This window comes from Trichosurus vulpecula, chromosome 5 (assembly GCF_011100635.1).
Source record: "Trichosurus vulpecula isolate mTriVul1 chromosome 5, mTriVul1.pri, whole genome shotgun sequence".
Classification (NCBI taxonomy): Eukaryota; Metazoa; Chordata; class Mammalia; order Diprotodontia; family Phalangeridae; genus Trichosurus; species Trichosurus vulpecula.
Window position 1 is genome coordinate 309,950,438 of NC_050577.1, and position 71,750 is coordinate 310,022,187.

Sequence of the window (71,750 nt, forward strand, 5' to 3'; positions counted from 1 at the left end):
GCTAATTACCAGGAAAAGCCTGATGCCTAAGGTCTTCCTTTGTCTAACTGAGTGGGCTCAGAGATGTCTCTATCTTGTGTCAACAGACTAAGCTGGGGCATCCCTTGGTCTGTCTATGGCCACTAAGGATGAAAGCCTCAGCCCTAGACATTATCTTGAATTATATGACCTCTGCCTTATCTTGAGCCTTCCTTGTGGGAGTTATGGCAAGATGGACACAGGGATCCTGGGTTGTAATTTCAGTTGACACTTTGTCAGCTATCTGATGTGTTGTATCTACAATCTATTAAGGAGGTTCCCTTTATCATGGTCATAAAAGGTACAGGCATGCCGAGTCTGCAAAATGACATTTCAAGAGATAATTAACCACTGTACCCTGTATTCTCTATATAAACTACACTTCCACTCCAATACGAGGTCATTTTGATTTGGGATGATTCCCCAAATGGCCGCCGGCTAATAAATTCTCCATTTAAAACTTATACTCTGTGGAGTGTCTCACTCGCTCTAGGTATAACATAACAGCACCTACCTTGAAGGGCTGTTGTGAGAATGCCTGTAAAGTGCTTAGTACAGTGCCTGGCACATAGTAAGGGCTATGAAAATATTAGCTATTATTAATTATTGTTATGATTATAGAGAATCGAGGTGTGAGTGTACACCTGTTCCTTGCTGTAAAAGGGGAGGGTGGGAGATAAAGAGTTATAAGATAAAATCTGCTCTTTCTCTTACTCCCTGTCTTTCCTATCATACAAGCAAAGGTATGTGTTTGCTTTTCCTCTTAAATTTAAGGTGTCTGAATGAGGGTTAGCACATGTTCCTTTTGCTCCCTCTGTTTTTTGGAAGACAATTGTTCTTCCAATCTAATCACATGAGAAAATATTTGCAAAGCTCTTAGCATGGGATTCTCAACTGGCATGACCTATCCAAGCAGCTTCCCTGCTAGCTGGTGATCTGGTCCAACTTCTGGGAAGCCATCCTGAGGAAGGGGTTGAGGGCTTACTCTATCTTGGCTGACATTTGCAGAAAGAGACAAGATACTGAAACAAAATCAAAATTGAAATCATGCTTGCAGAGAGCATGAAGCAGAAGGCCTTCTGTGGGCCAAGCCCTGCCTCTTGGGAGCTGAGGCTCCCCTACTCCTCACCCCCAATTGAGGGATGCAGAATGGACGTCTTGTTGGGGTGCTTCCTGCCCCACGTCTATGATCCAAGCACCCCTCGAGCATCTCCTTCCTGGGGTTATCTGGAGGAAAGTCCTCTGTCATCGGCAGCATCCCAATGAAAGCAGGTGACATCTTCTTGCTTGTCAATGGGATATCGAATTAGAAATATCCACTAGGTGCTGGTGAAGTGGGGCTAGAGCTTGGAGAGAAACTAAGCCTGGCTGTGCAGATCTGTGAGTCCCCTGCCCAGAGTGGATGCTGAGGGAATGAGGAGAAAGAAGAGAGTGCAGAGCCCACAGCTGGGGGCACAATATGGGTGATGAGCCCACAAGAAGACAGAGATGCAAGGAAAGAAGTAGGGAGAGCAGCGGCCAAGGGAGGGTGGTGGCACCTTCTGGTCCCCTGCCAGTCTCCTTAATGCTTTCCTGCCCCCAGCTGGGCCCTCCCTTCCCTCACTTCTCTCTCACAGCTTGGCCATTGGTGGCGGGCGGAGGTGAAAGCACCCAACTCCCACTCGGCTAAGCAGCCCCAAGTTTCACCTCCCATCTATGTCAGTCTCCGGCCCACCCTTAGTGGGCTTCTACTCTCTGATCTAAGAACATACCTAACAGTGAAGTCAGGCCTTTGGGTGGCTGGGTGCACCCCTATGCCGTTGAGAGAATTCTAATCAGTGCCCTGGGTGGAGAAAAACAAAAACTTGGTGGGGGTAAGAAAGGGCAGGGGACAGACAGTGAGAGGCAGAGGTGATCACACCCTCTCAGGAAACAACAGAAGGCAGCCCAGCCCGGGCTGAGCAGGAGGCAGTGAGTTGCCTGTGTAGGAATGAAGAGAACAGACCTCTGCAGACAGCTTCAGCCTAGTGGAGGGGATCCTCATTCAAACAGAAGACAAGGAAAGAAAGTCAGGCCCTTTCTGAGGTGCCCCAACCAGCCCTGCTACTCCACTAGTTCCAATCAGCACCTGGAGATGGATTGTGCTGGGATGGGCTCCCTGCTGAGGGCAGGAGGGCTCAGCCAGCCTCAGAAGAGAGGGGTAGAACAGGGGAGAGAAGAAGGCTGTACCTTGGAGGAGACAGAGCAGCTCTGGCACTACCAGAGTGGGCCATAGGTACCTATCTGTTGTACCTTGGTCAGCCCCTCTGGACAATGGAACTGATCAGGGCTCTTTGAGATCACTGCAAGAAGGCTGGGTGAGACCAGTCTCAGTAGGGTCCCAGGCCTGGTCCCAGGCCAGGCCCCAGGCCCTGGGCTGATTAGTGCAGGGGAAGGGGATGGTGGCTGGCCCAGCCCAGCCAGACTGGGATCAATTCTGGGATTAACAAAGCTTGTTGAGAGTAAGTTTTCAAATACATTGTCCCTTCCACTTTAACCTGTGACTTAGTTGTTGTTATTCAGTCATTTCTGTTGTATCCAGTACTCTGTAACTCCATTTGGGGTTTTCTGGGCAGAAATACTAGAGTGGTTTGCCATTTCCTTCTTCAGCTCATTTTACAGATGAGGAAACTGAGGCAAACAGGGTGAAGTGATTTGCCCAGGGTCAACTGGCTAGGAAATGTCTGAGGCCACATTTGAACTCAGGTCTTCCTGACTCCAGGCCCAGCACTCTATCCACTGCCCAGTCAGTGCGTAAAAAAAGGTCAAAAACAGCGGTGGTGAGATCATTAGCTGGTTAGAAGTTCAAGGAAACTCTGGCTTAATTTGTGTATTTGGTTGTTTCTGGACCAGTCTTTTCGAGGATGAGATGACTAAGCCAAGAGAATTAGGGTTAAGAAGGTGAGGGCCTCCTCGACTGCTGATCCAAGGTTGGTGGGTGTTGGGGGCGGGCGAGGGTGGGAGCTGTGTCCCCAGCTCAGTCTCCCACTCAGGAACCAGCTGTGGCACCTGAGACATGTCATTCAAGCCTCTGACTCCAAGCTTGCTCCACAGCAATGTGGCCTGAGCAAAATGGAGGGGCCACTGGCCCCAAGGGTCTTCTGCTCCAAGAAGCCAGAGCCAGCAAGGCACTAGGTCAGATTCACACCCAGACCTGCAGAGGCCGGACTGGCCAGTTGAAACCTGACAAGATTATTGCCTCCCCTGGGAGCCTTGACTGCCAGAATCATTCAGTGACTTTTTGCTCATCCTCTGCTTAGTGCCTCCTTAGCCACTAGCCCTAAATGCCTCAGCACTCGACTGGTTAGCTGTGTAGTCAACCCCATTAAGTACTCAAGACTGGTGTGGGAGGGAATGGGACCCAGGACAGGAAGGATCCATGTTCTGGAGCAGACCCTGGCCTAGCCAGAGTATTGGGCTTGGTTCTGGGCCTCACAATTAAGGAGAGACATTGATAAGCTGGAAATCATTCAGGACCTGGCAACCAGGCTGGTGATGGGCCTTGGATGGGGTCACATGAGGCAGGGCTGAGGGGCAGGGGGTGATCCTTTGCTCTTCCTGATGTTCTTGGGGGGTGGGGAGGGAGTCAGGGCTGGGTGGAGGTCACAAGTGAGGCCCCAGAGAGCCAGAAGGCAGCAGGAAGGTCGGGCCAGGACTGAGGAGAGTGACAGATGGTTAGCTGGGGAACACTGCTCTGGGATTAGAGTGGGCAGAAAGTGTTTTACACTAGGTCAGATTCGCGCCCAGGCCTGCAGAGGCTGGACTGACCAGCTGAAACCTGACAAGATTATTGCCTCCCCTGGGAGCCTTGACTGCCAGAATCATTCAGTGACTTTTTGCTCATCCTCCCTTCCCCTCTACAACTAATTATTTGCTTTAGCAACCTTGGATTCTGCACCTGCGTCCACACTGTAATTAGCAAAGAAAACAACTGATGGAAAAACATGTTTGGAAACTCCAGAGTGTCCCCCAAGGGAGGACAGGTGGGACTGCTCTGGGGGGGCCAGGCTGGGATTTGGGGGCGCTCCTTCCCTCCCTCCTTCCCATGTCAATGAACTCTCCGGGGATGCTACATCGAGCGGCAACAGAAGCTGCCTCATGAGGGAGGTGGGAGGTGGAAGGTGGGAAGTCCCCTGACTTTGACTCTTTGGGCACAGAAAGCCAAATCTCACGAGAATTCTGGGGAATCACAGACAGCAGTGCCAGACTTTATTGGCTTCCTGGGGTAAAGGACCATTTCCTTGCTCCTTCAGTCCAGACTTCCCTGGCCCCTGTTCAAGGCCTCCCTCCCCCCAGATGTGCAGCAGAGCTCCTGGCCATCGACATCACATAGTACTCTGGACGAGGGCCTAAGATGGTGGGACAGGGTGGCCCTTAACCAATCTGAACCCTTTGGGACCCCCAGGCCTTTTGAGATAGGGTTGAGGGTTCATAAGACCATCTCTTTATTTCACTAACCTCCAACTCAAAGTTAGCATTTCTTTCAATTCTTAAAAAATTATTTTAAAAGCCTGAGAAGGGACCCATGGCCTTGGCAGACACAAAAAGTACCCATAACACAAAAGAGAAGAAGAACCCCTGATTTGGGGAAGAGCTACCCTGACCCAAATCCCAAAGTTGTTTAAAAAGTCAACAAACCCAACTGAGTCAGCATCTGCCAAGGCCTTCCTGCCTCAGATCAGACTGGTCCCCAGACCCTGGCCCATGTTCCCAACCTCCCTGGGGGTCTCAGGTAGAAGCAATACCAGCAACACCACACCTAAGCCCAACACTGCCTCCAAGTCCAATGTGCCCAGTTGGTCATGAGCCAAGCCTACACAGAGCCCTGCAGGAGCCAAGTAAGGCAGCTCTTGACAACAAGATTGTTTTTTTTTGACATCTGTCATGTTTTATTACTTGCTGTTAGGGAGATGGAGGCAGCAGGACACTGGCTGGGAGTCAGGAAAACCTGTGTTCAAATCTTCCCTCAGACACTTCTGAGCTGGGTGGCCCTGAGAGAGCCACTTCCCTGCTGTTGGCCTCAGCCTCCTCAACTGAAAAATGAGGATAAGAATACCTACCCTCACAGGGCTGCTATGATGCAGTGATCACCACCCAGTTCTTCTCTTGGGTGGGCTTGGAGGAGTGAGGGGTGGCAGAGGTGTCCTCAAGAAGGGGACAGCTCCCTGGCACAAAGCAGGAAGTGAGAGTGTCCAACCAGGCCCCCCAAAAGATGGAGGAAGTCAGGATTTTGTGTCCTCCTGCACCACCCCCACCACAGGGCTCCCAGAGAGAGGCAGTCATGGCTAGTTGGCCAGAGAACTCTTAGGGGTGGGGGCACCACTTTGCAATGAGGATCAATTACTCTACACTAAATGTCCCCCCCCTTTGCTGCTGCCTTGGACTTGGCTTTCTGCCTTCGCCCCCCACCCTCCACCACATACAAAAGGAAAGGAACCAGCCCAAGGCCTTGCTCCGGTGGGTCCTGAATACTCAGCTGACCCTGTAGCAGGAGGCTCACCAAACACCAGCAGGGGCAGAGACTTCTGACGTCTGCCAGCTGGTAGACCAGGAAGGGGGTGATGATCCCACTGATGTCACGCAGGGATGAGCAGTCCCGGACCCCAAGGCTGCTCGGGGCAGGACTCCAGGGGCATATCCTTTCCCCTATTCACCACCCCCCCCCAACCTCAAAGGCCTTTCCCAGGCACAGGCACCTAATGATCTTGAGCTGCAGACAGGGGAGCAATGGTCCTTAACTCTCATACTCTCCCTAAGCACCAACTGTGGGCCAGGCACCTTGGCGGTACTCACAAGGGTGGGGGAGGATCAACATAAGATCTCTTTTCAGAGTAGTCAGGCTGCATCTTGCCCCAGAGGGGCTCCAGCTGGCCTTGGCTTCTCTTGGCATCTGGGGCTGATCCAGGGGCCCAGAGTCTTACCCAGGACATTTACACATTCTTCACATTCAGGGCACCCTGCCCATAGTCTATGCCATGGAGGAGAGGGTGGTTGACATTGGCCCTGGTCTTGAGTTCTCTTGCCTTTTCTGAAGGCTGTGCAGGACACTGGACATGTCAGAGATAGCTCAGCACTGATGAGGCAGATAGCCCCATAGGTGCTGTGACCCTCATCCTTCCAGACATGCCATTGTGCTTCTCAGACAGTGGGGATCTGGGGGGAAACAGAGACCTGTCCACTGTGGACTGATGAACACCCTGAGGTTCCCTCCACCCACTGGGAGCTCAGTTTCCACCTCCTAGGAAGGAGCAGGAGAGCCTACTCCTTCTCCAGAGTCCTGGAAAGAGTCTCTGACCAGGCCTTCTCCCACCCTGGGGTGGAGCCCCAGCCCCCCAGCCATATCTGGGCATCATGGTGGGATGCTCTCCAGGCCCTCTCAATGTTGTGCTTTGGGCATGGTCATGAAAACCCCGTCATCATGGCTTCTGGACAGCGTGAGTCATTGAAGAGCTCTTCACCCTTTCCCCCACCCCCACACCTAAACTCCCTATTCTGCCCCATCCCCACCCTCATGCTATCTCCACTTTTTAGAATGGAAGCTCCTCGAAGGCCTGGACAGTCTCTCTTCTACATTTGTTTTTCCTGCACTTAGCACAGGGCCTAGTGCACAATAAGCACTTAATAAATGCTTTCCCCCCTCATTTATTAGACAAACCTGTATTAAGTACCTGCTGTGTGTGCAAGTCTGTGCCAGGTGCTGAGGGCAATGTAGAAAGCAATCTGGGCCCTTCACTCATGGAACCTCCAGCCTGGGAGGATTGGATTTTGGGAGCATCTGCCTGAAGGGGCCAATCCAAGACCCCTCCCTGTCCTTCTGTGTCCCCCTTGGGCTGAGCAGCTCAGAGTGGAAGCTCCCTGCTGGCAAGGGGAGGGCCCACAGCAGGGGCTTTGGGGCTTAGGCCCATCTCCTAACAATTAGTGTTACTGTGACTTTGAGGAAGTCACTTAAGCCTCAGCTTCTTTGTTAAATGAAATTACCCATCTCACAGAGTGGTTTTGGAAAGAGTGACCAACTCTCAGCTGAAGAAAGATGAGTTGTGGCTATCTGACACTAGGGGACACGGGCCTGGGGCCCCACTGGAGGAGCTGAATGGGCAGGGCTGGCTGACCAAGGCAGAGATGAGGCAGGTCATCCCTACCAACAGACTGGACACAGCCCAGGGAAAGCAGGGCTGAAGTGGTCCATGATGAAGATGAAGAGGCCAATTGGAAAACTAAGTGGAACAGAGGAAATCTAAGTGGATGTTCCCACCTGCAAGGCCCAGGTGCATGATGAGCCCAGAGCACATGAACCTTAGAGAAGAAAAGTCACACCAAGCCACAGTCCTGGGGTGGGTGGCCTGGGGTCTCACAAACCCTCTTGAGGGCTAACCCCAAGCCTCTGATGCTGTTCAGGGCCTGTGGGCTACCTACTGGGCCAGCAAATAGTCAAGGTGGCCACAGCAGCCTACAGAAGCTAGCCTGTTACCTGGGCAGCCTCCCAGGTCCAGGCGAAAGGGCCACTGGGTCATGGGATTTGGAGCTGGAAGGGACCTTGGACGTCACCCAGGATCACAGAGCAAGGCCAGCTAGCTCAGCCTCATCACTTTATGCCTGGGGTTGGGGGGAGGGACTGAGGCCCAGGAAGATTAAATCCCTTGCCCAGGGTCCCATGGCTAAGCCAACCCAGGTCCACCGACTGCAAACACACAATGCATTTGGAACCCTGGAAGGACAGAAAAGCTGACTGTCCTGGCTTGGGAGGCATTGCCATTTGGACTCCAGGCATCTGATCAGTAGGAGTCCTTTCCTGAATTCTGCATCATCTGCGATCATAAGAGGGGGTCCCAGAAATGGAGTCTGGGGCCCATGGGGCCCAAGCCCTGCTCTGTGGATGATCCATGAGGATATGGTTCTGGTCCACAGGCACCTGTCCCTATCTGGTTTTGGACCAGGTGTGCCGAAATACCGTATCACACTGGCCCAAGTCTGTGGGCATCACCATAGTGCACACTCCTCACATCTAGAGGCTAGCACCGATATTTGGCTCCCTCTACCCAGAGTGGAGGCTGACATTTGTCTACTCCCTGTGGGTCCCCAAGCCAGCTTTGTGGGTGGATGCCTCCATCTCAGAGAGGCCACTGATCAGCCCATGCTCCCTTCCATTAGCATGGATACATGGGATTGGACTTTGTTTGCTGTGGGGATCATACCAGCTGTACATCAAAGCCACAGCATGCATCCTCATCTGTGGGGCTCTGCCCGGGTCGCTGAGGGAAGGGTGACTCACAGGCTCCCAGACATCTTCATCAGCACCAGGCTGCAAAGTGTCACACGTAAACGACTTCATTTCATTCTCATAAAACACAACCCTGTGCAGCAGGTGTGATTATTGGTCCTGCTCTACAGATGAGGAAACTGAAGCAGATTCACACAGCTAGCAAATGTTTGAGGCAGGATTTGAATTCAGTTCTTCCTGGCTCCATATTCAGCCCCCTAGGATTGAGTATTTAATTGTCTAGGACCCCAGAAAGAATGAGTCCCACCAAAGAGGAATTTTCCTAGACTCTAGTGACAAGCTCCAGTATTTTCCCTCCTGTGGAGGGTCCCACCCCCCAAGGGTAATACTGTAAACCTGGATAAATGTACAGGTCCTTGCTGAAGGAAGAGATAGCAGAGAAGAGACCTTAACTTAGATGTTTATACAACATCAAGTCCTTTGTGTTTTCTCACAGGTTACATAAACCCAGTCTTATGTGCACTATCTTGTCAGTCTCATCTCTTTCGCTTCTTAGCAAGAGTGAGCGTAAAACCCACCTAGCCACCAGCCTTGCTCCGCATCCCTTCTCCCCAGCCTCAGGTTCAGAGGTGATGCCCTCCTCCCTCTGCCTAGGATCACCATCCATCCACCAGTCATGTAGGCTTGAAATGCCATCACCCTAGGCTTCTACCATCACATCTCTCCTATTCTATCCTGTCCTTTCCCTCCATTGACACAGCTCTCATCATGTCTCACCTGGTTTACTGTCCTAGACTTCTCAATGGTCTCCCTGCTTTGTCACTCCCTCATCCAATCCACCACCACGCAGGTGGCAAAGTGATTTTCCTCAACTTCAGATCTGACCATGTCATACCATATCCCTCCTATTCAATAAACTCTGATTTCTCCTGATTACCTCCAGGATTGAATATAAACTCCTCTGGTTTCTAAAGTCTCACAATCTGACCCCCTCCCTGCATTTCCAGCCTCTTCACAAATTCTACAATTCAGTTGTACTGGTGACTTGCAGTTCCCTGCCCCCAACACGCTGTCTCCTGACTCTAGCTTCCCTCTATGCCTGGGGTGCTTTGGTACCTCTTCTCCATTTCTTAGCCTCTCAGACTTCCTTCAAGAGATTGCTTAAATCCCACCCTCTACAGGTCATTTCTGGTGCCATCCCTCTGAGATTAGCTTTTAGTTACACTGTACATTTCTCATTAGCATTAGGATTACATGTCTCTGCCTCTAAAATGTGAACTTCTAGAAGAAGGCAGTTTTTGTCTTTGCACCCCCAGAACTTTGGTACTGTGCCTGGCACATTGTGAGCACCTAATAAATGCCTCTTGACCAACTGGTAATTCCAGTGTATTTAATCCTTTGAACCAATGGGAGGGGCAGTAGGGAAGGAATTGGCTAATAGTCACGGTAAGTAAATGAAACTCCTATTAACCCTGTGTCTTCTCAACCAGTTCTAATGAGAGAACAGGCTGGGGAGCTCATTTTGGTGTAATTTCCTTCTTTGAGGAAGGAAAACTCCCAATTCCCTAAGTCTAAGTAAACTGTCCCTCCAAATCACTGATGATCAGTACCACTTGAAGATGTTCCTGGATTCCACCTGGAGAATTGAGGCTGCTGATGCTATGCTGCTCTGAGGACCTCAATATTGGGGAAGCCTATATATTCTCCCTATAACTCAGAATCATCCACTGATGGACCTTTGTTTACTCAGTTGAAGTAAGCAAAGGGAACTGACTTCTGGCTTAGGGGTAAGATTCTTAATCTCTTATAGATCTAGAGAGAACTGGATGGGGAGGACATCTCTCTTGTGCCCAACCCTACTCCTTTCCCATACTCCCTGAGAATTCCAGACCAGTCCACATGGGAGTGCCTTCTCTCAGGAAAGCAAGATGGTCCCATTTCAAAACTTACAGGTTTCCAACAAGAACGGGACAAGCTAGTACATCCTTAAAGCAACAGGCCATTTATTACAGCACATTTTAACTCTCACAATGGAGATTTTCAGATGTCCAGAGGTGAGGCAACAAGGGAAAAGCATAACCAAGGCAGCATGCTAACACCTCTACTTGGGTGCCAGGGAAGAGGTGAGTAGGGCAGCCTAATGACATAGGCATGACCCAACTGTGTTTTATCCAGCAGGAACAGGTCCTTTCTCTGTGCATCTATAAGAAGACAAAATTCCCCTTTCCCCTAATATAAGGTACAAATGAGTCCACTCCTTTTGTCAACAGGAGCTGCCTAGGCTGTTCTCCCACATCCTAGGAGATAGCTTCTGAGCCCCTTCGGTTACTCTGCCTGTTTCTCATATGGTATTCGGATGAGTATTGTGGAAAGAAGGCTAGGTTTGGCATCACACACTGTACTGTTTAATGTGTGACCTTGCATGAGGTATTTAACCTCCAGCTTTATTTCCTTGTCTGCATATGGGGGGGGTTGGACCACATGGCCTCTGTGGTTCTTTATATGATACTTTGCCATTGTTCTTCCTCTTCTCTGCAGGCCAAGGGCCTGGCATCAAATACTGGTGTCTCCATGGGCCCAGTACAAAGGATCTCCAGATATCCACCTTCATGGGCTCTCCCCACTGAAAGGCAGGGGAGAAGGGAAAGAATAAGCATCTATACCGCAGCCACTATGTGCCAGGCATGTTGGCATGCTGTGCCAAGCACTTTGATCCTCACAACCCTGGGAAGGTGCTCTTATTATGTTTTACAGTTGAGCAAACATGCTCAGTGACTTGTTCAGGGTCACATATCTCCTAAGTGTCTGAGGCTGGATTTAAATCCAGGTCTTCTTGACTCCAGGTCCAGTGCTCTATCCACAGCACCACCTGGCTGCCCTGAAGCATGCTGCAGTGCTGCCTAAGGTAGGTGAGAAGCAGGCGGCTGGGACACGCTGCAAACTACCACCCAGGTGACACCTGCCACTCCCATTCAACTCCTCTCTGTAGTGGTCACATCTGGGCTGCCCAGAGGTGGCTTAGCAGCACTAGACAAGGGATTAGGTCCTGACCCTGCCTCTGGTCCGTATTAGCTGTCACCTGGATGGGCGCTGCCACCTCTCTGAGGGAACCCGTTTCCTTACCTGTAAAATGGAGATGACATCTGCAGTATTTCCCTCACTGAATAGCAAATGCCATATTTATTCTATTCAGAATTAGGCATGTGCCATGGTCTGGAAAAATGAATGGGAAGCTAGTCACATGCACACTCAGACTTTGGTGGTGGTGTGAACTGGTCTGGTTTTCTCGGAAGGTGATTTGAATTGTTCATGGAAAGTCTCTTAATGGTTCACACCATTTGATCCAGCAATCCCAATGCAGGGCATAGGCCCCAAGGAGGTTCAAGGCAGAAAGCCCCATAGATACCAAAATACGCACAGCATTACTTTTTATAATAGCAAAAAGATGAAAACAAAGGGGGTGCCTGATTAGGGAACAGGTAAACACACTGTGGTATAGGAATGCAAGGAATAGTTTTGTGCTCTAAGAAACTCAAAATACACAGAATGCAGAAACTGTTATGAACGGACTAAGAGGAGAGGAAGAAAAATCAGAGGAATAAAGCATATGGTGATGATCATAATGTAAATTAAAAAACAAACCTAAAAGGAAGGTGAACTCTGAAAAACTGCAAACAACCTTCCCTTCCAGTAGAAAGGTACAGACCTGCAGGCATGGAATGTCTGTGTTTACTGTTTGTATATATACATACATACACACACACACATACATATATGTGTGTGTACCTATACAAATATGTCAAACACACTGTCTGAGCTATCATTGATCTCAGTGATTTTCTTTGTTAGAAGAAGGGCTCAACTGGGGTTTGTAAATGACTGAAGAAAACAAAAGACATAAAACCAATTAAAGTCAGACTTGCAGGAGTTATCTCCCCACCCTAGAGTCCTCAATGAATTCAGATATCATGAGTACTACCTCTGAAATCCCTATCTGCCGAGAGTCCTCCTGTTGTTTGGCTGTGCAATTACTCTGCCCCCTCCCCCAAAGGCCTGCTCTCCCTGCAAAGTACCCTTTTCTGAGGTGCTCTCCTCCATTAAACATTCCCTGGTGTCAGTGGGTGCCCATAGTTCCAAAGTTTGAGAAACATCCAGAGGACAAGGGCTGCTAGTCCTGTCCTTGTCATGCAGAGGTGCTGATTCAGCCAGGGACAGAGAGACATTAGGTCTGTGTGAATGAGCAGCCTGAAGCTCTACCAAAGATGGGGCAGTGGAGCAGTGATCAACTCCTCCCTCCCACTGTGGGAGCTGGAAAAAATATTTGACCCTCCCTTTCACTGTGGTCTCCCCACAAAGTTCCCCATGTTCCCCAAACTGCCCTTTGATCAACTCTCATTTCTGCCACACCCCTAACAACTCTCCTCTTCACAGCTCTCAGGTAGTGAGTGTCCCTGAGGCAAGCACACCACCCTTCTCCACAGTGGTTGGATCCTGCCCTTTTATATAGGTGGTACTGCATTTTAAATTAAGGGCCTTTAACTCAAAAGATCTCCCCTGCAATCCTGAAATCTGAGGTGGAACCGAAAACATCACCAAGGACAGATTCCTTCCGCCCAATTGACTCACTGCCTGGAGAGATATGAGGCACATCCCAATTTCAGTTACTCTAAATAGGAACGCAAATTAACTATTCCAATGCATTCCAAGATGCAGTGAAGAAATGGGGTAGGGAGATCAAGATGTAATTGGAAAACCTAGAGTCAGGAAGGACTCTGCGGAGAACTATATACAAGGACACCAAAAACTTTGGGATGGAGAGTGCCTCATTGGTTTTCTCTCCACAATCACTGTTAAATAACTGCCAGATCCCACATTTCCATGAAGAGGTGGACAAACACCACTGACCCTTGGGTGATCCAGGTTCTGTGTTTTTGGAACAACTTCCCACCATCCTCCCTCTAGATACCTCCACATTATAAGATCCACATTCACACACCCCACCAACCTTCTTTTAGAGCCCAACGAACAAGCTATCAATCAGGTCTCATGAGGATGGGCCATTGAGAACTGCACATCAATTAAAAAAAGACTCTGAAGGGGTGCTCACAATTAATAGAGCTTCTTATAAATATCTCAGTTGAAATTTTGGCTATCAGCATCTTTTTACTTCCTCTGTTCCCTCACTAAAATGTTTTAAGGAACAGACTTCTTTTCTCTGTTCTAGAAAGCTCAGAGCCTACGAGCTGCTAGGTCTCATACCTGTGAACCTCCTTCTTGGACTTATATAACTATAATGCCCTGGATGTATTGTAGAGAAGGGGCAAATGTCTGCGAAAATCTTTTTTTTTTTTCAACTCTCAAATGAAAAACTAGTTACCCATGATCCTTAGATACATGAGTTAACAAGTCTCAAGCTTCCTGCCATTAATACCAAGAGTTTGTCTCTTTTGGGAAGTCTCTGATGCCTGCACTAATCCACAAAGCCTTTCCACATGCATCTATTTGTAATATTTCTGTTAAGCATGGATTTTTGGATGCTAAATAGCTTCCCTATAAGCAATGAACTTCTAGAGTTTCTTTTCAATATGAATTCTCTGATGTTGAAGAAGCCCTCTTCCCTCGTTGAAAGCCTTTCCACACTCACTACATTTGTAGGGTTTCTCTCCAGTGTGAATTCTCTGATGCACAGTAAAGGATGACCTGTGAGTGAAGGCTTTTCCACACTCAAGACATCTATGGGGCTTCTCCCCAGTGTGAGTTCTTTTGTGTCTCGCGAGGGATGAGCTGGAGGTGAAAGATTTCCCACATTCACTACAGTTATAAGGTTTCTCTCCAGTGTGAATTCTCTGATGATTTGTAAGGCTTCCCTGTGCACTGAAGACTTTCCCACATCCATTACATCTATATGGCTTTTCTCCAGAATGAATTCTCTGATGTACAATAAGGGATGAACTTTCACTGAAAGCTTTGGAACATTCATTACATTTATAGGGCTTCTCCCCAGTATGAGTTCTCATGTGTCGAGTGAGTTGCATACTATAAATGAAAGCTTTCCCACATTCATTACACTTATATGGTTTCTCTCCATTATGAATTTTTTGATGCTGAGCAAGACCTCCCTGCTGACTAAAGGCTTTCCCACATTCATTACATTTATAGGGCTTGTCTGCAGTATGAATTCTCTGATGTAGATCAAGGGATGAGTTGTTGCTAAAGATTTTTCCACATTCATTACATATATAGGGTTTCTCTTCAGTATGAGTTCTCTGATGTAGATTAAGAGATGACTGATCACTGAAAATTTTTCCACAGTCATTACATTTATTGGGTTTCTCTTCCACATGTATTTGCTGATGTAGGTTAAGTGATGAGCTGTTACTGAAGGCTTTTCCACACTCACTACATTTGTAGAGTTTCTCTCTAGAATGAATTATCTGATGTTGTGTAAGGCCTGAAGACTGGGTGAAGGCCTTACCACATATGTTACATTTATAAGGTTTAACTCCAGTGTGAATTCTCTGGTGCTGAGTAAGGTACATTCTCCGGCTGAAGGCTTTTCCACATTCACTACATTTATAGGGTTTCTCTCCATTATGAATTTTTTGATGTTCAGTAAGATGTCCCCTCTGGCTGAAGGCTTTTTCACATGTGTTACACTTGTAGGGTTTTTCTCCTGTATGAATTCTCAGATGTACAATAAGGCCTGCACGACTGCTGAAAGGCTTCCCACATTCATAACATTCATAGGATTTCTTTCTACTATGACTTTTGGGATGTGGAACATGAGGTGAGTTATTACTGAAGGCTTCTGAATACTCACTAGACGTGGAAGGTGCCTCTCTAGAATGAATTGTCTGATGTTGAATAAGACATGTACACTGAGTACTACTCTCACATGCACTACACTTAAAAGTTTTCACCCCATTATGAAGTCTCTGGTGTTTAGTAAGATATATTCTCCGACTAAATGCTTTTCCACATTCACTACATTCATAGGGTTTTTCTCCACTATGAATCCTCTGATGAAGAGCTAGGGAAGAGCTGCTTCGGAAGGCTTTGCTACATTCAGCACATTTATAACATTTCCCCCCAGTTTTAATTCTTTGACACTGAGGAAGGTCCACACCATGGGGGATGGCTTTTTTACGTTCACGACGTTTACAAGGCTTTTCTGTAGTATGAATTCTATGATGTAGTGTAAGTCGTGAACGGCTGCTGAAGGCTTTACTGCATTCATTACATTTGTAAGGTTTCTCCCCAGTATGAATTCTTTGGTGTTCAGTGAGGTGACCCCTTTGACTGAAAGCTTTGCCACATTCACTACATTTATAGGGCTTCTCTCCAGTATGAATTCTGTGATGAAGAGTGAGGTGTGAGTGGTTGCTAAAAGCTTTACCACATTCATTACATGTGTATGGTTTCTCTCCGCTGTGGGTTCTCCGATGTTCAGTAAGGTGTCCCCTCTGGGTGAAAGCTTTTCCACACTCACTACATTTGTAGGGCTTCTCTCCATTATGAATTTTCAGATGTTGAGTAAGGTGTCCCCTTTGACTGAAAGCTTTTTTACATACGTTACATTTATAAGGTTTCTCTCCAGTATGAGTTCTCCGATGTACAATAAGACCTATACACTGAAGAAAGGCCTTCCCACATTCAAGACATTTATAAGGTTTTGATCCTGTATGAATTCTTTGATGTACAGTAAGAACTGAGCTGTTACTAAAGGCTTTCCCACAGTCATTACATTTGTAAGGTTTCTCTCCAGTATGAATTCTGTGATGCAGAATAAGAGATGAGGTATTGCTGAAGGCTCTCCCACACTCATTACATTCATAGGGTTTTTCTCCATTGTGACTTTTATGATGCTCGCTGAGATGCCCACTTTGGCTGAAGGCTTTTTCACATATGTGACATTTATAAGGTTTTTCTCCAGTATGAATTCTCTGATGTACCACAAGCCCTATGTACTGAAGGAAGGCCTTCCCACAATCATGACATTTATAGGGTTTGGTTCCAGTGTGAATTCTCTGGTGTACAATAAGGACCGAGCTATTGGTGAAGCCTTTCCCACATTCATAACATTTGTATGGTTTCTCTCCAGTATGAAATCTGCGATGTAGAATAAGGGATGATTTATTGCTAAAGGTTTTCCCACATTCACTACATTTGTAGGGTTTTTCTCCATTATGAATTTTTTGATGTTCAGTAAGATGTCCACTCTGAGTGAATGCTTTTTCGCATATGTTACATTTATAGGGCTTCTCTCCTGTATGAATTCTCTGATGTTCAGTGAGATGTCCTCTTTGGCAAAAGGCTTTTTCACATACATTACATTTATAGGGCTTCTCTCCAGTATGAATTCTCTGATGTAGCATAAGATAGGGAATCCGACTGAAAGTTTTCCCACATTCTGTACATGTATATGGTTTATCTCCAGGTCGAATTCTGTGATGTCGAGTAAGCTGTCGCCTCTGCTGGAAGGCTTTGCCAAATTCATCAAATACATAGGGTTTTTCTCTAGTGGTTACCCTGTGATATCGAATAAGGTCTGAATGGTAACTGAAGGCCTTGTTACAAGCATTATTCATATGAGGTTTCCTTCCTGAGGAAATTCCATTATAACTATTCAGGTCTGAAGACAATTTAAAGCTATTCCCATGGGTGTCATATTTATGGAGACTCTTTTCTGAAGGAACATTCCTTTGTATTTCAAGGACTGACCTTTGATGGAAGTTTTTCTTAAATACACATTCATGCTCTCTTGACTTAGAAATTTTCCTTCCTTGCCTTAAGTCTCTCTTCTGGTTGACCTGTTGCCTGTTAAGCCTCTGGCCATAACTGCCAACTTTTCCAAACTTAAAATCCTTGTGATGATCTCTTGAGAGTCTTTCCTGGGGTGATTTTTCCACTAAAATGCCCTGCTTTAGAACTGTCTTCTTGGTCTTTGGACTACTATTTTGGTCTAGAAGAAAAAGAAAGAATGTAAATACCTTATTGCCAATGTTGTGAGAAAGGAAATGGCTGGAAATACTCACTGTTTGTTTCGCAGACTTCCAAGGATCATGAGACATGCTGAATACCTGGGCCTTACTTAACCTTATATTTTTCCAGCCTAATTGGAGGATGCCAATATAGCATCTCTTAAAATATGCTGCAGCAGGGACTAGGATCAGGCAGTGGTGGGGAGGAGGAGGGAATGTTCTGACTGCTAGCAGAAGGAAAAGAAGTTTTTCTCTCTGTTTCGGAGGTAAATTTTGAGAGGGATAGAATTCTTAGATTAGTCTCTGTGTAATTCTTATACAAAGTACTTAGCCTGCTCTCAAATTTTTGAACCAATCTCTCTCCTGCCCTCTGAATAGAGGTAACATCATGTGTTTGTTAATAACATATACTTCAGTTTGCAGAAAATAAAGGTAAAATAACAGAGAGATCGACATGGAGTCAAGAGTCCATAAAGTCTCATCACAAGACACTAGTCAGGTGTAGTGAGCAGAGGGCAAGGTCTGGGAAGGCTTTGAGTATAGCTCTGGCAACAAATCACACCTGCTTCCTTAGAAGCAGCCAAGTTGGGTATAGAGGGGCTGGCCACCAGCAGACTGTCCACTTGGGGATAAAAGAATAAAAGAGACCTCAGTTTTCTGTGGCTCTTGCCTCTTCTGCACTGGCAGTGGCAGAGTGAAGGGGCACAGCAGGTGTTAAGAATCAGAGTTGTAAGATGATTTACAAATAATAATTTGGTTATTCATATTCTAAATGTGAGATCCTCATTCAATGACCAGTAAGTAAACATTCTGCAGGAACCAAATCATACCAGTCCTGACATTGTTGCTAAAAAAGAAACCAGAGTACAAAAGAAGTTGTGGACAAATGGAAAAGATGGCTCCCAGGGCCTGCTAGAACAGGGGCTCTTGATCTATTTTGTGCCTGACATCTGGGCGAGCTCAGACACTACCCCAAAAGCACTGCCAAGGCAAGGGTTAAGGCAGGGCATGCCTGAGCAAGCCTGAGGGAGCACAGAAGACACAAGCAGATGGGAAAGGAGGCCGGTGAAAAGGGGACATGTAATTGAGGGGATTATAAGATGAAGATGGGTCTCATCTTTCAAATCCAGGGACTGGTTGGGAACAAAGGTTTCTGGGACTTTTTGGGTTTGTTTTAAGAACAAAGGAGTTCTATGCACATTTTAAATCACATGGAAAAGGATTCGAAAAGGCCACGGATAAGGAGGATAGAAAAAAAAGACCACTGTCCCAGGGAGAGCAGGAAGGGATGTCTGCCACCCATAGCCCTGGTTAGCATTCAGCTTAGGAACACCAAGACCTTGCCTGGAGATGCACTCAAGGGGAGAGAGGCTTGAGAACCTGCTGCAGAGGTAAAGATGGGATCCAGAAGGGCCTCCGCTGCCCTCTCAGGGGCTCCCCATCCCACACTCCAATAGCAGCGCTGCCTGGTGTCCTCACCTGCATGGGGGCTTCTCGGCTCTTCCTCCAACAGCATCCATGAGCCTTCCCCACACTCCAGCTGGGAGATCAGCTCTGGCTTGGAAACTGGAAGCCCTGCTCATGGAGAGAAAAGATGGAACACCCTCTTGAATCCATCTCAGCTCCCTCCTCTTCAGGGAGAGGCTGACACTCTGGCAATGCCCATGGGGAGGGATGAGGCAAGGCCTTTGCTGGGCACTCTGTCCTGGGACCTGAGGGAGCCAGTCTGGGGCCACATACACATGGCAGGTGCTTACTAAATGCTGGTCATGGGGACTCTGGGGCAGAATGCTCTACTTGAGGGACAGAATTCGGGCAAGGGCAGCCCAGGGAGGATGCCCGTTTATGGTGGCAGAGCTCTACCTAGCCACAGGGGCACAGTCTCATGGCTGGAAAAGGTCAGGCCTGAGGCCAAGCCCAGACTCAGCTGAGCACATATGTGGATGGGCCACAACTTGTGGTGAGCAAGGCCATAGTGATGCTGGGAGGGGCCAGCAGGAAGCCAGGCTCCTTACCCAGGAAGACTAGGTGCCGATAGTTCTCCAGCATCACGTCTCGGTACAGGCTCTTCTGAGCTGGATCCAGGTGTCTCCACTCTTCCTGGCTGAAGGCCACAGCCACATCCTGGAAGGTCAGTGATGCCTGAAACACCAAACACACCTGCTCACCCACAGTCCAACCCCTCCCATGCACCAAGAAGCCACAGGGAAGGGGTAGGATAGAGAGGGGGTCTTAGCTCAGATTCCCCCAAGCCCAACATTGACTGAGTCCCCAGGAGAGTTACCCTTTTTACCCCCACGTGACTCCCACATGACACAAAGTGTAACCAAAGTCACAGAAACACTGACCTCCATAAGCTGCTCTGTGGTGTACCACACCAGACTCAGGTCAGGCCTTCAGAGGCCTTTCACCAATTAAGAAAAGGAGGTTTCCTTAGCCATAGCACAGAAAGGCCATACACTAAGGAATGGTCGGGCAGAGGGAAGCGACTCTGGTTGCCTCCAGACTTCAGCCAAGGCTGACCCATAGGTGACCAGGAAGCCTCATCAGCACCACCTCAGCCCTCCAGGAAGCCTCTACCCTACTTGAGCCTTTATCCTGAGCCAACCAAGTCATGGGGACAGCTTCTTAACCCTTTTGGAATAGAATTAGACTAACCTGGATGGCAGGACACACAGCACTACATCTCAGAGGACACTGAGTGGGCACATTCTCTAAATATAATTTCCATACAGAGGCAAAAGTAGCAGGACTTAATCTAAACTTGTGTCTCACAAGCCATCACCCCTATACTGGCTCCACTGTCCTCCTTTCCTGGTCTTGACATTGCTCTTGGACACCCTCCAGCTCACCCCAGCCTTGGCTTCTACTCCAGCCATTCCCATCCATGCCCACCATCTTTCCTCCCTTTCTTGGCTATAAAATCTCGAGAACACCATCTACACTTTCCAACTTCATCATTCACCCCTCTGCTCTTAACTACCAAATCCAATGGCCTTTCCTTGGCCCTCCACCCTCAGACCACTCTATGCAGCCTCTGACAAAGCCTCACCTGCCTGACCACCACTTCTCTGAATGTCCCCCCCAGGCTCTGCCCTAGGCTCTCTTCTTGGCTCCCTCTAAATGACTTCACTTTGCCACCTCAGGGCTCCCAGTTATTCATTTGACTTATTTACTCGCCCCTCATCTCTCTCCTGATGCCCAGTCTTCAAGCAGCTGTTGCTCCTTGGACATCTCAAACTGGATGTCTCATGGAAGCACCACATTCAACACGTCCACAACAGGTCTTGCCGTCTTTCTCTCCAACCCATCCTCTTCCAGACTGTTCCTCTTCTACCACCCTCCCAGGCTTGGGACTTTGGAGTCTTGATTGAAGAGGCAGAGCCAGGAACACAGCCCTGCCCTCAGGGATCCACGCACCCATTAAGTGCTTCTCAAGTACCAAGCCCTGAGTGACACACAGAAAACTAAGGTGTATGAGGGAGGGAGGTGATCCCTGTCCTGATTAAGGGAAGCAGGTAGGGAAGCAGACATAGGGAGCTTGGAGGAAGGGGTGGGAGACTGAGGTCAAGAAGAGCTAGCTAGTCAGGGTGGCTGAAAGGTTCAGTGTATGAGGGGGATCCTGGGCCAAAGCCAAACTCAGAGCAACTTTAAATACCAAAGTGAACAGTTCTGTAGGTTTCTAGTGGAGAGAGGGAGCCACCCAGTGTGACAGTGTTTTTGTAGTTGTAATGGGAGAGACTGGAGGAGAGGAGAGCAACCAGAAAGGTGGAGAGGCCATGTGGCCACAGAGAGTGGGATGGATGCATGACCTGTCAAGATGGTGGCAGACTGGCCTGGAGGGCGAGGGAGAAGGGGGTCCTTGATAGACTTGGAGTGAGAACTCTCCACAGAAGAGGGAGGATGAGGAGAAGGCAGTTGGGGTGGAGGGTGCCTGTGAGGTGTCCTGTTGGAGGGGTCCAACAGGCAAGTGGAGCTGTGGAAGCAGAGGAAAATTTTGGCTTGGTATCACTTTGTGACTCTCAGGGCTGCCTTAGGAGCAGTGCACTCTCTCTCCTTTCACGTCTTCAAGAAAAGGCTGGCCATGTTGCACGTGTTAGGATGGGGATTCCTTTCCCACATGTACTTCACTAGATGCCCCTGGGGTCCCTTCCAATCCTTAAGTTCTACAACTTTTGTGGCTCAAGAGAGAGACCAGGGTCATCTGCATAGAGATAACAGGACCCAAGGGCCCTGACAGGAATCACAAAGAGGGTGCCCATGACTTGTTATCTCCAGCCTGCATCAGAGGCCTGCCTCCATTAGCAACCCTACTCTCTCTCTGAACTTCAGTCTCTCCTTTCCTACTTGAAAGTGATACCAAGGACAACCAAGAAAAAAGACCTTGGATAAATTCGGGTGCCCAGCCAACATGAGCACTCTTGGGTCTTGAACAGACTGGTGGAAGGAGCTGATGAGCCACTGTCTGTGATGCGTGAGAGACCACAGACAATGGGACAGAGACCAATGGAGTGCAGAAGGACCAATGTCCTGATGTTAAAACAAACAAAAAAAGCAGGGGTAGAGAGAGGGAAGAGAACAGAGTCTGCTGATAGTAGGCCTGGGAGCCTGACTCAGACTCTTAGGCTGGGGAACAAAGAGCCACCAAGGATGAGTGAGGTCAGATTAGCCTCATGCCCTTTTCTGACCGGATGCTAAACTAGTAGAGGAGGGGAACTCTGAGACAGCTGAAGTTTGGCTATGATATCTCTTGCTATTCCAATGGAGAAGGTGAACTAGGGATCAGGCACTAAGACAAGCAGAGGGATTCAGACCTGGGTGGTAGCCTGAGGTCTCCAGTGGAGTGCCCCAAGGATCTGAGCTTGGCCCTCTCCTGATGGACATTTTTTCTATCAATATTTGGGCACAGGCAGTGCACTCATCCAATCTACTAATGACACAAAGTTGGGAGGGATGGTTAGCACACCGGATGCCAGAGTCAGGATCTGAAAGGATCTTGGCAGGCTATAGCACGGACCAATTAGACAAAATTCAATAGGGATAAATAAAAAGTCTTATGCACAAAAAACCCAACCTCAACAGTAGAAGATGGGGAGGCCTAGTTAGAGAGAAACAGCCCTGGAAAAGACCTGAGGGTTTTTGTGGACCATAAGCTCAGTGAGTCAGCAGGGGGAATAAGCAAGTCTCCCTGCGGCTTGTTCCATTCCAAGCCTGTGGGCAGAACCAGAAGGAATGGGGCTCATTTACCAAAAGGAGACTCTAAGATGGATGTCAGGAAAAACTTCTTAGTAACTAAGCTTTCCCAAAGTGGAAGGGGTGGCCATGGGAGGCAGTGGCTCATGAAGCAGAAAGAGGAGGATCCCTTGGCTGGGGATTCTTGTGTCTGGGAGAGACCCGGAGGCTGCCGAGGTCCCTCCCAGCATGACTCAGTGGTTCTGGCTCCTTCTTAGCTGACCATAAACAGGCTTAGGTCTCCCCAGCCTCCCTTAAACACCCATCAACATCGGACAATTTGTGCCAGGCATCATTTCGCACTTCTCCCACTGTGTACACCAGGTGCCTCCACTTCTTCTCCTCTCCCTCTGTTTGAAACTCCCCTCTTCCCAAAGTTACCAGCAATCTCTTAACTGTCTGATCTAATGGCCTCCTTTCATACTGGACCCTCCTCTCAGCCTCTAGGCAGCCTCTGAGGCTTCCCTCTGCTCCTTCATGCCCCCTCCTCTATAGATCTTCATGAGGTTGCTCCCTCCTTGTTTTCTGTTAACCTGTCCGGACCAGGCCAGTCATGGAGACCCTCTTTGAGAATCACATCATCTCCATGAAGATGACTCCCTCCCCAGATGCTGATACCGAGCCCTAGTCCTCCTCCTGAGCTCTGCCCCACCATCACCAGCCACCTTTTGGGCATTTCAGATAGGACTCACCATGTCCAGACAAAACTCATTCTCTTCTCCCCAAACTTTCCTGTTCCTGCTGGAGGCACCACCAGCCTCCCAGTCCCCAGGTTAGAAGCCTCATTGTCAACCTTGACCATTTTCATACCCTCCCCATGTGGCTAATCCACCACCATCTTGTCCTTTTCACCTTCGCATCCTTAGCATCATACCCTTTCTCTCTATTCACACTACACGCCTAGGCCATTACAAGACTTCTGGCCTCCACCAGGCCTCCAAAGTGGTCTTTCTAATATGTGGCTCTGCCCATGTCAACCCTCTTTCTCAATATAAAATGCTCTCTTTCTCATCTTTCCAGTCTTCTTCATTTGCTGCCCACCCATCATACCGTTAATGAACCACCTTGACTACCCAACTTGGATTTCCTCATCTCCAAACTCTGGGTCTTTGCACTGACTGTCCCTTATACCTGGAATGCCCTCCCTTCTTATCCCTGATTCCTGCATTCCTCAAATTCCCCAAATGATAAATGGTCAAAGCATAGGAACAGGCAGTTTTCAAAGGAAGAAACAAAAGCTACCAACTGCCATACTTAAAAAAATAGATAAATAAAGATGCTCCGAGTCACTAATAATTAGAGAAATGCAAATTAGAGCAACTCTGAGAGTCTGCCTTCTGTTCATCTGATTGGCAGATGGCCAAAAAGAGCAATGATAAAAGTTGGTGGGGCTGTGTATGGGGGCCCTTCTGGAAGCTGTTGGGACCAACAATACAGGAAGGCACAAGACCCACAGGTACAAAGAGATTGATGGTGGCTCTTTTGGGCTGGCAAACAATTAGTAACTGAGAGATGCCCAGGAATGGGAGAGTGGCTGAGCCAGTCTATGCTGCCAGCAGGCCTCAAGCACTGAGAGAGGGAGAAGCACTGGAATGTCAGTGCCCAGGGAAGGAAGGGGAGCAGCAACAATCAGCACACACGACAGCCACACACAGACCCACAAGGAAGCCCAGGGAGGCAGAGGCAGCAGCTTGAGGAGATTTCACTAATTCTGCTTCTGACAAGGTTTGCTTTTTTCTCATCCAGTGGGGATAGAGAGAGAAAAAGCAATGCTTTTAATGGAATATATACATACACACACACACACACATAGAGAGTATACACAAATGAGATTCAAGATAAATGATTGTTTTAAAGAGACACCATGTGATTTAAGAAAAATCTGGAAAGACTTACACGAACTGATGCAAGGTGAAGTGAACAAACCAAGAGAACATTGTGCACATTAACAGAAACACTGTAACAATAACTGTGAATGACTTCGCTCTTTTCATCAATACAAGGATCCAAGACCATTCCAAAGGACTCATAATGAAGCAGACTATCGGCCTCCAGAGAGAACTGATACTGACTGAATACAGACTGAAGCAGGCTATTTTTCACTTTCTTTCTTTCATTCTTTTTCTTTTATTCATGTCTTCTTGTACAAAATAGCTAATATGGAAATGTTTTACATGATTGCACATGTATAATCTATATCGGATTGCTTCCCATATCAGGAAAGGGAAAGGGGCAGGAGGGAGGTGTAGAATTTGGAACTCAAAAATTTTTTTAAAAATGTTAAAAATTTGTTTTAGCATGTAATAGGAGTGGGGAAGATAAAATCTATATTTAAAAAAGACATTTTGAATTCCTTTCCTGGGCCTCTTCCCCACCAACTTCCCTCCTCATCCTCTTCCCTCCCACTCCAGTGCCCAACTTCTCCCATTTATACCAGAAGTTCTTACCTTACCTTCTCACCATACCTTTGGTGGTAAATGTTTAACAATCAGCTCTCTGGTAGCAGGATGCACTTTTAAGTTTAATATCTCAAGTATTTCCATTTTCTCCATCATTTTCTTAATTGTAGGGCAGGGACAGGGAACCTTTGGCCTCGAGGCCATAGGTTCCCACAATATTGCTGTTACTGTGTACAATGTTCTGGTTCTGTTCACTTCACTTTGCATCAGTTCGGGTAAGTCTTTCCAGGTTTTTCTTAAATCACAAGATATTTTTTTAAAACAATAATTTATCTTGAATCCCATTTGTGTATACTCTCTATATATGAATCTGTGTATGCATATATTCAATTAAAAGCACAGGTCTAGGCAACCAACAAGACGATAAATCAAGCCCTGATTTCTGAGGGGTCAATGCTCCCACCAATTTAACAGTAGGCTCCCTAGGGCCAGTATAAACTAGCTCTAGCACCCAACTAAATCTCCACTTTCTTCTGTTTCATGGAGCCCCTAGACAGCCTAGTGAAGCCTACAGGCTACTTCTCAGCATCATGCCTTTAAATAAAAAACTATACAGGACCCCAAAGAAAACCAACATTACTGAAATACAAATCCAGATCTGATTGACATCGTATCTACCTTTACCTAAAGAGTCATTTGTATGCTGTCTCCCCAATGTATATGTGAGCTCTTGGGGGGTGGGGGTTGAGGTAGTCATGTTCTTGCCTTCCTTTGCATCCCCTGAGCTCACTTAACACAGCCTGGCACATAGCATGTGCTTAAGACATCCCTGTTGACCAACTCACTGGCTGCCATATTTCTCCACACTCCATGGCACCTTTACCAAAGCTGGGCATGTACCACAGCCTAAAAACAACCTCATCTACAAATGCTGAAAAGCAGCAATGTTAAGGGCATCCTTTTGTGGATCACACATAATAAAAATTATAAGAAGGGGAATCTGAAGAAAAGCTTCAGACCTAAATGGAGACTAAGTAATCTAAACGACAGATAATTTTGTCAAAGAATACAACAGTGAGGCAGTGCATGAGGACTTTGGGGATGCAGCCAAAACAGTCCTTACAGAAAAATATAGATTTCCAAACACTGTCATCAATAAAGAGAAATAAGAGGTTAGTGAAATGGATGCATAACTAAAAATATTCAAAAAAGCAACGAATCAAAACCACCAAATAAGCTCAAAAAGAGAAATTATAAAAATCAAAGAATATTTAAGACAAGAAATTAATATCAAAGTAGATCTTTTTTTAAGAGACCAAGAGAAAAAAAGCCATCGAGCTAATCTGATAAAAAAGGGGGGAAATGTCAAATTTACAAAACCAAAAATGAAAAAAGGAGAAACAACCCCAGATATAGAAAATCATTAAAAACTTTTTGCCTATTGTATGCAAGCAAAAATTACTTTAAAAATAGAGAATATAAACAACCTGTTCTCAGAAAAAGAAAATGAAAAAGCCCTGAGTCCCCCTTACCCCCCAAAATCCCAGGTCCAGATGGATTTACAATTGAACTGTATCAACCATTTGAAGAATAGTGAACGCTGACATAGCATAAATTAGTTCCATAAATACAAAAAAGAGCATCTCCCAGAGATATACAACACAAATATGGTCCTGTTACCCAATGTACAGACTGAGAAAACAGAAAAAATAAACTTATAGACAGGCATGTCTCATGAATACAAATGTAAAAATATGGAATAAAATATTATCAAAGAACCTTCAGCAACATATTAAAAAAAACTATTCATTGACCAAAAAGGTCTTGCATCAAAAATGCAGTTGGTTCAGAAAACCATAAGCATAATAGACCCTAGTAATAAAAAGAAATTTAAAAAATTGCATGATTATATCAAGATACAGAAAGTTTTTGTTAAAACAACACTCATTTATGTTAAAAATTCTAGAATACTGAAGGAAAAACAGACTTTTTTTCAAGATGGTAAACACTTTTTATCTAAAACCAAGCATTGCCTGTATTAGAGAAACAGTGGAGACTTTTCCAATTGGTCAGGGTTAAAGCGGGTATGTCTATCATCACCACTACCATGTAAAATAAAACTAACTCTAACAGACAAGAAAAAGAGAAAAAGTAAGGGGATATGAACATAAGCAAAGATTTAAAAAAAGCAATCAGCATTTATAGATATGATGCTTTACTTAGAGAAACCCAGAGATTCAACTAAAAAAAATCCAAAAGTTAATTGAAACAATAGCTTCAATAAGGTAAGTAATATAAAATAAACCCACAAAACAACCAGCTTTTCTTTACGTTACTAAAAAATAAAAAAAAATAAAAAACTCAGCAGGAGAAAGAAGAAAATGGAATTCCATTTAAAATAACTCTGATATGTACAATGTATGTGAGGATCCATGTATCACAAGACCTATCCCAACACTTCTTAGAAATAAAGACTTGAAGATGGCAGCTGGAAAGCAGGGACTCACTTAGGCTCTCCCCCAAATCCCTCCAAACACCTGTAAAAAATGGCTCTGAACAAATTCTAGAGCAGCAGAACCCATGAAATAGCAGAGGGAAGCAGGTCTCCAGCCCAGGACAGCCTGGATGCTTGCTGGGAAGGGTGTATTACACCACGCTGGGAGTGGAGCGCAGCCCAGCATGGGCCATGCCAGGACTGACCATATCAGGATTCAGGTGGAGCAGGCCTTATGGCCATGAATCACTGAGCTGTAGCAGTTACCAGAGTTCTCAACCAACAAACACCAAAGACCACGGAGCAGGTTACTGGGAAAACTGCTGGATCAGTGTGAGACCGGGGTCTGGCCCCAGCCCTGGGGACGGTGGAGGTGGCACTGAGGTGGTGGTGGCAGCAGCAGGAAGCTTCTGGGGCTGCTTCCAGAGCTCCAGCATCAGCTGCTTCCGGAACCCCTGGCCCACCTGGTGGGAGGAATCAAGCAGCAGATCATAGCGGAAGTGCGGGGAGTACTTTGCTGGCACAGAGGCAGGGTTCCCTTGCTTTGCCCTGCTTGGATCTGGGTCACAGTCCTGGCTGGCAGGTTCTTGGGGGAGGAGGAGTGCTGCTGTGGCAGAGCTAGCAGTGACAGTGGAGTAGAAGTAACTCTGAAAACAGCAGCACAGCCTCTAAAGCTTGGGACAAAGTACTCTCTACAAGCAGTCATACCCTGACAAAAAGATGAAAGGTCAAGTAGTTGGCTGGGAACATGAACAGGCAGCAAAAAAGGATGCAGACTCAGACTCAGACTTTAGAATCTTTTTTTGGTGACAAAGAAGATAAAAACGTACAGCCAGAAGAAGTCAACAAGTCATAGAGCCTATATCAAAAGCCTCCAAGAAAAATATGAATTGGTCTCAGGCCATGGAAGAGCTCAAAAAGCATTTGAAAAAGCAAGTAAGAGAAGTAGAGAAATGAGAGTGATGCAAGAAAACCATGAAAAACAAGTCAAAGACTTGCTAAAGGACACCCAAAAAAATACTGAAGAAAATAACACCTTAAAGAATAGACTAACTCAAATGGCAAACGAGCTCCAAAAAGCCAATGAGGAGAAGAATGCCTTGAAAGGCAGAATTAGCCAAATGGAACAGGAGGTCCAAAAGACCACTAAAGAAAATACCACCTTAAAAATTAGATTGGAGCAAGTGGAAGCTAGTGACTTTATGAGAAACCAAGATATTATAAAACAGAACCAAAGGAATGAAAAAATGGAAGACAATGTGAAATATCTCACTGGAAAAACAACTGATCTGGAGAATAGATCCAGAAGAGATAATTTAAAAATTATTGGACTACCTGAAAGTCATGATCAAAAAAAGAGCTTAGATACCATCTTTCAAGAAATTATCAAGGAAAACTGCCTTGATATTCTAGAACCAGAGGGTAAAATAGAAATTAAAAGAATCCACCAATCACCTCTTGAAAAAGATCCCAAAAAGAAAACTCCTAGGAATATTGTGGCCAAATTCCAGAGTTCCCAGATCAAGGAGAAAATACTGCAAGCAGCCAGAAAGAAAGAATTCGCATATTGTGAAAATACAATCTGGATAACACAGGATCTAGCAGCTTCTACATTAAGGGATCACAGGGCTTGAAATATGATATTCTGGAGGCCGAAGGAGCTAGGGTTAAAACCAATAATCACCTACTCAGCACAACTGAGCATAAAGCTACAAGGCAAAATATGGATTTTCAACAAAATAGAGGAGTTTCAAGCTGAATAGAAAATTTGATTTTCAAATACAAGACTCAAGAGAAGCATGAAAAGGTGAACAAGAAAGAAAACTTGTAAGGGACTTACTAAAGTTGAACTGTTTTCTTTACATTCCTACAAGGAAAGATGACATTTGTTGAAGGGAATATACATATATATAGATGGAGGGCACAGGGAGAGTTGAATATGAAGGGATGATATCTAAAAAATTAAATTAAATCAAGGGGTGAGAGAGGAATATATTGAGAGAGGGAAAAAGGGAGAGATAGAATGGGGTATATCATCTCACATAAAAGTGGCAAGAAAAAGCAGTTCTGCTGGAAGGGAAGAGGGGGCAGGTGAAAGGGAATCAGTGAATCTTGCTCTCATCCTATTTGACTTGAAGAGGGAATAACACACTCAACTGCGTATCTTACCCCACAGGAAAGTAGGGGGAAGGGCATAAGAGAGGAGGGATGAAAGAAGGGAGGGCAGATCAGGGGAGGAGGTAATCAAAAGCAAACACTTTTGAAAAGGGATGGGGTCAAGGGAGAAAATTGAATAAAGGGGGACAGGAAAGAATGGAGGGAAATATAGTTAGTCTGTCACAACATGACCATTATGGAAGTGTTTTGCATATTGATACATGTGTGACCTATGTTGAATTGCTTGCCTTCTTAGGGAGGGTGGGTGGGGAAGGAAGAGGAGAGAGAATTTGGAACTCAAAGTTCTAAAAGCAAATGCTCAAAAAAAATTGTTTTGCATGCAACTGGGAAATAAGATATTCAGGCAATGGGGTATGGAAATCTAGCTTGCCCTAGAAGAAAGTAAGGGGAAAGGGAATTGGCAGGGGAGTGGGGTGATGAAGGGGAGGGCTGACTGGAGAAAGGGGCAATCAGAATATATGCCATCTTGGAGTAGAGGGGAGGGTAGAAATGGGGAGAAAATATGTAACACAAAATCTTGTGGAAATCAACGTTGAAAACTAAAAATATTAAATAATAAAATATGAAGAATGAAAAAAAAAAAAGAAATAAAGAATACTTGACTTCATGGAGAAATCCTCATTGTTCTTGGCCAGGTTGTGGTGACAGAATACAAAGGCTATTGCCTAAATTTATGGATTTAGTGGAATCCCAAACAACTAAAGGCTACCACACAGGAGCAGAGTTTATAAGCCCTGACAAAATAACAAAATTCATCTAAAGGAAGACATGGTCAAGAAAATCCAAGGAAGTAATGAAAAATGAGGAATGAAGAGGGTTGAGAAGTACCAGGTTTCCAACTCTTCTACAAAACACCGAAACTATTTAGTGGTATGCCAAATTCAGGATATATGAATGACTAAAAATGTGTGTGCAAACACAAAACAACCTCCAGACACAAAAGAGCAATTTCCTTAACATGATGTTAAACTGATGATGCTTTTCAGAAAGAGCACAGACAAGTTTGTGATTTCTTAGACAATTCTCTTTTTGGTTGGTCTCTGAAGAGTGAAAAGTTCTTGCTTGCCAATGATTCCCAAACTCACAATAACAATAATAATAATAACAATGATAATAATAAGAATAATGATGATGATGATGATGATAAAAAGACCCTGGAAGGCATGTGCCTACTGTGTGCTCCGTGTTGGCTGGGAAAACTGCTGGATCAGTGTGAGACCGGGGTCCGGCCTCATGGAGCTGACAGTCAGTGACAGATCCCTGCTGTCCAGCACTGCCAGACAGTCCCTCTGCCTTCTAATGGTGGCCGATCACATCACCACTCTGTGCCTCAGTTTCCCCCATCAGAGACAGGGCAAGCTGGCTGACACCCCCAAGCATCCTCCCAGCTGCAGGGATGTGTGGCCTCTGCACCCATTCCACTTTGGGGTAGGGGCTGGAGGACCCCAGGGGGGACCCACACTCCCCCGAGGACCATCCACTCACCAGGGAGCCAGGGGCCTCCAGGAACCCAGAGGTCGCTCCCTCCATACGGTGACCTCTGTTCATCTGTCTGGGGAGGGCAGAGTCTGGGGGAGAAGAAGGGTGTCAGGAGGGAACACCTGGCCCTGCCCAGACCCTTCCCTCACTGCCCCCACCCAGCAGGCCTGTCAGGCTTACCTCTGTCCTCGGTCCCCGGAGCCTCTGTCCCACTCTCCATGGTCACCTTGAGTGGGTCCTCCTTTTCGGGGGCTTCCTACTGGATGCACGTCCTGCCCCCCAAACCCCAAGGCCTCAGATTCTGCTCCTCGTCCTCAGCCACTGCCTGGGAGCTCTGGGGAAAGGTCTCACCCAATCAGATCGCCCCCCTCCCCCAGGTTGGCCCCCTGGCCCCCAAGGGGGGCACCAACAAGGTCAGGGGAGCTGGGTCCTCCCCAAGGACTGCACCCCTAGCCCCAGCCTCAGCCCTCAGTAGGGTGAGAGACACAGACAGGAGAGACAGAGAGAGAGACAGAGAGACAGAGGGAGAGATAAAGAGAGAGACAGACACAGAGAGATACAGAGAGACAGAGACAGACAGATGTAGAGAGACACAGAGAGGGGGAGGGAGAGAGAGACAGAGAGAGAGACCGAGACAGACACACAGAGACATACAGAGACAGAGGGAGACACAGAGAGACGGAAAGAGAGGGAGACAGAGAGATACAGAAAGACACAGAGAGACATGAGGGGGAGAGGGAGAGAGACAGAGAGGGAAGAGAGAAACAGACAGAAAGAGAGACAGAGAGGAGAGAGAGACACACAGAGAGACGGAAAGATAAAGGCAGAAACAAAGAGAGAGGATGGGATAGTGAGGGAGGGAAGGAGGGAAAGGGAGGCAGAAACAGAAAGAGAGAGACAGAGACAGAGAGACTTAGAGAGACAGAGACACAGTGGTGAGACGGCTGGTCCTAGAGTTCAGAAGCCCCGAGTTCAAATCCAGCCTCAGACACGCACTTTCCTGCTTCTGCCTGCCTCAGTTTCCTCACCTGTAAAACGGGGATGACAGCCCCTCCCTCCCAGGATCGCTCTGTGCACACAGTAGGACCGCTGTTAGCCACGATTCTAGTTAGAGACAGACCCAGAGACAGAGATGGAGCCCGACGGGGAGAGACAGAGAGAACCCGAGAGACGCCCAAAGGCAGAGCCCCAAACCAAAGACGCACCTCCAGACCCAGGGCGCGCGCACGCGCACACGGGCGCGCGAGCGCCGCCGGGCACGCGCCTCTCGGCCATCCGCGCTCCCCGCAACTCCTGGGCCAAAGGGCAGTTGCGCAAGCGCGCTGAAAATACTCAATGACCACTCCCACAATGCCGTGAGCGCCACACTCTCTTACCCATGCCTCCTGGGAAATGGAGTCCAGAGAGTGGGAAGAGAGATACCGGTTGGGCTTGGCGCATGCGCGATGCTTCTCTTCCAGGGGACTGTGGGAGCCCACGTGACCGTGCAGAAGAAAAAGAGGCGGGGAAGAGGGGGAGCGGCGCAGCCTAGGGAGGGGGTGGGGCTTCCAAAGGAGATAGCAGGGTCTCCAGGCTCTCCTTTACTTCCCCTGTGACGGCTCTCTCAGGCAGAAGCGCAGCCAGTCACCAGTGGCCCCAGGGTGTGGCCGTGGGCCATTCCTTAGCTTCTCAGGAGACCAGCCCATCCCGCGTGCTCGTGGCTCAGACGTGAAGACCCCGTTTCCCTCTGTCGTGTCCCTGAAGTCATTGTAGTCATTGTTTCTTACAGACTGACTTAAGGACAGACGGACAGATGGAGAGATAGATGATGGATGGATGATGGATGGATAGATGGATAGCTATGGTTAGTGATAGATGAAAGAGATAGATGGTTGATGGATATTGACAGATGATTGATGGATGGATAGATAGAGATAGATGGTTGATAGATGATGGATGGTTAGGGAGATAATGGATAGATAGATGATTGATTGATAGGTATAGATAGATGACGAATGAATGGATAGATAGATATAGATTCTTCCAGCACATCTCCTGGGCACACCTCAGACCAAATGTATCTGAGAAAGGTAGAGGGATCATGATGTGAATAGAACACCTGGCCTGGCATCCAAAGGCCAGCCTTTGAGTTGCAGCTCTACCACCACCCAGCTGTGTGATCCTGGGCAAGTCATCTTGTCCTCTCTGAGACTTTTCTCTCCATCAAGTGTGGCCATGGAAGCTTGCACTAACTACTTCACAGCATTGCCATATTACATTAAACAGGCCTTACTTGCTCTTGTGCTCAGGGCACTTTGCCTGGCACCTTGTTTGAATCAAATAAGAGAATGTAACCTTCTGTAGCAGCAATTTAGATTTGAAGATCTTTCCCCCCCATTAATAGGCCATGTGACCTGCTTAGGTCACAGGAAGCCTAAGTCATATGTGGTGGGAATGTAGAGGGAGAAATGAACCCAGGGATGCAGAAATCCCAAACCAAAATTCCCAAGGCAAGGCCGCCTGGAATGAATTCACGGACCCAAGCATTCTTTAAGTCAAGGAGGCAAAGATTTATTATGCTTTAATAAAGCGGGCAAGAGTTGTTAGGAAACCTGCAACCACACAGGGCTACAGGGAAAGTTTAAGTACAAGATTTAGGGGTGAAATCTGTCAATCAGGTATGTTGGAGTGGGATTAGGGAGTGGTCAGGGTGTGATTAGGGGTTGGTCAGTTCTTAAAGGAACATGCACTTTTTGTATCTACTGCGCAGGTATCTTACCCAGAGTTCACTGGGAAATAGCCCAAAGGGGGGCTAGCAGGACGTGTGGTTTTGCCTGTGAAACTTCACTAAGTCACCAGGAGTTCAGGACTAGCTGGAGATACTGGCTAGGTTCCATCGAGTGCCTTGTTAGTCAAGATTAATGTAAGGGAGTATACATTTGAACTATGTCTAGGATACATGTTAGACTCAGTATGTGGTCAGTTATCAACACCTGAATCAATCTATAATTGGGCATGGCTGCTTACTGAGGAAGAAGCAGAGATAATTTGGGGGCACACACTGCCCTTTAGCTAGAGAGGCTGCCTGGGAAAGAATGTTTGAGAACTAGATGTGTTCTGAAATTGGAATTCTGCCACAGGCACCCAGGCAGAGGCTAAGGGGAAATGTGATGTTAGAATTAGGGTCCAAGCACAAGCACCCCATCAGGAGGAGCTTCTTGACAGGACAAGGAAGTTATGTCACAGGAAATGCTGAGAGAGAGCAGTTATGGCGCTAATGGACGCCATTGTGATAGTTAGAGATAAACAGCCTGACTTAGCTGTACTGTGAGTTTGTTTTGGGGAGGACCCCAACAGGAGGGTTGGAGAAGTTTCAGGATGGTGAGGCTCCATGTTATGATATCGTGTTTGAAGTTCCTTGCTGTTATGATGAAGTGGGCTAACTGGCTGTGGGAGCTGAACGTTTGGTTATGGGATATGGTTCTCTGGTGTCTGAATAAATGTGATACTTCTTTTACCTTCTTTATGGAGAGTCTCTCATACTTTGCAATACAGAACTACTCAGACATATTCAAGATTATCATTGATGTTGTGTTTATTGCCTTACTGATATACCTTCAAAAGCTCCATGAAAGTAAGCTTTATTAGGTTCATGGAAGGGCCTTCCATCTTTGGAAGTGCTACCATTTGGGTCTGTTTATAGGCCTGAATTATAAGGCTCATCCAAGAACTTTGCCCTAGTTCTAAGTGGCCACTTCTCATGGTGATTACAATTTAAGTCATGATTGGAGATTAACTGTGCTACTGGGTAATTAGTGAACAAGCACTTCTTAGGCACCTTTTGGTTATGTATCAGATACCATGTTAGCTGCTGGTGACACAAAGACACAAATGAAACAGTCTGTGCCCACTGGGGATTTGTACTGTACATGCCCAAGTCTATATTAAGTAGGTACAAAATGACTGCAGGGTCATTTTGGATAACAGACATTCTTCTCCTTCCTGCCAAGACTCTTTCTCTCTTAATACTGTCAAGAAGGAGAAAACAATACACACACAATTTTTGCGACACAGTTACCTGTGTCTTATCGAAGCTATGTTTATGTGTGATAAAACTGTGAGTCCCTATGGGGATTAGACTTGCCTTTGTAATCCAGTTTTGGATTGGCAGTCGTCTTTTGTATGGTGGATAGTAATGTGAGTGTGGGGGCTATTCAGGGAGAGATAGCACCTCTGGTGGGAGGGTTGCTGAGCCCTTTTTTATGGCTGCTCATCTACCTTTGGTGTCCCCATCTGCCTTGGGTGTCACCTAACTCTCACATGTGGCCCCAAGAAGCATGCCCAGCCACCACACCCTGCTAAAAGCATCTCTGCAATCCAGCTAAACCAGGTGGCGGGTAACCAACGGTCCTCCAACCAGTTGGTGATTTTGGGGGACGGTGCCCATTCGAACCATGTGAAAACTTCCCTTGGAAGAATGGGCAGATGAGAACAACTTCTTCCAACCGCCATGAAGGCAGCTGAAGCAGGTGCTGTGGAGTCCTTAAAGTCTGTCACCAAAGTAGAGGGAGTGTTGGTGCATGCTTTTCTGTTTGCAGATGATTATGCACTCAATGCAGCCTCTGAAGCTGAGATGCAACAAAGTATGGATCAATTCTCTGCTGCTTGTGCTAATTTTGGCCTAATAATTAACACCAGAAAACACAGGTGCTCATCAGTCGGCACCACACCATCCATACCTGGAACCATCAGTTACAGCAAATGGAGAAGTTTTGAATGCTGTGGATAAGTTCACTTACCTTAGTAGTATACTTTCCAGGGATGTACACATTGATAGTGAAGTTGACGTACATATTGCCAGAGCTAGCTCAGTGTTTGACAGGCTCCAAAGGAAAGCGTGGCAGAGAAGAGGTATTGGACTTACTACCAAGCTGAAGGTCTACAGAGCTGTGTTGCTGACCTCATTGCCTGTGAAACCTGGTTGGTCTACTAGCACCATGTCCCCACTGGTGTCTGAATCCCACCGTCACTGCCAATTTGGATGGGGTAGCTGGTATAAATGGTTGCACCTGTTTCAGCGTCTGGCTTATGTCTTGGTTTGCTGGTTCATGGTATCCTGGGTGCAGCATAGTCTTCTTTGCACAATAGCCAATCAGGAGTTGGTTCCATCTCCTGCTGGGGCCCTGAGATGCCATAGCAGGATGTTGGAGAGCACATGTGTTTCAGGCCTCCTCTTGCTAAGGTGCTGTTGGAGTGGCCTAAAGTGCTGTTTCTATTCTTCACTTCTGTTCTTATAAATCTAAATAATAATAAATAATATAATATATAAATAATATAAAAATAATAAATAATCTAAAGCTAGGATCTGGTTTCAGGTACCTGACTATGGGGCAGGCACCACCTTGTAATGGCCCTGTTCAAAAACTGGCTGGCTTCAGGTTCACTCATGTGATTTCAAACCGGATCCCTTCTAGCTAGTTGGCAAAGTGGATAGAGCCTTGGACTTGGATTCAATAAAACCTGAGCCAGATTCTGGCTTTGGACACTTAATAGCTATGGAACCTTGGCCAAACCACTGAACCTGCCTGCCTCAGTTTCTTCTTCTGTAAAAGAGGAGTAATAATAGTGCCTCCTAGGGTTCATGTAAGGAGAGAATGGAATGAGATCTTTCTAGAGCACTTGGCACACTGGTTGGTACCTAGTTGGTGTGTAAAAAATACTTGTTTCCTTCCTCTCTCCATTTCCACTGGCACCCTATAAGCTTCCACCCTTTCATGGACATCTTTTTACATGGTTCTAGACTGGATAGAAGAGCTTACTTCTGCTTCATTTGGGATTTCATTGGTCTTTCTGTGACATGTTTCATCTTTTTGGTGTTTCTCTCAGAAATTTGGTCTTCTCTACAACTTTTCACATCCTTATCTTGACTGGAAGTCTCTTTTGGACCTTAATATAAGTTGTTGAGCTACCCCCTAATTGGTGGGTACTCCTCACCTTGCTTCCAGAGCTTTGTTACAAGAAAAGGGGCTATCACTATTTCTGCATTTATGGGTTCTTTAATTCTCTCTTTGATCTCTTTATAGGGGTAAAGTTGCTGAGTCAAAGGGTATGTAGAGTTGGACTTTTTGTTTCTAGTACCAGATGGACTTTCAGAATATCATTGAAAAACTTCATACTTCTGCCACCTGTGGATTAGCATGCATGAGTGACACAAGGGATGGGTGTCATGCAGGTACCTGTAATACCTCCACAATATCACATAGGTGCTGTTTCGTCTTTTTTATGTCTTCAGTGCATAGCACAAGGGTTGGCACACAGCAGTCATCTCATCAGTGTTCATTTGTCTTTACTATTCTGATGGGCGCATCATGGCACAACCTCAAAGTAATCTAAATATGTGTTTCTCTTACTGTTACCGATGTGGAGCACTTTCCATATAGTTAGCAGCTTGTCCATCTTTCTGAAATCTAACAGTTTGTACCACTCATTAAGGAATCGTTCTTGTATATTTGTATCCATTCCCAGTTCCTATATATTGTACATTAGACCTTTATCAGGGAAACTTGCTGCAAAGGTATTTTCCAAGTCAACTACTTCCCTTTTAATTCTGCATGCACTAATTTTATTTGTGTGGATTTGCAGGAGGGTAATCTAAACTGTGCATTTATTTCCCGTGAGCCTCCCTACCCCTTCTTTGTTCAAGAATGCTTCCAGTTGTTACAATTACAAATATTGCTGTTGTGAAAATCTATGATTAGACAGCTCTGTTTGGTAGGGTTTTTTTTTAAATAATTAACACTTTTAAGGCATATTCCCAACAATGGAATTTTGGGATTAAAGTCTTACCCATGGAATTATTTTTCTGACCTTTATTGTTTACTCCAAAATTGATTTACAGAAAGATGCTGAAAGTTTTCACCCTCAGTGAACATCTCCCCAGACCCATCAGCAGTGTTAGTGCTTTTAATTAATATTATTATTATTTGCTAATTTCAAGAGTACTTCAATGGCATTTTTGTTACTCTTTGTTTAATATAGGAGCTAAACATTTTTCATGTAATTGTTCCCTCACCTCAAAATCCTGTTCATATCCTTGACCACTACTCTAATGTGGACTGCAAGTTTTAAATAATTTTAAATAATTCTTTATCATATAAGTTATATGTCATTTACCTATTATGTGTTATTTTCTGTTTTCCCAATATTTTTTCTTTTGACTAGTTTTGCTGTAAATATATTTACATTTCCATGTCATGTAGCACATACAACTTGTTACTAATAACTCTGGTTTTATAATGGAACATCTATCTCCCTTCAAAAACTGAGATAAGTACAAAATTCCACTTCCTTTCATATTTCATAGTTCATTTTACACAAAATTTTAAGGTGACAATCTAGGATGAATTCAAAAGTGTATAGTGTGAAAAATGGCTCTAAATCTGTTTCCTATAAAATTGTTTATTCACCTTCTCAAAGCTATTTGTTAAATAATGAATCTTTCCACTGTTTTTACTTCCTATACGCTCATTGATGTTAAACTTTCACTTATATTTTGTTGTGACTGGTAACTATTCTGTTCCTTCCTCTATTCTGTTCCTCCTCCCTCATCCACCCCACACCCCACCCCATCCATTGCCAGAGTGTTTTAATGGGAAAAAATATAACATGTTTTAAGTTGTGGGAGTGGAAGTCTATCTTAAATTTTTAGGGTTTCTTTTTAGTATCAATTTTCTGATGGTGAATAAGAATTGTACATAGATATACACTAGGTAAAGTCTTTTCCTTACCACACATAGTATATTCATAAGGATCAAATGAGAAAATTCACAAAAAGCACAGTGAAAAACTTAAGGCACTATAAAAAAATATTAGCTGTTACAGGCATTATTATAAGATTTCTTCCCACTATGAATTCTTTGATGTTGAGTAAGATACAATCTCTGGCTGTAAGCTTTTCCACATTCACTTTTATAGGGTTTCTCTCCAGTATGAGTTTTCTGATGTCGAGAAAGGTCTCCCCTCTGGCTGAAGGCGTTCTCATTACATTTATAGGGTTTTTCTCCAGTATAAATTTTCTGATGTTCAGCAAGATTTCCCCTCTGGGTGAAAGCTTTCCTACATTCCCTACATTTATAAGGTTTCTCTCAAGAATGAATTCTGTGATGTTCAGTAAGATGATGTCTCTGGATGAAGGCTTTTTTGCATATGCTACATTTATGGGGTTTCTCTCCGGTATGAATTTTCTGATGCTCATTAAGTTTTCCCCTTCTAGGGAAAATTTTTCCACATTCATTACACATATAGGGTTTCTCCCTAGAATGAATTTTCTGATATTCAGTAAGGGATCCCCTCTAGGTGAAAGCTTTTCCACATTCACTGCATTTATAAGGTTTCTCTCCAGAGTGAATTTTCAGGTGTTTAGTGAGGCTTCGTGGATGACTAAAGTCTGTGTCGCAAATGTTGCATTTATATGGCTTTTCCCCACTATGAATTCTTTGATGTTCAATAAGGCTTCCCCTTTGCGTAAAAGCTTTTCCACTTTCACATTTATATGGTTTCTCTCCAGAACAGGTTTTCTGATGCTCAGTAAGACTTCGCCTCTGAGTGAAAGATTTTCCACACTCACTACATTTATATGGTTTCTCTCCAGAATGAATTCTGTGATGTTCAGTGAGGCTTCGTGGATGACTGAAGACTTTTCCACATGTTACATTTATAAGGTTTTTCTCCAGAATGAATTTTCTCATGTTCAGTGAGGATTCCCCTCTGGATAAAAGCTTTTACACATTCACTACATTTATATGGTTTTTCTCCAGAATTAATTTTCAGATGTTTAGTGAGGCTCTGTAGATGACTAAAAGTTCTTCCACATAATTTAGGTCGATATGGCTTTTCCCCAGTATGTATTCTCTGATGTTCAATAAGATGTCCTAATTGGCTGAAAGCTTTTTCGCATACATTACATTTATATGGTTTCTGTCCAGTATGAATCTTCTGATTTTCAGTAAGGATTCCTCTGTGTGAAAACTTTTCCACATTCACTACGTTTATAGGATTTTTCTCCAGAATGAATTTTCTGGTGTACAAAAAGGCTCGTGTGATTACTGAAGAGCTTCCCACATTTGGGACAATCATAGAATTTCTGTCCACTATGAATTATGTGACACAGAATAAAGGATGAACTATTGCTTAAGGAATTCTCATAGTCACAACTACAGAGTTTACTCCCATCATGAATTTCCTGGCTGTAAGTTCTTCTACAATCTCTACAGGTAGAAGGTTTACCTGAAGGATGACTTCGGTGGTGAGAAAGGTGTTGCCTCTGATGAAGAGCTCTGTCAAATCCAATACATGTATAAGATTTTGCTGTAGTAGTTATTTTGTGATCCCAAATGAGGTCTGTGTAGTCTCTAAAGGCTTTTTTGCATTCATTGTCCTTGTGAGATTTCCTTCCTGAGATTCCGCTACGACTACTCAAGTCTGAAGATGGCTGGACATTATTTCCATGTGTATCATATTTATAGAGACTCTTTTCGGAAAAAAAAAAATTCCTGTGTAAACCAAAGACTAGCCGTGAACTGAAATTTTCCCTAAATTTGTTATGTTCATGTCTTCTTGCCTCATTAGGAAGTTTTTCCCAAGTGAATGTTCCTGGCTTCAAACCTCTTTCCTTGTTGCACTGATGTCTATCAAATTTGCTATCACAACAGCAAGTTTCCCCAGGCTGAGATTCCCAAGGATCAACCTTTTTAGTCTGTCCTTGGATGATTCTTCCACAGATATGCCTTTCATTTGAATCATCTTCTGGGTCTCCAGCCTAATTTCAAATTCTGAGCAGAAAAGAAAGGATACAAAATAAAGAAAGAAAAGAAAGTAAATGCCTTCTATTTCCTGGGTGGAGAGAAAGGAAATTGACTCTAGTGAGTCTTCATTGTTTTTCAAGAATATGATTCCATAGGTGTAAAAATACTGAAAAAGACTGGACACCAGATCTTGTGAGGTGACAGGGAGAGCAAATGAGGTTGGGGGTTGGATGGGTCCTATAGGGTTAGCATTAGTAAAAGGAAATAAGCTCTGTGAGAGAGCTTGGGATGATAGTTGCAGTAAGGTAACTCCTGTCCCTTCTTTTGGAAACAAATGCTGAGGGAGAACTTCTCCTGTCTAGACTCCTGACCTGTGCATCTGCTCTCTCCATGTACTTAGTCAAGTCTTCAATCATGGAAGCATTCATTCTCCCGCCATCTGGAGAGTGGCAAGGTTGTTTGTCTCTCATGTCTTCCAGTGTTCAGAACATAAAGGCACAATGATCAAAAACAAGTTCATTCAAATACTTGCAAAGTATAAACTAATTTCTTTCCTCCAAAATGATGAAATAATAGGACTTAAGACTTAGAAGAGCTGAATGATTGAAGAAAGGTCACCAGAGGAATTAAATAAGTGGAGCATCATGGACATGCAAAACATTAAGAGGAGAAGCAGGCATTATTGGAGTGTTTGGGATCAGCAAAAAGGCCCTAATCACTGGATGCCTGTACTATTACTTCTACCTAGTCTCTCCGCCTGGTTTTTTTTAAGTTTTTTCTTTCTAATCCACTGAGAACATAATAACTAGATTAATCTAGCTCCAACATTGATTGATTCATATCACTAACACCTCAAAATCCTCCAAATGCTTACTTCTCTTTGACTGATGGGTTGTTCTAATTCTTTGGGATAACGACTGAGCATCCCTCACCACACCACCCTTCTCCTATTAGGATGCTAGCCTGCAGATCAGTCTGAATTTGCCTGAAGAGGCTTGCTCATGACTAAGTTCATGGAATCATAGCCCTCAGAGTTGGAAGGAATATTCACCTAGTCAAATCCGTTTCTGAGCAAGAAGTGCTTCTAAGATCTGCCTGACTAGACTTCCAGGGACAGGTAAATCACTACCTAACCCAGCAGCAAATTCGACATCGAGATAGCTCTAATTCATACGAAGCTTTCCTGTATATCAAACTGAAACTTGCCTTTGCCAGCCACAAGTGGTTCTGCCTTGTGTGGCCAAACAAGGGCAATCTCTTCCTCCTTATGATGGCCTTCAAAGACATGAAGACAGACCTCAATGTTCTTTCTTCTAAATTAATCTTTCTATGGCAGAGTCACCAGTCCCCATGCCATCCTGGGTCCTCTCCTCGGGATATTCCATTCACCAGATTCTTTCCAAAATGGGCACGTTCCTAAACGGAGTAGTGATCAAAGAGGGGCAGGGCCAGCCCCTTCTTTACTCTGGGCCTTTGAACAAGGGAGCTCCCTCCCCACCCAAGTCTGGAATCTGCTCTCTGCTCACCCTTCCCTCAGGAAATCAGAGGTTCCTTTCAAAGACCAACATAGCTGGTACCTTCTTCCTGAGGCCTTTCTTGAAATCCCAAGTTGACACTGCTCTCTCCCTCCCTGCCCTCCCCCGCTTCCTCCCTTTCTTGCTCTCTCTCAGAACTACCTTGGGTCTGGGTCCACGTGGTATAGACCAGGACCTGATTCATTTTTGTTCTTTGTGTCTCCTAACATTGGGCTTGCACAGAGAATAGACTTTAATTATGTTTGTTCACTGGTTCCTGCCAGGCTTCTGTCTGTGTAGACCCTGAGTCCATCTGCTGCTCGGGCCGCCCCTGGAGTCCACTCATGCTCAGATCTGTTTTGGCCATGGCTGCTCCTGCCTGAGCTTGTTCCTTGGGTCTAAGCTGAGGACTTTCACTGGATTTGAACCCACCAACATCGAGGGGAGAGAGACACGGCCATGGAGTGGAAGCAAGAAAGGATCAGCACTAGAGAGGAAACTGAGGATACCAAGCCAAGATATCAACGATATAAAAAGTGCTCTAAATCACTAATAATTAGAGAAATGCACATTAGAGCCTGAACAAGAATGGAGGGGCCTCGAGGTGGGTAGAAGGCACGTGGAGTTCATCCAACACCCTATGCACCTGCTACTTGTAAGGCCCTGAGACAGGTGCTGGAGACACAAACACCAAAGGAAAGCCCGACTCTGGCCCTTCTCCCTGGTTGCTGCCCATGCCTCTCTCCTCACCCCCACTGCCCAACTGCCCTGGCCTCCTTTGGGTTGTAGATAAAATTCTGCCCCTCAGAAAGTCTTTCAGGATCCCCATGATTTTAGGGCCTTCCCTCTACTTATTATTCCCAGAATGCCCTGTATCTAGGCTGATTGTACAGAGTTGTTTGCATGCTGTCTCTCCCCTACACTGGAAGTTCCAGGAGAGCAGGATTGTCTTTTGCCCTTCTTTGTACCCTGAGTTCTCAGTTCTTGGCACATGGTAGATGTGTAATAAGTGTTTATTGACCAACTGACTGAAAGCTAGTCTCTGGCCCACAGCCCCTTAAGTTCCCCTGGAGTGGGGAGAGATAAGGGTCCAATGCAGCAGGAAGTGATGGGAGCAGAGAGCCCAGACCAAGCGCCTGGGAACACCTGTGGAAGGAGGAGAACAGTATCAGCTAGGAAGGTCGGGAAAGGCTTTGTGGATTCCCAGCAGAATGTCAGCTTTGTGAGGACAGGGACTGCTTCCTTTCAGTCCTTCTATTTCCAGTGCCCTGGGCAGTGCACGGCACCCCTCTGGCACTTGTGGAATGGGTCCAAATTAACCTGGATGGAGCCTGAGCCGTGTCCTCAAGAAGCGGACAAGGGACACTTAGGGCCAAGATGGCATTCTGTCACTGGGGACCCGCCAGATGTCCAAGACCAAAGAAAGAGCACAGCCTTGGAGGTGGGAGGGCGTGGGGCTCAGAGCCCATCAATTAGCCCTTGTGGGACCCTGGCCAACACCCTTCACCTCTTGGAGGTGCCTCCATTTCTACATCTGTAAAACGGGGATAAAAACCTCTGGGATACCAGGGTAGACGTGAGGATCCATGAGATGAGGCAGCCTCCTGCACGGCCCATCACTGCATCTCACGTAGACTGGGAGAAGGGACAGAACATGGAATAGGTTGAAAAGGCTCCTTGGTTCCGGCCTGGAGCAGGCCAGGACTCCCACCTGCCTGCTGTTGACCCTCTCTCACCTGCACAGCATCCACGGGCCTTCCCTACGCTCCAGCTGGGAGTTCGGCTCTGGTTTGGAAACTGGAAGCCCTGCTCATGGAGAGAAGGGGGAGCACCCTCTTGAGTCCATCCCAGGTCCCTTCTCTTCAAGGAAAGGCTGGCACTCTGGCAGTGCCAATGGGGTGGGATGAGGCAAGGTCTCTGCTGGGCACTCTGTCCTGGCACCTGAGGGAGCCAGTCTGAGGCTATACACACGTGGCAGGTGCTTAATAAATGCTGGTCATGGGGACTCTGGGGCAGAATGCTCTACTTGGGGACAGAATTCGGGCAAGGGCAGCCCAGGGAGGATGCCCGTTTATGGTGGCAGAGCTCTGCCTAGCCACAGGGGCACAGTCTCATGGCTGGAAAAGGTCAGGCCTGAGGCCAAGCCCAGACTCAGCTGAGCACATATGTGGATGGGCCACAACTTGTGGTGAGCAAGGCCATAGTGATGCTGGGAGGGGCAGGTCCAAGTGCCAGCAGGAAGCCAGGCTCCTTACCCAGGAAGACCAGGTGCTGATAGTTCTCCAGCATCATCTCCCCGTACAGGCACTTCTGAGCTGAGTCCAGGTGTCAGTGATGCCTGAAACACCAAACACACCTGCTCATCCCCAGTCCAGCCCCTCCCATGCCCCGAGAAGTCATGGGGAACCAAGGGCTCAGTTAATGTTCCAGAGGGTCTCAAGTCTGATGGAGACTCGGTATAGAAGACAGGTCTCCCTCCTTCACCATTTTTGTCACCAATCCCTTTGGCAGTCTGGGAAATCCTTCAGACCCTTCTCAGAATGTTAGGTTTTTTGTTTTTAATTAAAAATGAAAAGAAACAGTACATTTCAGCTAGAGGAAGGAAAGTAGAGGCATAATGATTTGTTTCCAACCCAAGTTCATACTCTCTGATGGTTGAGAACCTGTTCGGAGCCAAAGCAGCTGAACATGGCGGTAAATGACTTAAGAGGGCAGGTATGAAGCACTCAGACTTTTGGGATGCCCACCTGGACACAATGGCATCTAGAACTTGGACCTGGGATATGAAGCAATGGAAACCAGGTTGCATGAGAGAGAGAAAGATGTGTCAGGAGGGAGGAAATCCAAGGCGACGGGGCCAAGAAAAAGGACACAGTTCTGAACAAGAATCTACTTTCTCTCTCTTCTCCTCCTGGTCCCCCTCCAGCTGGTGGAGCCACAGAGCTCTGGGCCAGGAGTCCTGAATTCAAATGTGGCCTCTGCACTCACCCCACTCTGGGGTAGGGGCTGGAGGACCCCAGGGGGACCCACACTCCCCCGAGGACCATCCACTCACCAGGGAGCCGGGGGCCGCCAGGAACCCAGAGGTCGCTCCCTCCATACGGTGACCTCTGCTCATCTGTCTGGGGAGGGCAGAGTCTGGGGAAGAAGGGTGTCAGGAGGGAAAACCTGGCTCTGCCCAGCCCCTCACTGCCCCCACCCAGCAGGCCTGTTAGGCTCACCTCTGTCCTTGGTCCCCAGGGCCTCTGTCTCACTCTCCATGGTCACCTTGCACGGGTCCTCCTTTTCAGGGGCTTCCTACTGGACGCACGTCCTGTCCCCCAAACCCGAAGGCCTCAGATTCTGCTCCTCGTCCTCAGCCACTGCCTAGGAACTCTGGGGAAAGGTCTCACCCAATCAGATCACCCCCCTCACCCAGGTTGGCCCCCTGGCCCCCAAGGGAGACACCAACAAGGTCAGGAGAACTGGGCCCTCCCTAAGGATTGCACTGGACCCTAGCCCCAGCCTCAGCCCCCAGCAGGGCGAGAGAGTCACAGAGAGGAGAGAGACAGAGAGTGTGTGTTGGTAAGCAACATGGGCTCTTAGCACTCAGTTCAACCAAGCGCCCTTGAGGAGTTTGGCCTTTGTTTCCTTGATCGGATTTGGGTGTCCTTGGTGCCTCCTTGCCTCAGGGGAGGGCCTAGTTTACACATGAGTTTAAGTGACATGTCTGGGCGGGTTTAAGTCGCCTCTCTGCAACGATTCTAGGTCACGTGGGTGAGTCGCATGTGTGACTCACCCCTGACCCTGAAAAGGATATGAAACCAGGGGTCGGCTTTCTCTTTTTCGGACCTCTTGCCCACAGCCGTGGTGGCGCGTGTGACTCTGGGCCAGCCCTTGTTCTGAGCTCCCGGGCTGAACCTAGATGTTGGTAACTGTGAATTGTACTGGGTCTGTCTGTCGATGTTTGTACTTTGTTTGTATTATGCTCCGAAGTTCAGGGTGCTGGCTTTTCCCCCTGAGCTAAGTGTGTGATATATTAAAGTAGGCTTGTCAACCCCTTCATCTTGCTTTCCTTAGTAAAGCAGATCAAAAGAACCTGGGCTTTTGCAGCGTTCATGTTGTTGGGCTTGTGTTGGTCGACAGGAGGGAGGGAGGGGAGGGGAGGGAGAGAGGGAGAGACAGACAGACAGAGATACAGAGAGACACACAGAGAAAGAGAGACAGAGACAGAGAGAGAGACAGAGAGACAGAGATACAGAGAGATACACAGAGAAAGAGAGAGAGAGAGCAGAGGGAGAAGAGAGAGACAGAGAGACAGAGATACAGAGAGACACACAGAGAAAGAGAGACAGAGACACAGAGAAGAGAGACAGAGAGAGAGAGACAGAGAGATACACAGAGAAAGAGAGAGAGAGCAGAGGGAGAAGAGACAGAGATACAGAGAGACACACAAAGAGAGACAGAGACAGAGAGAAGAGAGACATAGAGAGAGAGGAGAGGGAGAAGAGAGAGACAGAGATACAGAGAGACACACAGAGAAAGAGAGACAGAGACAGAGAGAAGAGAGACAGAGAGAGAGAGGAGAGGGAGAAGAGAGAGAGACAGAGAGACAGAGATACAGAGAGATACACAGAGAAAGAGAGACAGAGACAGAGAGAAGAGAGACAGAGAGAGACAGAGAGATACACAGAGAAAGAGAGAGAGAGAGCAGAGGGAGAAGAGACAGAGATACAGAGAGACACACAGAGAAAGAGAGACAGAGACAGAGAGAAGAGAGACAGAGAGAGAGAGAGAAAGAAGAGAGGGAGAGAGAGGAGAGGGAGAAGACAGACAGAGAAGGAGGGAGGATGGGGCAGTGAGAGAGGGAGGGAGCAGTGTAGGGAGGGAAGAAAGCACAGAGAGAGGCAGAGACAGCGTCTCACGGAGACAGAGACACAATGGAGAGACGGCTGGTCCTGGAATCTAGAAGCCCGGAGTTCAAATCCAGCCTCAGACACGCACTAGCTGTATGATCCTGGGTAAGTCACTTCCCTTCTTCTGCCTGCCTCAGTTTCCTCACCTGTAAAATGGGGATGACAGCAAGGGCGCGCAGCGGACGAGCACGAGCAAGAGCACAGGGCGCGCGCATGCGCCTCCCTCCCCTCCTCGCTCCGCGCTCCCGGGCCAGAAGAAAACTGCACCTGCACGCTGAGAGCGCTCAGTGGCCACGCCCACAATGCCGAGCGCTCTGTACCATCTGATCCTGCACGGCCTCCTGGGAAGTGGAGTCCAGAAACCTGGAAGATGGGACTCGTCTGTGGGAAAGAGAGGAGGACAGGCCGGGGCGCATGCGCAATCCTCTCCGAGGCCTCCTCTCGGGAGAGCCCACGTGACCGTGCGTCGGGTTGGATGGGGCTCAGAGATGAGGGTCGGAACTTGTTGCTCCTCTCTCACTCTATGGAAAGGTGCTTTCACGGATAGTTTCTGCTGCTTACGTCATTGCACTACTTATGCCTCTCCCCCGCCTCCTCCCCTCCTCTTCGGAGGCCGCTGGACCTTTGTGGTTGGGTCCTCTTGTCGCTACCCTCGAGGCTTCCCGTCCTGGTCCTCGCAGTATCTTCCCTCCCATTCCCCAGTGGCTGGGCACCACCCTTACCGATGGCTTCCTTGGTGCAGAAGCCCAGCCAAGGAGCTTCTGGTTCGAAGGGTGTGCGTGTTTCGGGCCCTTCGTTTTACTCATTCCAAATTGCTTTCCAAAATGGCCGTCCCATTTCACAGCTCCACCAACAATGTATTAGTGTACCTATCTTTCCACAACCCCCAACATGGTGCCATTTGAAGTCGTTTTTGCCAGTTTGAAGAATGTGTGGTGCTGTTTTGATTTGCATTTCTCCTATTATTAGGGATTTGGAATGTTTTATTCATGTACTTGTGAATACTTTGCAGTTATTCTTTTGAGAATAGTTTGTTCATATCTTTTGACCCTTTATCAATTGGGGAATGGTCATTAGTCATACACACGCACACACACATATATACACATATATGTATATATACATACACACACATATGTACGGTGAGAGAGAGAGAGGGAGAGAGAGAGTTTATATATCTTGGGTACCAAACCATTGTCGAAGAAATGAGGTACAAAGATTTTTTTTTCCCATTCAACCATTTCCCTTTTTATTCTGTATGCATTAATGTTGTTTGTACGGAAGCTTCTCAGTTTCTTTTGTAATTTGTATCTTTTCTTTGGGTTAAGAATACGTCTCTTTCCCATAGCTATGAGAGGTATATGATCTGTTTCTCTTCTAATTTTTTTATAGTATGATCTTTAGGGTCATATATGGAATGTATTATAGATTATGATGTAAGGTGTTGGGCTGAGCCTAATTTCTGTTTGTCTGCTTTCCAATTTTCTCAGCAATTTTTATCAAATAGGGAGGTTTTTTCCCCCCTAGGCACTTCATGTTTTTCACGTTAGCAAACACTGAGTCATTGATTATGTTGTTTATGAAGCTCCCTTGTCTAGTCTGTTAACCAATACCTGATGGTTTTGATGATTGCTACTTTATAAGAGAGTTCGAGGTCTGGAAGTGCTAATTTCCCTTCCTACTTCTTTCCATCATTAGTTCTTCCAAATGAATTTTATTATTTTATCAAGTTCTTTAAAATATCCCCTTGCAATTTGATTGGCATAGCATTAAAAGAGTACCTTGTTGGCACAGTGGATAGTGTGCTGGGCCTGAAGTCAAGGAAGACTCATATTCCTGAATTCAAATCTGCTCTCAAACCCTTCCTGGCTATATGACCCTGGGCAGGTCATGTAACCCTTTTGCTAAGTTCCTTATCTGTAAAATGAGCTGGAGAAATAAATGGCAAACCTCTCTTTGCCAAGAAAACCCCAAATGGGGTTGCAAAGAGTTGGACACAACTGAACAACAACAGCATTAAAAATATAAATTATTTTGGTAGTATTGTCATTTTTATTTTATTAGTCATGAACGCTGAATATTCCTCCAACTACTTAAGTTGTACTTTATTTCTTTAAGGATCACTTTATAATTGAGTATATACGATTCTTTTGGATGCTTTGGGAGGTTGATCTCCAGCTTTTATGCATTTTATAATTATTTGGAATGGGATTTCCCGTTCTGTTATTGCTTTTGGTTTTTTGCTATTATTGTTATAAAATCAATGCTTTTGACTTTTGAGGATTTCTTTTGTGGCCCATCTCAGCCCATATGTCTCTTTAAAGATTGTTTTACTCAGGTTCTCCTTAATTTGTAAGAAGTAGAATTGCAGGGCCACAAAGATCTCAAATTGATGGCCCACATTGTTTGTGGAGACTGTGGCTGCTCACTCTTGCCGACTTTGACCTTCCCTCATAGCAGGTTAGCATTGAAGGCGGTATTGAAAAGCCTGCATTCGTGTTCAATTCTTTGGTTTTTCTCCTTCCCTCTTCCCCTTCTTCCCCTTTACTCCCTGCCCTCCTTCACTTGCTCAACCTCTTTAGTTCAGTATGTGTAACTTGAAGCTAATTTGTACTACTGGATATCTGACTGGAGCCACAGATACAGAATCTGTATTGTTCTTACTGAAACACAGTATGGAATTAAAATTAAACTTAAATAAAACAAACCTAAATTAAAAATGCCAAAAAAAAAACGGGGTTAATGGGGTTAATACAGGACCCTTTGTCATTTGGAATACTTCCTGTATTGAATTCAGCTCTTCCTGGATCTTCTCCTCTCTCCCTTCCCAGCACTGTCACACAGCCGCTTCCAGCCTTCTCCTTCTCCAGCCCTTCTCTCAGATTAGGAATAGCCTACCTTCTACCTGTGGGTGTCCCCTGGAAATCTTCTCTTCTTTCCCCAAACCCTCTCTCCTGCTGTTCATCTCTCATGGGTTTAATGAGCATCTCTTTTTACACCCCCAAACAGACAAATTCAGTTCTCCTTTCTTGAGCATCAGTCCAATATCATCAACTGCTTGCTGTACATGTCCCATGGACATCACAAACTCAACATGTGCAATATAGAATTCATTATCTTTTCCTCAAAATCTGTTCCTTCTCTTCATTAGCCTATCCTGTTGAGGGCACCACCAAGCTTCCGGTCCCCCAAGGATGCCGTCTCAGCCCTGCTTGACCATTCCTTCTTTCTCATATCCAGTCACTTGCCAAGCCTTTTCAGGCCTATCTATAGCTAACTAGCATTTAAATAGTTAACATGTACAAATCACTTTACATGTGTTATCTAAGTTGATCTTCACAATACCCACTAAGCAGTGCAATTATTGTACCAATTTACAGATGAGGAAACTGAGGCTGAGAGTTTCAGTGACTTGCTGGGGTCACCCAGCTAAAAGGTAAATGTTCATGGCAGGGCTTAAACTCAGGTCTTCCTGACTCCAGGGCCAGCGCTCTGCCCACTCTAACCATGCTGCTTCTGAAAAAAATCTCACACTTGTCCTCTTTCTCTCTCTTTAGCGTCTGCTGCCATAGGGTCTCACCTGGACTACTGCCTCTTAATTATTCCATCTGCCCCTTTCCTGTCTACCATCACACCTACCAAATTGACATTTCTAAACCACAGGTCTGAACATTAAGGTCACATATGGAATGTGTGTTCTCGATTCCAAAGAGTTCAGAGCTAACCAGTGTTTCTATACTAAAATTAAAATTCTTTGAATTTTATGCTTAAAAAATTGCAGTAACTTCTTTATTTTTGTATTTTTTTGCACTTCACAATGTATCCTTCCTCCCTCATTCCTTTGCAAAGAGTTGACCCTTACAGCAAATAATAACAAAGAGAATCAAAGTTCAGTTTGTGTGGGATACAAGATTGTGAAAGCTTCCCTATGAATAAATCAGGCAAGGTAATACTCAAATAGTACAAATTTAGTTAGGATGTAGACCTCACTAGGCCTAAGTTTCATTTTTCTGTAAATCATATGATTTCGGGGAAATCAGGTGGTCTCCCTCTCTTCCCCTCCCCTAGCCTACTCGCATGCCATCATCTTAACATTGAGATTTCCCTATAAGGTAATTCTGTAGTTTCTGTGCTAGTATTGGGTAAACTTACTCTGGAATAGATTGTGAGGCCACCTGTCCCAGCAAATAGGGACAGGGGTCCAGCCTCTAGGGGTGGAATTTCTTAGAATTGTTTGTACAAGGTTATACATCCCCTTGCTTGCCTTCTCCCCCTTGCCTCTCTGCACTACCATCTCTGCCCTGGTAGTGGGAGATGCCCAATTCTTGCGAGACTTGATCAAATAAAGCTTCTGTTTTGTTTCTACCTTTGAAAAACCGAGACACCTCTGTTTTTTTTTTTATTTTGAGCCTGTGGTTTGTCCCAAACAAGTTCAACTAGACAGTTCATTGAAAAAAGGTTGACATTATGTTCCATGCCCCTTGTGTCCACCCCTGCATAAAAGTGGGAGAAGGGACTTCTCATCTCTCTTGTTTGGGGTTAAACTTGGTCATTAGGATTTCACAGCATTCTGTTTCAGTTGCTTTGCTGTTATTTTCATTTATGTAGTTGTAGCTGTGTATGTTGTTTTTCTGCTTCTTCTTACTTCACTTTGCATCAGTTCATGTAAGTTTTCCATGATTCTCTGAATTCATAATATTCATCTCATCTACAGTGAGGTAATGTTACATGAATGTCTCAACTAATGTAGCAATTCCCCATTCAGTGCGTTGGGGTTCCAAGGAGAGCGGGTCATAGCATTCTGTTCTGATTGATTCATTGTTCTTCCAGTTCACAGTGGTAGAGCGACTCGACTGCATGCTGAAGTGGTTGTGTCTATACTGCCTTTTCTCTTGGGTCTGCATCAGTTCACAAGTCTTCGCGGTGTTTGTCACGTCTATTGTCTCTTCTGTCAAAGTGACATCTGCTTACATTTCTAAGCCCAACTCATTTAGTTCTTCCCCAATGCACAGGGCCTGGCACCTGGTTAAGTGCTTAGTAAAATGCTTGTTGCCAGCCCATCTACATTGTTTCCAGTCTTTGCTACTACAAAAAGTGCCATCGACATAAATGTTGGTGAATTAGATAGGACCTTTGTGTCTTTGGCCCACTTGGGGGCCTATCTTTTTTGTGTCTCATCATCAGGTCTTCCTTCCCCAAAAAACTCACCTTTGGGAAATCTCATTATCTACAATCTGCCTCAGTATCCTCTGCCCCTCCAATTAGGCCTTCTGACTGAAGGCAGGGCATGGGATCCAGGGCTCTATTTAATAAAGGGGCTCAGCATAGTCTTCTCCCCATTTCCCACCAACTACTCTGTTTTCAGACTTTTCTGGACTTCCCACCATGCCTTTGTGCTGTTTTGTGTGTCATCTTCCTCCATTAGATTGTAAGCTCCTTGAGGGCAGTGACTTTTTTAAACTAGTATTGTGCTTTACACAATTCATGGCATGGGGTAGGTGCTTAATACATGTTTATTGACAGACTATATCTGTGTAGCAGTGGAATCTCTCGATCAAAGTGCGCTCTCCTTGGTATCTAAAGCCCACCACAATCTGGTTCAGGTCTGTCTTCCCAGGCATAATACACATACACAATCTATGTTTCAGCCAAGCTGGCCGACTCCCCATTCCCTTTGTTACCTCTTGCCTTCTCACACACAGCCCTCCATACATAGAAGGCTCCCTTTCTCCCCACCACTTGCTTTCAGAGTCTTTAGCTGCCTCTAGCCTCTGGCTGTGAGTAAAGCCTCTTCTTTTAAATTTTTATAATTTCATTCTCTTCCTTCCTGAACATATCCCTTCCCTGCTCCTTTCTTCAGGCAGCCATCCCTGAAAGAAACACCGAAGTTCAGAGGCGTTCACCAGCCCATGGGTTCAGGCTGCAGGTAGCTACAGTGTTACAGTGAAGAGACAAGGGGATTTCTCCTCCGTCGAGACCATCTCACCCATTCCAACTGTGCAGCGTTCAGTTTTGGTTTCAGGGTTCTTTCCACATACATTGTTGTCGTCCCTGTACACGTTGGTTTCTTGGATCTCCTTACTTCACCCAGTCTCAGTTCACGTCTTCCTCTGCTTCTGTGAATTCTTCAGTCATTGTTTTATACTAGCTACCCCCCATTGATGAAAAATGATCTCGCTTCCGGTTCTTTTTTAATTACGAAGTGCTGTTGTCAATATTTGTGTATAGGTGGACCCCTTCTGCCTGTGACCTAGAGCGCTGATTTCGGGGTCAGAAGGTAGGAACATTTGAATCCCATTTCTTGACACATTGCTTTTCATAATGGTTAGATCAATTCATAGGCCCAGCGGTGTGTTTCTTTCTGTCTTCCTACAATTCCCCTAACAATGATCTTCCCATTTTTGACATCTTGGCTAATTTCCTGGGTTTGGCAAGAAACCTCAGAGTGATTTTGATTTGCTTTTCTCCCATTAGTGACATGGACTAATATTTCATCTGGTTAAAAGAGAGTTGTGCGTGTGTGTGTTTTGTGAGCTGTTTATTTGCACCCTTTGACCATTAATCCACCAGGGATTCGATCCATAAGAGGTTGCTCTTAATTTTGCTGGATGTTAGCATTTCCCCTGTTAAGTGTTTTATTATGAGCATGCGTGTGCTTGTGCACATGTTTATTTCACTGGGTCACAGAGCCAGAGAGGGAACACACCTCAGAGGCTATCTCCCTTCATTCTCCTGTCACCCCTTCAGTTTATAGATAAGCTGACATGAAATGAGTTACCCAAGGTCACACAGGTATAAGCACAAGAGTGGGATTTTGAATCCAGTTCCTCTGGCCCTGGAGCCAGTCAGTTTTCCATCATCCCCATTTTTCTGTGTACGTGTTATTTCTTTTAGGGGAATGTAAGGCCCTTGAAGTGAGAGCCTGGTTTTTATTCTCTCTTTGTATCACCAGCACAGTGGCAGTAAAATGTATCCCCGGTCCCCGCAGACACCAAATTATTTTTTATCTTTTTTTGTTTCATTGTTTTTCAGTTGTGTTCAACCTTGTTACCCCATTTGAGATTTTCTTGGCAAAGATACCAGAGTTGTTTGTCATTTCCTTCTCCAGCTCATTTTACAGATGAGGAAAGTGAGGCAAATAGAACGAAGTGACTTGCCCAGGGTCACACTACTAGTGTCTGAGGCCAGATTTGAACTCAGGAAGGGGAGTCTTCCTGACTCTAGGCCTACCACTCTATCCACTGCACCATCTAGCTACCCATTAAAAAAAAAAAAAACGAACTACTACACAGAGATCGTTTTATATCATTCTTATTAAAGACCTAACCAGTTTTTAAATGAAAGACCTGCTCAGCCTAAGAAGACCTTGCTGAATTAGATGCAGGGGTGGGGAACCTGTGGGGCCTCAGGGCTGCAGGTTCCCTATCCCTGGTTAGGGTAATGATCAGACAAAGAGGAAGAACACTTAAATTTTTCAATAGAAACATGTGCTGAGTTCACAATTGACCAGGCTGAAAGGAACATCCTTAGGGCAGGGGTTTTAATTTCATTTTCACTAGGCTCTAACTTAAGCTTAGCATTTCTTCCAATTAGGTTTTTTTTAATATCAAATCATTCCAAAAAGGGATCCATAGGTTTCACCAGAATCTCAAAGGGCTTTATGACACAGAAAAGACTTAAAAACCTATCATAAAGGGACTGGCTAAAGACTAGTTTAAAGTTTTGAGGGTGATTCTTTAATTTTCTTTTTTTTTTCTTTTTTTTTTAATTTAAATTTATTTATTTAACATATTTGGTTTTCAGCATTGATTTTCACAACAGTTTGAATTACAAATTTTCTCCCCATTTCTACCCTCCCCCCCACTCCAAGATGGCTTATATTCTGGTTGCCCTGTTCCCCAGTCAGCCCTCCCCTCTATCACCCCCCTCCCCTCTCATCCCCTTTTCCCTTCCTTTCTTGTAGGGCAAGAGAAATTTCTACGCCCCATTGCCTGTGTATCTTATTTTTTAGTTGCATACAAAAACTTTTTTTGTTTTTGAACATCTGATTTTAAAACTTTGAGTTCCAAATTCTCTCCCCTCTTCCCTTCCCACCCACACTCCCTAAGAAGCCGAGCAATTCAACCTAGGCCACACATGTATTATTATGTATAACCCTTCCACAATACTCATGTTGTGAAAGGCTAACTACATTTTGCTCCTTCCCAACCCATCCCGCTTTATTGAATTTTCTCCCTTGACCCTGTCCCCTTTCCAAAGTGTTTGTTTTGATTACCTCCACCCCCATCTGCCCTCCCCTCCATCATCCCCCCACCTTTTATTTTTTTTTTATCTTCCTCCCTCTTCTTTCCTGTGGGGTAAGATACCCAACTGAGTATGTATGGTATTCCCCCTCAGGCCAAATCCGATGAGAGCAAGGTTCACTCATTCCCCCCTCACTTGCCCTCTCCCCTCCTCCCACAGAACTGCTTCCTCTTGCCACCTTTATGCGAGATAATCCACCCCATTCTATCTCTCCCTATCTCCCTCTCTCAGTATGTTGCTCTCTCATCCCTTAATTTCATTTTATTTCTTTTAGATATCTTCCCTTCATCTTCAACTCACCCTGTGTCTGCTCTCTCTCTTTTACATATATATACATATATATATATAAAAACACACATATATATATACATACATACACATACATACATATACACATAGATATATACATACATACACATTCACTTATATATATATATACATAAACATATATATATACATATATATATATGCATATTCCCTTCAACTTCCCTAATACTGAGGTCTCGTGAATCATACACATCATCTTTCCATGCAGGAATATAAACAAAACAGTTCAACTTTAGTAAGTCCCTTGCGATTTCCATTTCTTGATTACCTTTTCATGCTTCTCTTGATTCTTGTGTTTGAAAGTCAAATTTTCTATTCAGTTCTGGTCTTTTCACTGAGAAAGCTTGAAAGTCCTCTATTTTATTGAAAATCCATATTTTGCCTTGGAACATGATACTCAGTTTTGCTGGGTAGGTGATTCTAGGTTTTAATTCTAGCTCCATTGACCTCCGGAATATCGCATTCCAAGCCCTTCGATCTCTTAATGTAGAAGCTGCCAGATCTTGGGTATTCTGATTGGGTTTCCACAATACTCAAATTGTTTCTTTCTGGCTGCTTGCAGTATTTTCTCCTTGATCTGGGAGCTCTGGAATTTGGCAACAATATTCCTAGGAGATTTCTTTTTGGGATCTATTTGAGGAGGCGATCGATGGATTCTTTCAATTTCTATTTTGCCCTGTGGCTCTAGAATATCAGGGCAGTTCTCCTTGATAATTTCTTGAAAGATGGTATCTAGGCTCTTTTTTTGATCATGGCTTTCAGGTAGTCCAATAATTTTTAAATTATCTCTCCTGGATCTATTTTCCAGGTCAGTGGTTTTTCCAATGAGATATTTCACATTATCTTCCATTTTTTCATTCCTTTGGTTCTGTTTTATAATATCCTGATTTCTCATAAAGTCACTAGCTTCCACTTGCTCCAATCTAATTTTTAAAGTAGTATTTTCTTCAGTGGTCTTTTGGACCTCCTTTTCCATTTGGCTAATTCTGCCTTTCAAGGCATTCTTCTCCTCATTGGCTTTTTGGAGCTCTTTTGCCATTTGAGTTAGTCTGTTTTTTAAGGTGTTGTTTTCTTCAGTGTATTTTTCAGTATTTTTTTGGGTCTCCTTTAGCAAGTCATTGACTTGTTTTTCATGGTTTTCTTGCATCCTTCTCATTTCTCTTCCCAATTTTTCCTCTACTTCTCTAACTTGCTTTTCCAAATCCTTTTTGAGTTCTTCTATGGCCTGGGGCCAGTTCATGTTTTTCTTGGAGGCTTTTGTTGTAGGCTCTATGACTTTGTTGTCTTCTTTAGGCTGTATGTTTTGGTCTTCTTTGTCACCAAAGAAAGAATCCAAAGTCTGAGACTGAATCTGGGCGTGTTTTCGCTGCCTGGGATATTCCCAACCAACTAACTTGATCCTTGAGTTTTTCAGTGGGGTATGACTGCTTGTAGACTAACGAGTTCTATGTTCCACGTTTGGGGGGGAGGTGCCAGCTCTGTCAGACCCGCACTACTCCTTCCCCAAGAACCCCCAGTCCAGACTGGGCTTAGATCTTCAGCAGGCTGTTGCACTCCTGCTCTGATCTGCCACTTAATTCCTCCCGCCAGGTGGGCCTGGAGCCGGAAGTAACAACAGCTGTAGCTGCCCCACCTCCGCTGCCCCCGGGGCTGGAAGCCGAACTGCAAACTCCTTCCACTCCCGCAGCTTTTCCCACTAACCTTCTCCGCAGTCTTTGGTGTTTGTGGGTCGAGGGGTCTGGTAACTGCCGCAGCTCACATATTCAGGGCGCTAGGGCCCCCTCCGCCCAGCTTCTGGTCTGGATGGTCCACGCTGCTCAGGCTGGGCTCTGCTCCACTCCGTTCCCAGCTCCCAGCTCCCAGCTCCGTGTGGAATAGACCTCACCCAGAGACCATCCAGGCTGTCCTGGGATGGAGCCCTGCTTCCCTCTGCTGTTCTGTGGGTTCTGCCGTTCTAGAATTGGTTCAGAGCCATTTTTTATAGGTTTTTGGAGGGACTCGGTTACGGAGCTCACTCTAGTCCGTGCTTACCAGCCGCCATCTTGGCTCCGCCCCCCTAATTTTCACAGAAAGTTAAGTGATTATAGTTCTGCTAGTGGGCACAGTAGATGCATAGCTAAGCTTGGAGTCAGGAAGATCTAAATTCAAATCCAGTCTGACACTTACTGGCTTTGTGACTCTGGGTAGATAGCTTAATCTTTGTATTTATCAATTGTAAAATGTAAACTGTAAAATCCTCAACTGTAGAATAGGGATCATAATAGCGCTTACCTTCTAGGGTTGTTGTGAGGACCAAATGAGATATTTGTGAAGTGCTTAATGTTGAGTTCTAGGGGTGCTGGGAACCCTGAAATTCAAGGGCCAACCACAGAGGTCCTGCCTTGAATAAATTCAACCCAAGCCTTCTTTCGGTCACAGACAAAGTTTATTAAAACACTTGTTGGGGTTGGCGAGATTTTAAGAATGCACCCTATTGGCCAGATTTCAAGAATCTGAGCATTTGTGATGTTTGTATTGACAAATGTTGCAACAATTTGGCTAGGAGCCGTTGTGGGGGGTGAAAGACCAACACAAGCCCAACAACAAGAATCCTGCTAGCACATGTTCTTTTGATATGCTTTACTAAGGAAAGTAACATTAAGGGGTTAACGATCTTACTTTAATCCAACATATACATATAAACTCACTTACTTCAGGAGGAAAAGCCAGCAACCTTCATTTCAGAGCAAATACAAATTACAAACATACATTAGAAACAGACAAAATCACAATTCATAGTTACCAAAAAGCATCAACATCTGGGTTCGTGAACTGGGGAGCTTAACAATGGCTAGCTCAGAGTCACAGGTCACTCCTGTGGCTCAGAACCCCAAGGGAGAAAGCCAACCTCTGGGTTTATATATCTCGTCCAGGGTCAAAGGTGAGTCACACATGTGACTCACCCACATGACCTAACAGCGTCACAAAAATGCGACTTAAACCCATGTGGTGTAAAAGCCTCTGATGTCACAAACATGTCACTCAAACCCATGTAAACTAGGCTTTCCCCTGAGGCAAGGAGGTCATCAAGGACTCCTAATTTAATCAAGGAAACAAAGGCCAAACTCTTAAAGGGCACTTGATTGAATAAGTGCGAAAAGCCCATCTTAATTACCAATACAAGAAGGCCAGATTGAATCTGAGCACTTTAATGGAGGGAAGATGGACCTTTTATACAGAAGACTGTGGGAAGATCTGGATGTGCTCTAGGAGTGGCCAAGTAGTCTGGGATGCCTGGGGGTTAAGGGGTCAAGGGTGGGGCTGTGTGCAGATAAGGAGGGCCACGATGAAAGGATTATTAACTGGGATGAGTTCATGCCTCAGGAGAATGAGACCTGGCCATGTGGAAAAGTGGGGGGCGGGGATGTTTTCAGGGCCCATACCCCATCACTTAGTATAGTGCCTGGTATATGGTAAGCATTTAACAAATGCTTGCTTCCTCTCTCCTCGCTGTGGGCTAAGGGGAAGAGTACAGTGTCTGGACAGGCCAGTGGTGGCAGTTCCAGAGAAGGGGAGGTGGTTGGGTTTAGCAGTAGGGAACATAAGATGCTCTTGCGGGCAAATTTCTTGTGTCTTGTCTAGAAAGGAGTAACTACTCACTTCACCTGTTTCCTAATCTAAAATGCAGGGGCTGGAATAGCTAGGACTCTAAGGTCCCTTTCAGCAGTAAATCTTTGTCCCTGATTCCCAGTGTGACTGTTCTGATGTACTTCAGGGATGGGCTAGGGCTAGGCTTTCCTATTACTTCCATTGGCATTTTCTTGCCAGTAAGTTGCATGCTTCTGAGGGAGGCCTTTTCCTACCCATTACATTTATAAGATTTGTCTACATTATAACTTTTCTGATGCAGCATAAGGCATGGATGACATGTCACCCAAGGTTTTTGCATACACAATTTCTAGGGGTTTTCTATTCAGTATATACTGTTATTAAAGGCTGATTCACATACCTTGCATTCTTAGAGTTTGTCTCAGATGAATTCTTTTTGAATTATTAAACTTAATTAGAAATGCTAATACAACTATTTTGCACAGAAACCTTACATTTAATTTTAAAATAATTTTTATTGATAGTTTCCATTTATATGACTTACATTTTCCAATATATCCTTCTCTAAACTGCTCCCAGAGAGCCACCCCTTATAACAATGAGAAAAGGAAAACAAAACAGTTCAACAAAACCAACCAACACATGGAAATCTGCCAGAGTTTATATACACTATTCCACACCCATAGTAGCCCAACTCTGCAGTGGTGGGTGTGTTGAAAGAAATAGTCCTTAGTTAATTCAATACTGATTATCCTGTTGATTTATTTTAATATATGACTTAGATTCAGATAGCTTTTAGATTAAGAGATAACCATTGTAATTAGAGGTTAAGTTCTTCATTTTGGTGGAGCCCAGCAGTACATCTAAGCTCCTGGGGAACTGAGCTGGGATGAACATTTCCCCATTTCATGAAGTCCAAGTTTCCTTTGGTAGTTGGCTAAGTCAGTGACCTCACCTGCGCTTACTGCAAGTAACATGACTTTTCAGTTAGCAAAATAATCCACGATATCAAGATTGACTGATTTAAAACTGTAACCAGATAGGCAGGTTGACAATTATCACTCTCCATTATGCACCGACACACCTATACCCCCAATATTGGCAACAGTGCCTAGCTAGCCTCAGATTGTTCCAGGATGTACCTAGCTTAACCTCAAGGCAAATGTCATGCACCATCCAATCGGAATTCAATCAAGTTTCCCAAGAAATCTGTAATGTTTCCATTCCCCACCCCCTTTTCTTTAACTATAAAAATAAGCTCTGTAACACCCCCCCCCCCCAGTTTGTCTATGGCTATTGAGGAGCCACTGACCTCATTTATTGGCAACTGTTAGCTTTGCTAATAAATTGACTGTGCACAAAACTTTCTGCCTCTGTTTCTCTATCACAGATTTCCATCATAACAGTATATGAGACAGACTGAGTCTCAAATCACTTCTCTGGAGCAAAGCTTAGTTATTATAATTTCACAACATTTAATTTTTTTTTTATCATTTTGCTATTGGGTTATTTCCATTGTAGTTACTGTGAATCTGTGTTTTTTTCAATTCTGCTTAGTTAACTTTGTATCAGCTCATTTAAGTTTTCACATGCACCTCTGTATTCAACATATTTATCACTTCTTACAGAACTGTGATGCTACACATCCACTAATATTGAAAGAATCTGAATATGCACAAGTCCAAAAACTTTTCAGTTACTCCACAAGTCTCCCTCACATTCCTGCCTTTTCACTCCAATTACTTACATGGTAGTAGCTACTGTAACCTTTATTTTGTTTGTTGTTACACTCTGCCCTTTGTCACAAAGACCCTCATTAAGTTTCATCATATTCCTCAAAGATGTCTATTTTAATTACATAATGGGATTCCACTGTATGAATATCTCACAATTTAACAACACTCTACTGCTACACATTTCAGGTGTTTAATTGTTTTTTTTATTATGAATGAATATGAAATATTAAAATCTTTGACCAGATAGCTCTGTTTTGTTTTTGATAACCCTTTCAGAGTATATAGTTATCAATGCAATGACCAACAAAAGTGTATGATTTGGGGGGGGGGGAATGACATTTACTGTGTACTGAGAAATTGTATTCTAAAAAGACTGTAACTTTCTACCAGCAATATCTCTCTTCAATTCCACAAATATTGTTTCTAATTGTGAATAATTTTGATTGAGACAGAACACTTTCCATGTTATTAGCAACTTGTTTCCTCATGTGAAAATGATCTCTTCATACTCATTGACCATTGTGGACTAAGAGCTACCTCTGGAGATTTTCAGTAGTTCTTTTTCATATTTATCATATTTGATATCAACATTTTTTACAACTGCTTTTACTTCAGTTATATTGCTTTCACACTTTTCCATTTTTTTTTGTCCTTAAATACATCTTAACTTGACCCTGCCGATTAACACATTTTCTTAATTCTAACTGCATAATCCCATTTTCTCTCCCTCCCCCTTTTTAGTTCATTTGACACATATATTTGAGGCTACAAATCAGGAGGAATCCTGAGGTATGAGATATAATTCTATATCCATTTCTGCCATATCGCTAACCAATTTTCCCAATTTCTTAAATACTTCTTTTGCTAGTTTGTTTTCTATATGTTTATGAAACACTATTTTTTTTCCTCTATTTTGTTAGCTAGATCAGGGCTGTCCAAAATGCAGCCCATGGTGCGATTTATGCAGCCTGCCTACAAGCATAGAAATTTACATAAATGCTTTAGTTAACAAAGCCAAGCTACCACAGAGCTCTCACTAAAGTGGCAAATCAAAATATATTGTCTACTGTTTCAGTAAAAACCTAAGGTTGGACAGTTCTGAGCTAGATGGTATCCCTATTCTATCTCCTTACTTTCCTGCTAGTATCAGATTATTTTGATTAAAAGAAGTTTCTAATATGTTTTAATGTCTGGGAATACACGTCAACTTTAAATTTTTAGGGTTTATTTCTAGTATGAATTTTCTGATGCTGAATAAGTGTCGTACACCGAGTGAAGGCCTTACCACATGTAGTGCACTCATAGGGTTTCTCACCACTATGTATTCTCTGATGTTGAGTTAGGTATAGTTTCCTGCCAAAAGCTTTTCCGCATTCAGCACATTGATAGGGTTTTTCTCCACTATGAATTCTCTGATGTAGAGTAAGACAATGGCCATTTCGGAAGGCTTTACTACATTCATTACATGGATAGCACTTTTCCCCTGTATGAACTGTTTGGTGACGGCTAAGGTACAGATTGCGGCTGAAGGCTTTTCCACATTCACTACATTTATAAGGTTTCTCTACAGAATGAATTTTCTGATGTTCACTGAGGCTCCCTGGACGACTAAAGGCTTGTCCACATTCATTACATTTGTAAGGTTTCTCTCCTGTATGTATTCTATAATGAAGAGTGACCTGTGAGCTGTTGCTAAAGGCTTTACCACAATCTTTACATTTATATGGTTTCTCCCCACTATGGACTCTCTGATGTTCAGTAAGGTGTCCCCTCTGGGTGAAAGCTTTTCCACAATCACTACATTTATAGGGTTTCTCTCCATTATGAATTTTCTGATGTCGAGAAAGGTCTCCCCGCTGGCTGAAGGCTTTTTCACATATGTCACATTTATATGGTTTTTCTCCAGTATGAATTCTCTGATGTAAACTAAGGCCTACACCCTGGAGGAAGGCCTTCCCACATTCAAGACATACATGGGATTTCACACCAGTATGAATTTTCTGATGTACATTGAGTGCTGAGCTATTGCTGAAGGCTTTCTCACATTCGCTGCATTTATATGGTTTCTCTCCAGTATGAATTCTCTCATGCCGACTAAGGTATGTAATTTGGCTGAAGGACTTTCCACACTCAGTACATTTATGAGGTTTATCTCCATTATGAATTCTGTAATGTTCAGTAAGTCGTCCTTTTTGGATGAAGGCCTTTTCACATAGATTACATTTATAAGGTTTCTCTCCAGTATGAATTCTTTCATGCATATTGAGCTGTGAGCTGATGCTAAAGGCTTTACCACATTTGTTACATTTATAAGGTTTCTCACCACTATGAATTCTTTGATGTTTAGTAAGGTCTCCCTTCTGGCTGAAAGCTTTTCCACATTCATTGCAATCATAAGGTTTCTCTCCATTATGAATCTTCTGATGTCGAAAAAGGTCTCCCCTCTGGCTAAAGGCCTTCTTGCATATATTGCAATTATAGGGCTTCTCTCTAGTATGAATTCTCTGATGTTCAGAAAGATGACCCTTCTGGCTGAAGGCTTTTTCACATACATTACATTTATAGGGTTTCTCACCAGTATGAATTCTTTGATGTACAATGAGGCCTGCGTGATTACTGAAAGGCTTCCCGCATTCATGGCATTCATAGGGTTTCTCTCCACTATGAATTCTATGATGCAGAATAAGGGATGAACTATTGCTGAATGCTTTTCCACATTCATTACATTTATAAGGTTTTTCTCCATTATGAATTCGCTGGTGTGCAGTAAGATGTCCTTGCTGGCTAAAAGCTTTTTCACATACATTACACTTGTAAGGTTTCTCTCCTGTATGAACTTTCTGGTGTCGGGACAGGTCTCCTTTCTGGCTGAAGGCTTTTTTACATATGTTACACTGAAAGGGTTTCTCTCCAGTATGAATTCTCAGATGTACAAATAGTCCCGTTCGATTGCTGAAGAGCTTCCTACATTCATGACATTCATAGGGTTTCTCTCCACTGTGAATTATGTGATGTAGAATAAGTGATGAACTATTGGTGAAGGCTTTTCCACAGTCACTACATTTATAGGGTCTCTCCCCATCATGAATTTCCTGATGCTGAATAAGGGGTGTGATCTGGCTGAAGGCTTTTCCACAATCTCTACAGATATATGGTTTCCCAGAAGAATGACTTCTGTGACATTGAGTAAGGTGTCGCCTCTGGTGGAAAACACTGCCAAATTCAGTACCTGTATAGGAGGAATTCTCTTTAGTAGCTATTCTTTGATCGCCGTTAAAGCCTGAGGGGTCACTGAAGGCTTTACTGCAGCCATTTTCCTTACAGGATTTCTTTCCTGGGGAGATTCCATTGTGATCACTCATGTCTGAAGAAAGTATGAAGTTATTTCTACATGTATCATATTTGTAAGGACTTTTTTCTAAAGAAACGCTGCTTTGTGTATCAAGAATTGACTTCTGATCAAAACTTTTCACAAACTGATTACCTTTATGGCCTCTGGCCTTATTAAAATTTTTATCCTGAGTTCCTTGAATCAGATCCCTTGCCTGGTTATTAGCTTTACGCTTGGCAGAGTTGTTTTTACAATTTTCAACTTTCACAGATTTACAGTCCCAGGGACCACCCTTTGTGAGTCCTTCCTGGGATGTGTCTTCCAGGGAAATGCACTGTATAGAGACTGTCTTCTTGGTCTCTGACTGAATCTTCCAATCTGAAATACAAAGAGAAGAGAAAGGGAAAGAAAAGAGAAACGGAAGAAAAAGGAAAGAACAGAGAAATGAAAATAATTTTTTCCTATATTCTGGGTAGGGAATTATTCTTCAAGGATCCCTTTCAAAGTATATGAGAGTACTGAAATATACTGAACACCCAGAATTAACTTTATTTTCTTTTTACCAAATCCAGACCCACTCAAGGGGAAGACTGAGGTTGAGGGTTGGCTGGGTCCAGTAGGACTAGGGTAAGCAGAAGAAGATAAGCTCCTGGCTCTACTTTGGAAACAGATACTGATTCCTACTTTATTTGCTCCCCTAAAGGCTATTGCTGCTCAAATTTAGGAATGATTTTTCTTCTTCCTTTGTGAAGGAAACAGTGTTGTTTAGATATCGTATCTTTCAATATAGAGAGCATACAAAGCACTACAGAGAGCTAGCATGTTCAAAGGGATGTAAAGATTCATTTGTTCCAGATGATGAAATAATAAAAGGAAGAGATGAATGGTTAAGGAAGGGTCACAAGTAGAGGAGATGGGGCCAAGCAGCTACAGGCTGAGGAGCAGGCAATAATAGAGATGCTGCTATCCCCAAACCCACCCTAGTCATCACTGTTAACACAGACTCCTAATTAGTCTCCCTCCCTCACTTTCCCCCGCTTCCAGTTTGCTAAGAACACAATTAATTAGATTAATGTCTGTACCATGCATTCAGACCCTGTAATTCCATTGCTCTACACTTTACTCATGCGTTTCCTACTCTGAGGTCTCACCTTCCTAAACAGATCACAAATTCAAGAGGTCAGTGGATGGAGCTCAGAATGATTTGCCTGGTAGGTAGCCAAAAGCCCTCAGTGTATAGAATGTATAGAACTCCACCTTCTAGAGAGCTCTGCTCCAGAACAGGGAAGGCCAAGATCCAGCCTGTTCCTAGAACAAGGTGAAACCTTCTGGGGGGGGGGCCCAGCTCCTCCTGCCACAGAGTCCCACGACAGCCCAGATGGCTGAATAGGCTTCCCAAGCACAAAAATAGGAATCAGGGAAGCTCAAGAGGGGATATCCCGTGAGAAAGGAGGTGTGGGAGTGAGATGCTCCAGGCAACTGTGGGGACTGAAACATGAACATCAAAGGGCAAAAGCTGTTGTTGCAGACACTGTGGTAACTTAAAGAGCTTTCCAGAGATAGCCTGATGACCAGAGGCAGTGGCTGGATGGGGCTTTGGATGGAATACTAGCTTCTAGTCAGGAAGACACGAGTTCACATCCTACGTCAGACATATCCTAGCTGTGTGACCCTGGCAAGTCACTAGATATCTGCCTCAATTTCCTCTTCCATAATAATGTAGTAGCTATCATTGACAGTGTGCTTTAGAGCTAGCAAAATGCTTTACATATGTTACCTCATTTTATCCTGGCCCTGAGAAGGAGGTGCTTATTATCCTCGTCTCACAGATAAGGAAACGAAGATGACAGAGGTAAAGTGAGTACTCAGGTCCTCCAGCACCCTGCCCACTGCCCCCAGGCCCTGCTTGTTTCTGTAAAATGAAGGCAAGCCAAAGCTATAACCTTATGGAGGCCTCTGTTGAGGAGCCAGACTCCTGGTTGACAGAATCAGTCTTTCTGAGTGGGACACCTATTAAGTGTAGCCAACTCCTGAGCTGGAATCATTCCTTTGTCCCAGACCAGCTTTCCAAGGACAAGGAAGTACACTAGGTTTAGACTGCTCCCATCTGCAGGAAGTTTTTTACATTTCAAACTGAAATCTCCTTCTTCCAACAGTAAGGACTAGTTCTATCCTACCCAGGTAGCCAAACCAAACCAGATGACTCCCTTCTTTTCCAGGACGTGAAGATGGCCTTCCACCTTCTCTTCTCCTAAGTCACCACCCCCAGCTCCTTGAACCCATCTCCAGGGGTGCAGCTGCCAATCCCCATACCAGCCTGGGTCCCCTCCTCTCGGATGTTCCACATTCTGAGGTCTTTTACAAAATGGGGCACACACTAAATAGAGAAGAGAGCAAAGCAGAGCCCAACAGGTCTATCCCTGAGGATATCTGATTTCATCACTTACTTTCCCATTGACCTGAGCTCATCCTGGACTTGGTTTTGCTTCTTTACTCCAGCAAACTTATCACTGGGAAATTTCATCATCTTTCAAGATCCAGTCACCCTCAGTTCCTCTGATTGGAGGGGGAGCCACAACCCCTCCATTTCCAGGGAAGGTAAGGTCTGACAGCTCAGCTTTCTTTTCTGCAGGGACTTTCCTTTTCTGTATTTTTATCACCAATACTTAGCACAGTGCCTGGCACCTGGGTGCTGCGGCTTGACTAGCCCTGCTCCTTATTCTGGCCCTTCAAACAAAGGAGGCCCCTCACCACCCAAGTCTGGAATCTGCTCTCTGCTCACCCTTCCCTCAGGAAATCAGAGGTTCCTTTCAAAGCCCAACACAGCTGGCACCTTCTTCCTGAGGCCTTTCTCGATACCCCAAGTTGACACTGTTCTCTCCCTCCCTGCCCTCCCCCGCCCCTCCTCCCTTTCTTGCTCTCTCTCAGAACTACCTTGGGTCTGGATCCATGTGGTATAGACCAGGACCTGATTGATTTTCATTCTTTGTGACTCCTAACACTGGGCTTGCACAGAGAATAAACTTTAGTTATGTTTGTTCACTGGTTCCTGCCAGGCTTCAATCTCTGCAGACCCACAGCCCATCTGCTGCTCTGGCTACACCTGGAGCCCACTCACACCCACATCACAAGTCAAGGGAGACTTCCCTTGTGTGTGTGATCAAGATTAGGATCAAATGAGAAAACAGGGACGAAGCACTTTGCAAACCTCAGGGTGCCATGAAAACCCTAGTGTCCACCAGCCTCCTGCTCTATCTTCACCATTCCCACCATCCTCATGATCACCATCCTTCTCCTCACCATCATCTTCCTTCTCACCATGCTCCTCCTCACCATGATCTTCCTCCTCACCATCCTCCTCCTCACCATCATCCTTCTCATCATGCTCCTCCTCACCATTATCCCCATCATTTTCCTCCTCATCATCTCCCTCCTCACCATCCTCTTCCTCATCACCATCACCATCCTCATCCTCACCATCCACAGTGTCAGTAAAGGAAATGGGCAGAAGGTTCAGCCTTGATTCATGGCCGAGGTCAGCGGTGCCCCTATGATTGCTGTCCATAGTAATGGCCCAACGCTGTAACAGGACAAGGGGGAGGCCAGGGCAAGAGTGTATCTCAGTCCAGTTCATCCACCCTTTCCTAAGCACCTGTCACATGCAGGTATGATAGGTGCTGGGGACAAAGAGACAAAGCCAGTCTCCAGTCCACAGCCCCTTAAGTTCCCCTGGGGTGGGGAGAGATAAGGGTCCAATGCAGCAGGAAGTGGTGGGAGCAGAGAGCCCAGACCAAGCGCCTGGGAACATCTATGGAAGGAGGAGAACAGTATCAGCGAGGAAGGTCGGGAAAGGCTTTGTGGATTCCCAGCAGAATGTCAGCTTTGTGAGGGCAGAGGCTGCTTCCTTTCAGCCCTTCTATTTCCAGTACCCAGGGCAGTGCTTGGCACCCCTCTGGCACTTGTGGAATGGGTCCAAATTAACCTGGATGGAGCTTGAGCTGTGTCCTCAAGGAGCAGACAAGGTACACTTACAGCCAAGAAGGCATTCTGTCACTGAGGACCTGCCAGTGATCCAGGACCAAAGAAAGAGCACAGCCTTGGAGGTGGGAGGGCGTGGGGCTCAGAGCCCATCACCTAGCTGTTGTGGGACCCTGGCCAACACCCTTCACCTCTTGGAGGTGTCTCCATTTCTACATCTGTAAAATGGGGATAAAAACCTCTGGGGAACCAGGATAGATGTGAGGATCCATGAGATAGGCAGGTAGCACCCCCTGCGTGGGCCTTCGCAAGACCTCACATAGACTGGGAGAAGGGAGGGAACATGAAACAGGTTGAGAAGGCTGCTCGGTGCCAGCCTGGGACAGGCCAGGACTCCTGCCTGCCTACTGGTGACCCTTACTCACCTGCATAGGGGCTTTTTGGCTCTTCCTCCAACAGCATCCAAGGGCCTTCCCCACACTCCAGCTGGGAGATCAGCTCTGGTTTGGAAACTGGAAACCCTGCTCATGGGGAGAGAATGGGGAGCACTCTCTTGAGTCCATCCCAGGTCCCTTCTCTTCAAGGAGAGGCTAGCACTCTGGCAGAGCCCATGAGGTGGGATGAGGCGAGGCCTCTGCTGGGCACTCCTGGGGCCTGAGCAAGCCAGTCTGGGGTTGCACACACTGCAGGTGCTTAATAAATGCTGGTCATGGGATTGTGGGGCTGAATTTGGGAAGTCTCTTTCCACCTGCAGAGCTTCTTCTAGGAAAAGGGCACAAAGAGCCTCTCTGAAGGCCGGCCAAGTCCAGAAGGAGGGGAACAGCCCTTCAAACAGCCCACAACCCTGAGCAAGTGAGGACTCCCCCGCCCCGAGGAAGTCAGATTGCGAGCCTCCCATAGAAGCTCTGGCTTCTTACCCAAGGAGACAAAGTTCTCATAATTCTCCAGCATGACCTCCCGGTACAGGATCTTCTGGGCATGGGTCAGCTGCCTCCATTCCCTCTGGGTAAAGTCTACAGTCACATCTTGGAATGTCACGGACTCCTGAAACAGCCAACACATTTCTGCTTACACCCGGATCACTCTCTCCTGGGTCTGGGGGGTGGGGGGTGGGAGGCACCTTACCCCATGGTCACAGAGGATTCTGTTTACCCTTTTTCCACCCTAACCCTCTTCTGCCCCTTGGCTGCTTTGGATCCCCTAGGCCATCCTCTTTCCAGAGTCTTTCCTTCCTGTGTTTATTTCCTGGCTCTCCTCCTACCTGTATGACCACTCTGCTCCTTGGGCCCTTGAATTCTGAGTGTGCCCTAGGGCTTTGTCCTGGGCCCTCTCCTCTTCACTGTCTACATACCCTCTTTGTGCCCCCATCATCTCTGGTGGGCTTCACTATTATCTACATTCCATCCTGTATATAATTAGCTTGTTCACAGCTGTTTGCACGTCTTCTCCCCAACTGGACTGTGAGCTCCTGGTTTCTGCCGTGCTGTATATCCGTAGCACTTAGGACAGAGCCTGGTACACATCAGGCACTTAATGGATGCTAGTTGGCTCGACGTGAATGTTCTCCTGCTATCTGCTACAGCAGTAGGCCAGTCCTGATCCAAGGGTCAACAAGAGGACAAAGGGGCTCATGAGGAGCCAGACTCAGAGGCAGGTCAAGGACATGGAGTGCCTACTGTGCACAGAATGACGGGTGGGACGCCAGGAGGCCACATTCTCTGCCTCTGTGGAGTTTAACAGTCTACCCAGCAGAACTGTGACAGTCTACTGGGGGGGTGCTTTCACTGGGAGTGACGGTGCAAGGGGGGTGATGCAGACCGAGGGCTCCAGGACACTCAAGTTGGGGATCAGAGAGCCTCTGCCTAAGGAGGGGGCATGGGAGCTGGGCTGATAGGCACAGGAGGAAGGCGAGGCAGGCAAGCTGGCCTGGAACCTGGAACGTGTGACCTCGGGTGACAGTCTGGAAACCAGCTTGGGAGAGCCTTCCCCTAGCCAGGCCCAGGGGTCTGCATCTGATGGTCTAGGAAACAGGACCTTTGAAGATTTGTGAGCAGGGGAGTGGTGTGAAGAAGGTGAGGTCTGCAGCTCTGAGGAGGATGAGGCAGAGGCCCAAAGGCTGGTCTAGTAATAGCATTTTTAGACCTCAACTCAAAAGACAACAGAGCCATCATCAAAACTATTTGCTCCTGGTTAAAGACCAGACCAGGAGGTCATTGGAACAAACTGGATTAGGAAGAATCAGAAACAGTGTAGTATTAAGTTGGGTGTCTTTGATTGAGTCTTATTAGGTGCTAAGTCCCAGGCCCAAACTCCTATCTATTAAGTGCTAAGCCTATGTGGGCGTGAAGCCCTCAGGGTCCTAAGGGGAGTTGCTAAGACCAGAGCCAATAGTAAGAGCTTAAGTTCTGGTCACTCAGATGAGGTTTGATGATGGCTAAAGAGGGCATAAAAAGAGAGAACAGAGCTATTTGCTTAGGGCTCTCACTCTTGGCGGTGTGCTGATGTGGAGACTCTGGGCAGCTGTAGTTAAGAGCCCTCCAGCTTGTAAACCCGGATGTTCAGACTTTGTTAAAATTCTGGTAACTATGAATTGAGATTTGAATCAGACAAGGTCTGTCTGTTGATGTTTGTAATTTGTTTTTATTTGCTCCGAAGTTCAGGGTGCTGGCTTTTTCCCCTGAACTAAGTGAATGATGTCTGTATGCTGGATTAAAGTAAGATTGTTAACCCCTTTCCTTAGTAAAGTAGATCAAAAGAACCTGGGCTTGCAGCGTTCTGTGTGCTGGTTGTTGTTGGTTTTACACAGCCACAGTAGCTGCTAGTAAGACTGTTGAAACAAACAGTCAAACTCAACAACACAGAGTTTGATAAACCCAAATTATAAATTACCTTGTAAAATGGTCCCTATGTGGAAGAAGTGCTGGAAAACTGAGGGGCAGTTTAGTGGAAATTAGGATTAGACAAACATCTGAAACTATATACCAGACTGAATTCCACATGGGCATATGACCTCAAGGTTGAAGGTCCCACTCTTGAAAATGAGACAGCCGGGTCAGTTCCCTTTCAAAGCCAAGGTTGGGGGTGAGTTGTTGTTTTTTAAGAAGACTTCTATTTGGCATTTTTGGTTTTAATATCACTGATATTTCACTGTTTCTCTTCTCCCAAGTAGGGAATTCCACAGCAAATGGAGAAGCGCACCAAAAGTAAAACAGACCATCTGAATAGAGGCAATCAAAAAGCCTCTGGATTTACTGCCAAAATGGTGCAGCTAGGATGAA

General features: G+C 45.4%; 2 protein-coding genes across 2 annotated transcripts in view; both read right to left on the reverse strand.

The window, feature by feature from the left end:
• Positions 1-10,259: 10,259 nt before the first annotated feature.
• Positions 10,260-32,246, reverse strand: LOC118850010 (zinc finger protein 420-like). Its single transcript, XM_036759183.1, has 7 exons — positions 32,223-32,246; positions 31,198-31,351; positions 31,024-31,106; positions 19,251-19,377; positions 18,715-18,810; positions 13,899-17,216; positions 10,260-10,877 (listed from the first exon to the last, which is right to left on the reverse strand). Exons 2-7 carry the CDS (start codon positions 31,235-31,237, stop codon positions 10,753-10,755), a joined length of 3,789 nt encoding a protein of 1,262 aa, XP_036615078.1. The 5' UTR covers positions 31,238-31,351; positions 32,223-32,246; the 3' UTR covers positions 10,260-10,752.
• A 28,464-nt stretch (positions 32,247-60,710) lies between these two features.
• Positions 60,711-71,750, reverse strand: part of LOC118850011 (zinc finger protein 665-like) — a 13,488-nt gene continuing 2,448 nt past the window's right edge. Inside the window, exons 3-5 of the mRNA XM_036759184.1 lie at positions 69,390-69,516; positions 68,898-68,993; positions 60,711-64,872 (exon numbers count right to left, since the gene is read on the reverse strand). Coding sequence (XP_036615079.1) covers positions 62,381-64,872; positions 68,898-68,993; positions 69,390-69,516 — 2,715 coding nt within the window. The 3' untranslated portion in view covers positions 60,711-62,380. The remainder of the gene's footprint in view (positions 64,873-68,897; positions 68,994-69,389; positions 69,517-71,750) is intronic.

Coding starts and splice junctions, on each gene's coding strand:
- LOC118850010 (XM_036759183.1), bottom strand. CDS start 31,237: ATGGAGAGTGGGACAGAGGCTCCGGGGACCGAGGACAGAG. Junction 19,378..31,023: donor TGGAGGCCCCTGGCTCCCTG/GTGAGTGGATGG, acceptor TTGGTGTTTCAG/GCATCACTGACCTTCCAGGA. Junction 17,217..18,714: donor GCCGAGAAGCCCCCATGCAG/GTGAGGACACCA, acceptor TTTTTCTTCTAG/ACCAAAATAGTAGTCCAAAG.